A 52104-nucleotide genomic window follows, 5' to 3' on the forward strand; every position below is an offset into this window, starting at 1 on the left:
CCTTTGTCCCCTCATTCACTAAACCATACCGCTCTTTTACTTACACCCTGTAGTTCAGGTATAGATCAAATAAACAACACATGGAAACAACACATGCAACTGAATTAGACAAAAAAAACCCTGTATTTGCATGTATACATAAATAATGTATGGAAACATAGCAGATACAGATCAACAGAATTATACACACTATTTGACATCCAAACAACTATAAATCATTTTTATCACATTATTAAAATCCCAGAAATCAAAAAAGTTAAAAGGCCCAAATAAATTAAGATTAGACATAATGGAATCAAACATTTGCTACTGCAAAAAATTTTAGATGAAAAAGTCCAGTTTTATTCAGCGCAACAAAACAGTGATAGCATTATTCTTAACAATATTAATGCATTAATGCATCACAACCCTCTTAGCACTGCATCACCAAATGAACAAATGAACACCTCATTACAGATAACACAATGCATGCAGCTGCATATAACTAAGCTGAGTACCACTTGGTCTGTGAAGGCCTGTGAAACCAAAGGGGAATAGCGTCCTGTATAATGAAATCAAGAACTGAGTTTCACAAACTCTGAACCAACATCTACGTTTCCTTTTAATAATATATTCAGACTGAAATAAGAGTAAATAACACAAAACCTTTACTTTTCCTCTCACTGATTTCTAGGCCTAGAAAGTTTTGTCCTCTGAAGTGACCACAAAATCTGGATAAATACAAATTACAAAGTTCTATTTAACCCTCTACAGCAAGTAAAGTGCCAGGAAACAGATGACCAAACACATATCAGGACAGGCTCTGCCACACTGACTCCCAAACACATACACCAGGACAGGCTCTGCTGCCACATGGACCCCCACACCAGGATGGGATAACCTACTAATATTATTAAGTATATACTACTACTAGTATAAAAATGCTTTCCACATTGCTCTGTTTGTGTGTATTGCCCCTTGTGTATTTGTGCCCCCCCAGCCACCCTCCTTTGTGCATTTTTGCTATACACCCTTGTGTATTGATTTATTTGATGCCCCCAGCCAGCCCCCCTCCCTTGTGTATTGATTTATTTGATGCCCCCAGCCAGCCCCCCTCCCTTGTGTATTGATTTATTTGATGCCCCAAGCCTGCCCCCCTCCCTTGTGTATTGATGCACCAACCCCTTGTAATGGTTATTATAATGGCCCCCATACAAATGTGTATTAACCCCCCCTGATGTGTAATTATGTCCCCAGCCTGCCAGCCACCATCTTTATGTATTTTATTTTCCCAAGGCAGCCCCCCCCCTTGTTAATGTGCCACCTCCAGTGAGATCTGGTGTACTTGCTCTAGTGCACTGCTCCTTGCTCTTACTTAGAGCAAATAACACAAATATTAAATAATGGCATTTTTAACCCAAACATATTTAATGGGGGTTCTCCTTTTAATTTCAAATGACATTTGAAGACCCTCAACTATTTTTATAAAATGAAATAATTACTTTTTTGAAGTCTTCGTTTTTCCGCCTTAACACCGCTGCTCTTGCTCTCCTACCGCGTGCTCCCTGTCATAGAGCATCAGTTCCGAAAGTGCCCGCCCCCTTGTGCATCACGGTGCATCTTCAAATGGGCGGGACGAAGAGCCTCAGCGATTGGCAAGCCATTAAACGGCCGGCTGCTGACAGTTTCAAAGCGGTTTTAAAACCGAAGCGGTTTTAAAACCGCTTCGGTTTTAAAACCGCTTTGAAACTGTCAGCCGCATCGGCTGCAATTTCAGCTCAGACAGTTTCAAAGCGGCTGTAAAACCGCTTCGGTTTTACAACCGCTTTGAAACTGTCTGAGCTGAAATTGCAGCCGATGCGGCTGACAGTTTCAAAGCGGTTTTAAAACCGAAGCGGTTTTAAAACCGAAGCGGTTTTACAGCCGCTTTGAAACTGTCTGAGCTGAAATTGCAGCTGATGCGGCTGACAGTTTCAAAGCGGCTGTAAAACCGAAGCGGTTTTAAAACCGCTTCGGTTTTAAAACCGCTTTGAAACTGTCAGCCGCATGGGCTGCAATATCAGCTCAATCTGCCGGCACACCGGGAAATGTCCCGGTCTCCCGGCGGTGGGCCGGGTCAAAGCGGCATCGCATTTCAATTGGGGGGGCACACTGGGGGGCACAGCATAATGTAGGGGGGGCCATGGCCCCCTCTGGCCCCCCCCTGCCGACGCCACTGATGGTAAGGGCAGTTTCTCCCCCCTGGCTGCCTCTGTCTGCGGTGTGGCAACGCCTGCTACCTCCGCCGGAGTGGCCAGCTTACGCTAGGGCCTAGTGTCTGAGCTCTGGAAGTCTGCTGCCAAACGTCTAAGACTGACAGTGTTTGGGTGCTTTGCCCTGGGGTGAAACAGGTGAGTGGGTCGCCAATTGCCCACTCATTCGCCTTTCCCATTTTTCAATGCTGCTGCTGGTGGTGGTGGTGCCAGCATCTCTTCTCTGCCAGTTCGCTTCCTGGCTAGTGTCATGCCCAAAATGTCCCTAGTGGTAAGGGCAGTTTCTCCCCCCTGGCTGCCTCTGTCTGCGGTGTGGCAACGCCTGCTACCTCCGCCGGAGTGGCCAGCTTACGCTAGGGCCTAGTGTCTGAGCTCTGGAAGTCTGCTGCCAAACGTCTAAGACTGACAGTGTTTGGGTGCTTTGCCCTGGGGTGAAACAGGTGAGTGGGTCGCCAATTGCCCACTCATTCGCCTTTCCCATTTTTCAATGCTGCTGCTGGTGGTGGTGGTGCCAGCATCTCTTCTCTGCCAGTTCGCTTCCTGGCTAGAGTCATGCCCAAAATGTCCCTAGTGGTAAGGGCAGTTTCTCCCCTCTGGCTGCGTCTGTTTGCGGTGTGGCAACGCCTGCTACCTCCGCCGGAGTGGCCAGCTTACGCTAGGGCCTAGTGTCTGAGCTCTGGAAGTCTGCTGCCAAACGTCTAAGACTGACAGTGTTTGGGTGCTTTGCCCTGGGGTGAAACAGGTGAGTGGGTCGCCAATTGCCCACTCATTCGCCTTTCCCATTTTTCAATGCTGCTGCTGGTGGTGGTGGTGCCAGCATCTCTTCTCTGCCAGTTCGCTTCCTGGCTAGAGTCATGCCCAAAATGTCCCTAGTGGTAAGGGCAGTTTCTCCCCTCTGGCTGCGTCTGTTTGCGGTGTGGCAACGCCTGCTACCTCCGCCGGAGTGGCCAGCTTACGCTAGGGCCTAGTGTCTGAGCTCTGGAAGTCTGCTGCCAAACGTCTAAGACTGACAGTGTTTGGGTGCTTTGCCCTGGGGTGAAACAGGTGAGTGGGTCGCCAATTGCCCACTCATTCGCCTTTCCCATTTTTCAATGCTGCTGCTGGTGGTGGTGGTGCCAGCATCTCTTCTCTGCCAGTTCGCTTCCTGGCTAGAGTCATGCCCAAAATGTCCCTAGTGGTAAGGGCAGTTTCTCCCCTCTGGCTGCGTCTGTTTGCGGTGTGGCAACGCCTGCTACCTCCACCGGAGTGGCCAGCTTACGCTAGGGCCTTGTGTCTGAGCTCTGGAAGTCCGCTGCCAAACGTCTAGGACTGACAGTGTTTGGATGCTTTGCTCTGGGGTGAAACAGGTGAGTGGGTCGCCAATTGCCCACTCATTCGCCTTTTCCATTTCTTTTTCCATTTCCATTTCATTATTTTCCTTCTGATACACAACCAACCAACCAAACATAACACACACAACAACACAAATAACACAGTGACATAACACATAACACACATAACACATATAACACAGTGACAAGTGACAACACACATAACACACATAACACATACACGTACAATGCACAAATCACAAGGACCTTTCCTCTTGTTATTTGTCCTGGCCTTCATTTCTACACTCACTAGCATTAACGCTATAACTCACACTTCATACTATAACATTTTTCCATCCACATACCTGCCAACAGACCCAACTTTTTCAGGGACAGTCCTGCTTTTTTCCAGTCCTGTCCCATCTAATTTAGCTAAACTAGGTATGCAAATACACGTTGGTATTTATAGCTCGGTAGGTAGCACTAGTATAAACATTAAATAAATATAATAAAGTACTAAATAATAAATCTAACTTTAAAATACATTTAAATAAACCCCTAATTTTTTTTAAAAAAAACCATTAAAATTAAAATTAAATTATTATTTAGACATAATACATCTTTAACCAAAGCAGTGCACTGCTACTAATCTTAAACATAACCGTACATTAACCCTAAGCTATTTTTTAGTTCTTGTCCAACATTTTTCCATCCGCATACCTGCCAACACACCCAAGATTTTGGTGGACAGTCCTGCTTTTTTCCAGTCCTGTCCAGTAAAAGTTGGGTTGTTGCAAAGTATGCCATTGTAAATAGGTAGCAAATGTTAGGCATGTATTACAAGTGGTCCAAAATCAATTTAAAAATGTAAAATAATCCCTATTCTTTTATTAAACATCTATGGATGTGTGATTGTGTATGATAAACGGAGGCCAAGTTCCTTGGAGCATTTGTCTCTAGGTCATTTTGTGTACAGTACACCTCAGTACGTGTGTGCAACTCTATTGGTCGTTTCGGCAGGGGGCTGGCCTGCCATCAACAAATGAAGTGCGTTCTGCAATTCACTAGTTGATGCCAGACCAGCCCCCTGCCGAAACGACCAATAGAGTTGCACACACGTTCCTTCACGGCAGCTGCTGCTGCTCCGATGTGTTGTTAACCCCGTATTAACCCCTGCTAGGCAACCGGGAAGGAAGCGAAGATTAAACGAGCACGAAGAATGTCCGCGAATATTCGCCCGAAGAGAAGACAGGAACGGGCGAATATTCGCGGAATACGAAGGTTTTTTTCCCCCCGAAGACGAGCACGAAGACGAACACGAAGAGCCCCCTGGTGCCCAAGTCTAGTTATGACTATATGACTAAGATCCAGATCCCCCACAGCGCTGCAGGGGACCTGGATCTTCCACTCTGGCAACCTCTGCTGCTGCCGTCACTTCCGCTGAGGCATTTCTGGGGCAGAGTGGCATATAAGGGGTATAAGGCATATCAGGGAGGCAGAGTTGCATATAGGGGGTATAAGGCATATCTGGGGTGCAGAGTGGCATATCAGAAAGGTAGAGTGGTATATAGGGGTGTATAAGGGATTTGTGAGGCAGAGTGGCATACAAGGGGGTATAAGGCATATCTAGGGGCAGAGTGGCATATAGGGGGTATAAGGCATTTTTGGGGGCAGAGTGACATATAAGGGGGCATAGGCCATATCTCAAGGGCAGAATGGCAAGCCTGGGGGCAGATGTGCATACCTGGCAGGCAGGTTGGCAAATAAATGGAAATAAAAACAAAAATGCATTTATTCAATCATAGTTTTTAATAAACATAGAAAGATAGTTTACATGTGAATTATTATTTACTAGTAAAACTTGTTTCCTATAGGGTAGTCATATATTCAGGGTTTTCTGTTTTTTCCTAAATTAATATTCAAATTGTGGGGGGTTGTCTTATAATCGAGCAAATATGGTAATCTTTTATCATATAAATAAGTGTATAATGAATTTTGCTCATTTTAACCTCTGAAGGACAGAGCTGTTTTTTTTATTTTTATTCGTGACAATGTCTTAACATGTCCGAAGAGTTTGTGTTTAGCTGTAATTTTCTTCTCTCTCATTTAATATACATAAATTATATACCATTAATTTAATCATATCATCTGATACAGATCACTGGATATCTCACACCCTAACACATGATCATTATCATGAACACCATGAGCGAGCAGTATTGGGGGAAAGGCAGAACAGAAACATGTTTCATGAACATCCATGTCTGCACTGCTAATAACTATGTTTGAAACATGTGCTAACTATTTGTGGACTGCACAGCTGGTGTAAATAGGATAAAATACCAAAACTACTTCCATTAAGTTGCCCTGATTTAAAAACCAGCCTATATTTAGATATGCTTTTCATTTATTTTAAGTTTTCTACATTTTTAGGTTTTATTTTATATTTTTTGTTATTTATTTTGTGACCTTAAATCTAACCTTAACCCCATCTAATTCCCAATGAATATACACAACACTAACTACCCAATAGATAAGAATATATATAAATATTTAACATGCTAACATGTTTCCAAAATGCGGGTTATGAAAAGAGACAGGAGAGTCCATGAATCATCACAGGGTTAGCTGATCAAGGAATTAAGGAAAACTTTGTGTGACTTTCATACTACTTCTCCAACAGTTTAGAACGCTGCAGAACAACGTGTCAAGATGAGTCTTTCTCTCCCTGATTGATGGATCAGTTCAGAGGTGATTCATGGTTTCATAAAGGAAGCAATTACCGTATTTGCTCGATGATAAGAAAAGGTTTTTTTTCAGAGCAAATGCTCTTATAATCGGGGTCGTCTTGTAATCAGACCTCAAATCGAGGTCTGACTATGAGACTAAGATCCAGATCCCCCACAGCGCTGCAGGGGACCTGGATTCTCCTGTCTTATCCCCCCCCACCACTTAACACCCCCCCAAACTTACCGGTGCTCAGGGGAGGGCTGGCAGCCTAAGGCCTGGGGGGCAAGTCACGTGAAGTGGCTCCGCCCCCTCGCACTCACCTTTCACCCCTCACCTTTCAGACTGCTGGAAAACTTACCTAAATGGCCGCTGGGTGCTGATGCCACCAGCCGGAGCTACTTTAATCCTTTTTTTTATTTATTTAATATGCCGGATCGGCTTGCCATATTAAAAATAAATAAATAAAGTATTAAAGTAGCGCCGGCCGGCAGCATCAGCACCCAGCGGCCGTTTAGATTCGATTTCCAACAATCTGATGGCCGCATAGTGATGGGAGCAGCGTGAGGGATGAAAGGTGAGTGCGAGGGGGCGGAGCTTTCACCCCTCACGCTGCTCCCATCACTTGGCGGCCATCGCATATGGCCGCTGGGTGCTGATGCCGCCGGCCGGCGCTGCTTTAACACTATTTTTTTTTCATTTAATAGCTGATCCGGCTTGCCATATTAAATTTTAAAAAAAGTATTAAAGTAGCGCCGGCCGGCGGCATCAGCACCCAGCAGCCGTTTAGTTTAGATTCCGGTCGGCCTGGGGGGCAATTGCCCCCCTGCCCCCCGGGCCAGCCCGCCCCTGCCGGTGCTCTCTGACACTCGGGAAAGGTCTGCGCGATGGATGCAGTCAACCCCCGCTGCTAACCGCTGCAGCGGAAGTTGCCTACGCGAATCGCGTACATGCTTACCCGCTGCCGCAACTACACAGCAGGGAGTCGGAAGCACCGGTAAGTGTGTGTGGAGGGGAGTGTTAAATGGGGGGCATAAGGCATTTCTGGAGGCAGAGTGCTCTATGAAATGCCTTTTAACCTCCTTAATGCCACCCTGCCTCCAGAAATGCCTTTAACCCTCTATACGCCACTCTGCCTCCTGAAATACCTTATACCTCCCTATATTCCACTCTGCCTCATGGGGCAACAGTGCCATATAGGAGTGGCAAGCCTGGGGGCAGATGTGCATAACCGGGGGCAGGTTGGAAAATAAAAGGAAATAAAAACAAAAAATATATATTTTTCTCAATCATAGCTTTTATTAAAAAAATAGTTTACATGAATTAACATTTACTAGAAAAACTTTTTTCCTGTAGGGTCGTCTGACATTCAGGCTTTTTCATTTTTTCCTAAATTAATATTCAGATTTTGGGGGGTCGTCTTATAATCAGGGTCATCTTATAATCGAGCAAATACAGTAAAATATATACCGTATTGGCTCGGATATAGGCCGCACCCTAAAAGTTTGGTGCTTTTTTAAAGAAATTTTTTTTTTCTTTAAAAAAGCACCAAAAAACATGCTGCCACTCTGTCCTCTCCCCCCCCCGAGATATGCTGCCACTCTGTCCTCCCCCTCCGAGATATGCTGCCACTCTGTCCTCTCCCCCTCCCCGAGATATGCTGCCACTCTGTCCTCACCCCCCTCGAGATACGCTGCCACTCTGTCCTCCCCCCGCTCGAGATACGCTGCCACTCTGCCCCCCCCGAGATATGCTGCCACTCTGTCCTCACCCCCCTCGAGATACGCTGCCACTCTGTCCTCCCCCCCCTCGAGATACGCTGCCACTCTGTCCTCCCCCCCCTCGAGATACGCTGCCACTCTGTCCTCCCCCCCCCCCCCGAGATATGCTGCCACTCTGTCCTCCCCCCCCCCTACTTACCAGAGCAGACTCCCGGGTGTCTTACGGGGCCGGAGGGGGACATCTATGCACATCGTGTATACAACTCCCGGTGCCGGCACTCAGCGGAAGTGCCGGTACCGGAAGTTGTATACGCGTATTGCGTAGATGTCTTCCGCCGGCCCTGCAAGACCCGGGAGTCTGCCCTGGTAAGTCGGGGGGGTTAGAATGCATCGTGCGCACGTTCACCGGCAACGGCGCATCGCCGCTGCCGGTGAACGTCCGTGCGATGCGCTTAGACAACCTCCCGTGCCGGTACTCCCCCCCGTGGAAAGTGCCGGCAGGGGAGGCTGTCTGAGCGTATCAGACAGGAGGATGCAGGTCCCCTGCACCGCTGCGGGGGATCTGTATCCTAACCCCGCTGCCTGCCCGGCGCCCGGGACTGCATGTCCCGGGCGTCGGGCGCTAGACCCCGAATATAGGCCGCACCCCCACGTTAAAGACTTAAAGTGGGGGAAAAAAGTGCGGCCTATATTCGGGCCAATACGGTATATAAAACACAAAATATTTTGCAATCTTATAGTAAGTTTGTATATTTTGCAGGTACTTAGGTTCTATGAATGACATTGGGAAGTGGTTTACAGAAGTTAATGTTAGCAAGGTATTTTGGTTGTAGGGTTGGAGTTTTTTAGATTATTTTATGTATATGATATCAGTTGGAGCTGAAATAAACTTCCCTCTTGTTTTCTTACAATAAAAATCATGTTTTTGTTTTGAAAACATGATGAATGCTTTATACATGCATCTGTAATCTTGACTCAATCTGGAAAACAATTGGTTAATTGTGTTTTTATTCATTTAATTACTTTATCCTTATCATCTTTATTGTTCTTATGCCTGTTAATTAACAACTCTAACTTATATACTTATATAACGTATACAACTTGCAGTGCCGGTACTTCCGCCGTGGGAAGCGCCGGCACGGAAGATTGTTAAAGCGCATCGCGCAGACGTTCACCGGCGAGCGTGTCAGGGTCCACTTTTTCACTGCCTGAACCATGGCTTTCATACCTGTGGTATATAAATCTGCTACATTAGTGGCCACCCTCCGCCCTCTGGAGCACTCAGAACCCAATTACCAGGATCAGGTGTACCTTATTACCTGAGTTGAGCTCTAGTCAATACATCCAGCTGTGCCTTGTTTCTGGGATTGAATCCCGGCTACTTCATCCAGCTCTGCCCTTCAGTCAGGGCCTTTGCCCAAGACTGGATGGCCTGAAGGATAGACGGAGCCCTGGCCAAGTGTATCAAGATTGGTGGTTTCCAATTAACATCATAAAAGCAGAATAAATTTGAGAAACACCTACATTTTTTGTTATTGTTTCCTTCATGTTGTATAACTACAGGTACAATTGTTGACAGATCGCTCTACATGGCTATGGCCTCACAACAGAGCTTCTGCTTTTTAGACGTCATACACAGATTGCGTATTGTAATTTATGGAGACAAACCTGTGCTTCTGGCCACCACTTTTGCTGGAACTTCTATGACTGAGCACCAGAAGGTCATGTGACACCAGTGCTCGATCATAGAAGCCCCAGTCGAAGTGCCGGTAGTAACGGAGGATGTCTGCGTGCATCGCACAGACTTCTATGACTGAGCACCAGAAGGTCAAGTGATACCAGTGCTCGATTAGTTGTATCGATTTTATTGAATATAAGAGGGTTTTTTCAGAGCAAATGCTCCCTAAAATACCCCTCAAATAGAGGTTGGATAATAACACTAAGATCCAGACATCCTCCGCTACTGTCCTCAACTTCCGCCTGGGCTTCTATGATGGAGCACCAGCGTGACATAGAAGCCCCAGCGGAAGTACCAGCGGCAGAGGTTACCTGCGCACATTGTGCAACGTTCGCCGGATGCCAGAGAGGAGGATCCCTCGCAGTGCTGCGGGGGACCTGTATCCTCCTCTCCAGCAGCAGGTAGAGGTCTGTCCGATGCACGCAGACAACTTCCGCTACTGCTGCCACTTCCACTGGGGCTTCTATGATGGAGTGCTGGCGTTACACGACCTTCCTGTGCTCAGTCATAGAAGTTCCAGCGAAAGTGCCGTTCCGCAGCAGAGGTTTGTCTACGCGCATCGCGCAGATGATCAATGGCTGCCCCTCCTAGACACCAAGGAATCTGGAGAACAGGGGGGTAAGTCTGGGGGGCAGAGTGGCATATCAGGGGGTATAAGGCATATTTGGGGGCACAGTGGCATATAGGGGTATAAGGCATATCTGGGGGGCACAGTTGCATATCGGGGCAGAGTGGCACATAAGGCATTTTTGGGGAAGGCAGAGTGGTATATCTGGGGTATAAGGCATACCAGAGGGCCCTATGGCATATAGAGGGGTGTGAGGCATGTCTGGGGGCAGAGGGGCATATCTGGGAGATATAAGGCATACAGGGAGTATAAGGAATATCTGGGAGGCAGTGTGGCAAGCCTGGGCTTAAATGTGCATAACTGGGGAGGGGCAGGTTGGGAAATAAAAACAAGAAATTATTTTTTCTCAAAGTTTTCTTATTCAGCTGTTCGTTTTTAACATCCAGTTTTTTAATTAAATAATTTAAAACATTTACATTATTTTTATATCCGATTAATTGAAAAAATAATCGATTATGAAAATAATCAGTTGCAGCCCTAGTGCAGTCTTCCCCCCTTCTGACCCTAGTCCCTTTGTTCCTTGATTCACTAAGCCATACCTCTCTTTTACTTACTCCCTATAAGTAAACAAAAAAACAACACACGAAAGAACATAAAAACTCTGTATTTGCAGGTATACATAATGTATGGAAACATAGCATAGCAGGTATAGATCATCAGAACACACAAACACCAGCTTTGCAGGCATAGAACAATTGGAATATATTTGGTGTTATTGCTCTCACACTCTCTCATACTGGCCACTGGAATGTCAACATGGCACCTCATGGCAAAGAACTCTCTGAGGATCTGAAAAAAAAGAATTGTTGCTCTACATAAAGATGGCCCAGGCTATAAGAAGATTGCCAAGACCCTGAAACTGAGCTGCAGTACGGTGGGCAAGACCATACAGCGGTTTCACAGGACAGGTTCCACTCAGAACAGGCCTCACCATGGTCGACCGAAGAAGTTGAGAGCACGTGCTCAGCATCATATCCAGAGTTTGTCTTTGGGAAATAGACGTATGAGTTCTGCCAGCATTGCTGCAGAGGTTGGAGGGGTGGGGGATCAGCCTGTCAGTGCTCAGACGATACGCTGCACACTGCATCAAATTGGTCTGCATGGCTGCCATCCAAGAAGAAAGCCTCTTCTAAAGATGATGCACAAGAAAGCCTGCAAACAGTTTGCTGAAGACAAGCAGACTAAGGACATGGATTACTGGAACCATGTCCTGTGGTCCGACGAGACCAAGATAAACTTCAGATGGTGTCAAGCGTGTGTGGCAGCAACCAGGTGAGAACTACAAAGCCAAGTGTGTCTTGCCTACAGTCAAGCATGGTGGTGGGAGTGTCACAGTCTGGGCCTGCATGAGTGCTGCCGGCACCGGGGAGCAACAATTCATTGAGGGAACCATGAATGCCAACATGTACTGCGACATACTGAAGCAGAGCATGATCCCCTCTCTTCGGAGACTGGGCTGCAGGCCAGTATTCCAACATGATAACGACCCCAAACACACCTCCAAGACGACCACTGCCTTGCTAAAGAAGCTGAGGGTAAAGGTGATGGACTGGCCAAGCATGTTTTCAGACCTAAATCCTATTGAGCATCTGCGGGGCATCCTCAAACAGAAGGTGGGGTAGCACAAGGTCTCTTAACTTCCACCAGCTCCATGATGTTGTCATGGAGGAGTGGAAGAGGACTCCAGTCGCAGCTCTGATGAACTCCATGCCCAAGAGGGTTAAGGCAGTGCTGCAAAATAATGGTGGACACACAAAATATTGGCCCAGTTTGGACATTTCCACTTAGGGGTGTACTCTTGTTACCAAGGTTTAGACATTAATGGCTGTGTATTATTTTGAGGGGACATGAAATTTACACTGTTGTCACATGAAAAGATATTTACAAAAATGTGTATTCACTTTTGTGAGATACTGTAAATATTAATGGACACAAATCAGCTGCTCCTGTATTCACTTGGCATTAATACAATACTACAGGAAGAGCCCACCTTTTTTTGCATTTTTCTTGGCATTTAAATAACTTTAAACATTTAGTCACTTTATTTCTGGGTGTTTAGGATCTCAATAAGTGAATATAGTGTAAATCCCATTTGCCTTGTGGATATCCAGGTCTGTTTTCAAAAGGGAAGAAAACCTGTTGCGTTCTATACAAAAAGTATTGTTGCATATAGAAAAACTGTTTCACCTGTGGGCCTGGAGATCCAGACATTTTATTTTTCCCCAGAGGAAAGGATGGAGGCGTCAAACACTTTTTTCAGGCTCATCTCTTTCACAGCTGACTACAATTAAGCTAGAGTGTCTATTTTAACAGCTACTGTGGGCTAGCACGGGTTTTTTAGGATTACAGGTGCTCCCAAGTAGTTTGGGAGTGAACGCTATTTTATTGAGTGCAATCTGTTTCATAGTGGGTGAGATTTTCTGAAGAATCCTGGATGGATGGCGCTCCGTGTCTTCATAAACCGAATAAAAACTGTTCCTTTGCGACTCCACTAACCTCTAACCAATTAGATTCTGTTGTAATTCTGATGAACTTTCGCCAAAGCACGCCTTTTGTTGCGGAACTGCTGGTTTTCCCAGGGCCGTTTATGTGTTTTATTTGTGGAAGTAAATTACCTGATTCATATAGCCAATTTCAAGAGGTCAGGGTCCATGTTTATAAAGCATACCACATCTCACTGCAGAAGACAGCACTGGAGACCACTAATGTTCCAACTTAAATCTCAACTTTGATTTATTTACTGGATTACAGAGCAGTATTTCTGTGTACTATGGAATGTGCGGATCCTCTATGCAATTATATTGGGTTACAAAAACAAACAAAAAAAACCTGACCCCTTAATTCATACCCCTGCCCACAAATCTTCAGGTGTCCCCACATCTTTCCTTTCATGACACAATCCATCCCTATTCCCATCCAAACATTAAATGGGAAAATTTACTTTAACGATGACCAAAGCAGGACGATTAGATTAATCCAGAAATCTGTTAACATGACTTTGGATATATATATTATTCATATTTCCAATGAATGTATCTGACAATATTGAGATATAGGCTGGGGGGGCAAGAAAAAACCTCTACCTGGCCATAAACATATGTAAATCCACTGCCCCATTATCAAAAAAGGGGAACGATATATCGGAGCAAGACCGAAAACTGAATGTGGATTCCCCCTCAAGGGAAGAAAGGGACAAAATCTGTCAAAACAAATCTGTGTATATTTTTCTGTCTGCTGTAAGGATTAGAGCCTTCAGAGGTTTTATCCAAAATCTCAAAAAGAAAGGATAGTTTGCAATGGACTGACTCTGTAGACTTGTTACAGGATTTCATATTTGTCCACCACAAAAGAAGTCTCAGTGGAGAACCTCACAGGGCTGTTACCATCCACCTGGGCCACTTTGGTCACCTACGGAAATAAAATAGGAAGACAATAACAGCTGTAAAACACACATTAAAGTAGTATATGATCATAAACAGCAATCCTGCTGTGAGTCACCTACACAGCTTTTAGTACAATCAACTTTAGGGCTGCAACAGCTAATCGATAAAATCGATAATGAAATTAGTTGGCAACAATTTTCATTATCGATTAGTTGAATCGATTTTTATCGATTATAAAATTAGGGTTTTTTCAGAGCAAATGTGACTCACGTTTCAGTGTGACTCACAGCAGCAGTTCCTACTTAACAGTCCCTCCCTGCAATCACTGCCGGAGAAAGAAAGGGGCAGGGCCAAACGGCAGTGACCGGGAGGAAGAAAGGGATGGGGCAAAATGACTGGCTCCACCCATTTCCTGTAGCACCCACATGGCTGTGACATCTAACTGCAAGTATAAAATTTATATTTGGGCTTAAAGTTAGTGGAGGTGGGGGTTAATTTAGTGGTAGTTATAGTTGATGGGGTCTTCAGGGTTAATTTAAGGGCAGTTGTGGTTAATGGGGTCTTCTCGTCAGGATTAATTTAATGCTGAGTACTGAGGGTTAATTTAATTAATTTAATAAGGTTAACTTAAGCTGCAGTTAGAGGTAAAGGGGGCAAACTGGGCGGCAGTGTGGCATGTCTGGGCGGGCAGTGTGCCTCAAATGTGCATAACTGGGGCAGGTTGGGAAATAAAAAGAAATTCATTTTTATAAAAAGTTTTTTTTATTCTGCCGTTTTTAACATCCTACGTTACTTTATTAAATTATTTTAAATAAAATTAAAAATGTACATTTATCTGATTAATCGAAAAAAATAGATCGGCCAACTAATCGATTATGAAAATAATAGTTATTTGCAGCCCTAATCAACTTAATCAAAACTACTAGTCACTTTGCCTTTTCATAATCACAAATAGTGGAGCAAAATCAGAAAACCCAGTATTGGAATTAACACCAAGCACTGAATTATAATGGGTGTAAAGGGACCAATAGCGGATTGGTCCCTTTTACATTTTTGTTTGGTAGCACCCCCCATTTGCATTAGACTTTTTAGAAGGGATGCATTGGTTCTAAAAATAATTAAAAAAAAAACACACACAAAGCTCACCTGTAAACTACAGTAATTCTTCTTGGACACAAAGGACACATTTACAGGGAAGAAATCATTGGGGTGTCCAGCAATACTGAACTCAAGGCTTCCAGTCTTGTTTTTGGAGTCAATGACTGGCAGAGTCCATTCCAGTGTGTTCCTCCGGCTGTCATGGTGGTAATCTCCATCTATGTCCCCAATCACTGGAGACCCAACTCCTGGTCTGAAGCAAGAAAACGAACCAATATGAAACTGGGACACAAACATGCATACATGACAGGGGGAAACATATAGAGCATTGCCCACAGGACATGCATATTCTAATAAAGTAGCTCTATAAAAGAAGGCTGGGAAGAGACCAAACTTTAACCACATGGTAAAAGCGAGATAGTGGTATTAATTTTACGACATAGCCGATCGGGGAGGGGGATCTACAGGATGAGCAGACCAAGATATATAGGGAAATTTGCACTAAATGAAACAAGGTCTAAGAATATCATACCAAAAGCATTGTGACACTTATGGCTTTGGCTGCAGATAGCGTATAACACACTAGGTTGGACATACTTTAAAGATTACTTACGGTAAGGGGATAGTAATGACTACATCATTCAGCTCCAGCCTTTCCTCTTGTAACTCGTACTCTATGTTTACATCACAGCCGTTCCCACTTTCAGATGGCCAACAGTTAACTGATGTGAGGAGAGAGACAAATATACATTTACATCAAAGCCATAAATGGATTTTTTTTAAAATTTATAGATATAGGTTTTACATAGCTTGATAGGCAAAGACAAAACTAGAAATCTGCCAAAATGTGTAGCTGCAACATTACATGAGATAGTTATGTTATTATACCTATGGTATCAAAACAAAGACATAAGGGAATTGCCTATCTTTCTTGCCAGGCAGGTTCTATCCATTCCTGGCAGCAAGATAACCCTTCATAAACAAGTGGAATATAAACCACTTCCAACCACTGGCACTTATGGCTGTTCTGAAGGACAGATGATGCTCAGCCAGCTGCTTGGAAACTGTAACTTATAGCTATAGAGCCAACAAGGTGACCACTGCTACAGGACTGCCGGAACTTCAATCCCAATTCAGTCCCAGGGCAATTTCTCCATTTTCTGCTGTCGGTTTAGCAATCATCATCTTTTCCTGTGAATAGTGTACCCATGTAAACGATATATTGGGAGACATAGAGCTCTCTTTTGATACCATACTTAGATTAGCTGAAAATTTAGAATTAGAAAAAAAAAAAAAAAAAAGAAACCAAGCTATTTTTTTTTTTTTAATTTTCCATCTGAATCCTCACAAAATTAGGCTAAGTGATTGAAAATCCCCTCCAAGTTGATGAATTCTGGTGTACTGATTTCAGAAATACCTAATTTATATAGGATTTTCCATACTTTCCCAGCACTTATATGGAACATACTATACGCTGTACATTATTTGTAGAATTTTTATGCTTATGGCTTACTGGGTTTGGGGTGTGTGAACAGGGATGTTGAATAGATGTGTTAGGGCAATGGGATGTGTCACAATGACATCACTTAGCTCACAATTTTTTATTTTTTTTTATTGTATTTTTTTTTTTTAAATCACTAAGTTTTTTTTTTCTCCGTTTTGTTTTTCAGCATGGGAGGAGGGTGAGAAACATTGTTTCTCACTCTCCTCCCCGCCATCCCCCTGCACCGATCACACTGTGTCTGCGGGGGATATCCGATGACCTTCTGGGTGACGTCAGCAGCGACGCAACCTGGAAGGGAATACCAGATCGTGCGATCGGCATTAAAAAAAATGTAACAGTTTTCCGGCTTTCGATCGGGCAGCAGAAATCCGGCGATGCTGGCTTCTGCTGTCAGGGGGGAGTCCAGGCTGCAAGTAGAGCAGGACGTACCGGTACGTCCATAGGGGACTGGAGGGGTTAAACACCAGCTTGATGGGTAAACGTGCTCAAATGATCACTCCACCCATCATATTCACTTTAACGCATATGGTAGCTGTGTGGATCCCTTTTGCAAAAGCATGGGGGGATTCTGCGGAATTCCCCAAATACATTAGTCTCTTTCTACGCCATGTGCCACACCCTAGCTAAACACCTTGCAGGAGATAGGTCACATCACCCTGCATATGATATATACTGGATTTACATCCAGTCAGCCCCAACTTGGTAAATGTTGTGTTGAGGTGTATGTTCAGACACCAGTGTGTGTTGATTTTTAAGTTTCAATCAGCCCATTAGCTGCAAAAATAGTCAGGCCGTGGAGGAGAAGGGCTGCTGCAGGGCAGCCTCTTCTGTGTGAAGTAAGCGCCTAATTATTATTTTCAATTTTGAAGGAAAGCATATTAAGGTATTCAGAGTACTTTAATATGCATTCTTCTAATCATTTAAAATCATGAATCAAGGAGCACCAAAATTGACAAACCAGGACTTATCTAGTAAGTATTTTATAATCTATTTTACTTATTACCACAAAACCTTAGAATATTCTATATCGCACTCACTGGTGAGAGGAATGAAGGCCTCATCTGTCGTCTGAAGTCTCCATTTTAGCACTCCAACATCATTATTGAGGGGAAACGATTTTTCTGCATTTTTCAGTCCAATCACAGAATCGGTTGTGAACAGTTTTTTATCCACATTGGGATGAGTCTGCAGAGAGAAGGCATACAATGTGTTTAAATAAAAAAAAGATTGCCTCGATCTGCCTGGAAGAAACGTATTACCAAAAGCAAAAAACAGTTCTATTTTCTTCTGTCACAATACTCAAAAATAAAAAAAAAACAATCTGAAAAAATTCTCATGAGAAAACACTAATGAAAGCATCATCCTCCAACTCACCTGCAGTTGGACACCCTTCTTGTCTTCATTATCAATGTGAACACGAATCCGCCCAAACTTGTCATCTGTTACCCTGAGCATGATGAGTCCATGGACTTCCATATTCTGTAGTCCACCATCCCGACTGCATGTGAGGGAAATCTTTTCCTCGATCTTCAAATGGACGCTGTGAGTAGTTGGGTAAAGTTAAACAAGCAAAACATCTGTGACATTCTACTTCTCCGCTCGTGTATAACAAATAATGGAGAAAGCAGACATCTGAAAAGAACATTTACAGTCTTGGACCTCATATTTTGGTAAGCATTACTTCTGGTTGTTTGTATTTTACTGACCTCTCCATATTGACAGGAGGTGTAAGCACTTTGGCTACTTCTGACGGACGCTTGCCAGAAGAAGGAGTGACAATTGTTTCGCCTTCAGATTTGAGTTTGTCCACAAAGTTATCCACCTCTTTCCCCTTGGCCCCAAGCTTCAGGGCTTTGCTAGGACCAGATGACCTAAAAGTGAAAGCAGAAAAATTAATATACGCGTCTTCAGATGACCGCTTTACAAGTATCATAAGCAAATATAAATTTCTTCCTTCTTATACCTTGATGGAACAGGAACAGTTTTTGTCTTTTCTGGTTCCATAATGGTCTCTGTAATAAGAGCTGCTGCATTGCTGGAAACCGACGAACTGCCCGAGCTTCCAAACCCTCCAAATCCTGGAGCTTTTTTGCCATGACGCTCGGCATCCCTCCTAGCCTGCTGAAGCTCCTTTGCCTTGCGTCTCATTTCTGCCTTCGCTTCACGCTCCTGGGTCTGTTAGAAGTCACAATAGTCACACTGTATTACAGATCAGGACATCCTTATCTAGTTTAGATACAGCTGTCTGGATTTTTACTCTTTATTTAGTACCAATGCCTACCACAAAATATTTGAACAGCATCTTATGGCTGAACAACCAGTCTCACCTCTCTGACTGCTCTGAACACCTTCTCCTCATGAGAGTCCATCTCGGTGAATGTCCTGATCTGGGCCAAGTTCACATTCTCTCTGTATCCAAGCGCAACAATCTCATCAAATGCAAATATCAGATCAAAGCAATGGTCTGAGATTTCATTTTCCTCCAGAGCTCTGCAGTATTCAGGGATCTAAGGAAAAGTGTACTTTGGATTACTAAGCAATGGTTTATCAATATAATATATGTATATAACAAATTCCATTCCTGGAACAACAATTTTTTGACTTTTTGTGGAATACTTCCATGATGGAAGACACCTTGCAGATACAACGATACTTACCACGCGCGAGAAAAGCCGGAGTGTTTCCAAGTCCTCAAGGATGTTACTGTTTTTGGTGGTGATGAGGACCATGTAAAGTTTTTCCATGGGCTGGTAAACATAGCGCACACTGTCTGTTTCTACAAACGTGTGCTGCTTCCCTGTGTTCATCAGCTTAGGGAATGCAGCCAACAGACCTTCAATTCTTGTGCGGGTCATTTCCACAAACTGCCGTGAAACTATGGCCTTTCCAGCCTTCGTGCAGACTGCTGCGGCCAGCAGCACCTGAATTGGGATGCAAAGGTTACAAGGGTTAATTAAAAGTCTCTTGAACGTCTTGTAAATGCTTTTCTTATTTAAGTTTAAATTATGATATTTACATTAAGGCGGCAAACGTGATAACATCTTAAAGCAAGACCAAAGACAAAGTAGTTTAATATACAGCAGGCAAAGAACTGACAGAGAGATGAGTAGTTCTGATGCGTCAATGGATTCTGCAGGGTTTGTTTCTTACATAAAGGAGCTCAGATGTGAACAGAAAGCTTTAGATCTGATAGGTAAAATATGCTTGTGTCTTTATATATCCCCCCTGTCCATTCCCCATGACGGCCGTGCTTTAATTTGCAGACTAAAGCCAATTTAAGAAAAGCTAAGTGTCATTAAACATATCACTGCGCTGCAGAATAGAATATGATGGCACGATGTATCAAATAGATACTTATATATTTTTCCTTCTGTGTAATGACGCGCTACAGCAGGTACTGACTGATTTCGTGTAGCTAATCTCAAGTGCAGAGATCAAGGTCCAAATTTAAGGTCAAACAGATGGGCATCCAGTCCAACAGCATAGAGGAAGATAAAAACGAGGGTGAAACGTAAGGTATTAATATAAGCAGAGCAATAATTTAAATACCATGTTTAAAAAGAACACCCCACTGAGTTCTCATTTTAGGACAATAAGATTATATCCTTTTGGATTATTTTCTAGATACATTTTAAGTAACTGTGCGAGAGCTTCCATCTACAGGAACTCCTCCTCATGGGCAGAAACAAAGGAATCAAACTCTTACGAGTCAATGATCTAACCAGATGGACACACACAAGTGGTTAGCTAACCCTGTAGCGAGATTAGTCCATTATCCCAGCTTTTCCCATCAACAACATGCACTTCATCCCTGATTATTTCTTTTGTATTCCTTCTCCAATTGGGTGTTTGCACTGTCAGGTGACATGGAGCCTGTTCCGATTGGATCCCTCGTATCCTTGCTCCCATTGGGTTCCTGTATTACTAGGTGGCACAGGGAGCCCATTAAGTAGGCACTATGGTAGCTACCCAAGTAATGTGCCAGTCTTACTGTGATCTCAGCTGTTATTCCAGATTTGTTACCTTGGCTACCGTTTACAATTTAACTTCCTACTCTTCTTGAAGTTTGGTTATTGCTGTACCTGTTATGGCCTCAGCTTGGAAATGGACTGCAAGTCTTTCTGCTCTTTCTGCTATGCCTCATATTATACATTTGTATTATTTGAGCCTGAGACTAGCTTAGCGCACCGACAATTTTTCTTTTCCCTCTTTTGGCTATGCCACTACAGCCTTAACCCAGATGGCCTATGGACTATTCCCACATAGACAAAAGGATGTTCAAAAAGGATGTTCCAGGGCCAAGACTGAATAGTGTCTAGTAGGCAGTTACAACAGCAATCAAGGTACCTGGAGGGAAAACGCTTTATCGCAGGTGAAAACCCTACCAACGACTTTGAATGTCATTTTTCTAGTTAAGTTTCATTTTCTTGAACCGCATATTACTGACATAGCCGGCATTATGCAAATAAACCATAAAACGGCTGGTTTAGGTTCGTATAGAATACTTATAAACCTAGCTGCAGTCGGATGTATTATATGGGATTTTAGTCATCCAAGTTCCTCCTCTTTTCTGTTTTTGGCGCAAGCATATGATGATGGGAAATTATAATGGAAAATGTATTATTGCAAATATCCTTAAACAGCGAAGCTTTAAAAAAATGTTTAATGACTAAAGACTGCGTAAAAATAACATTAAAGTTTCACGTATTATACCATAATTTATTATTTTCTGTTTAAGATTTGTACATTTACTTTACATAACTTTTATAAAAGATGTGTGTGTATATATATAAATATATTTTTGATTTTATGAACATAACCAAGGTAAATTAACCGTTTAAAAGACTATTTTAAACCATAGCTCTTGTTTAAAATGAGATTACTTATTGTGAAAGCACACAGCAAGTCCCATCACAAAGAGGGACTGAATTAGGTCGGCCGACCTATAACCATCCAGGAATAGATACCTTGCAATGTTTCAGAGCCGTCAGATCCGCAGAAACCCACAAGTTGTTTACAACTAAAACTTCAGCGGTTTCATTTTAAGCAAACCATCTCCTTGTGAACGGTTAGGCCCAGGGCCCGGCGGAGAGCCCCGGATTACGCCCAGGGCCCGGCGGAGAGCCCCGGATTACGCCCAGGGCCCGGCGGAGAGCCCCGGATTACGCCCAGGGCCCGGCGGAGAGCCCCGGATTACGCCCAGGGCCCGGCGGAGAGCCCCGGATTACGCCCAGGGCCCGGCGGAGAGCCCCGGATTACGCCCAGGGCCCGGCGGAGAGCCCCGGATTACGCCCAGGGCCCGGCGGAGAGCCCCGGATTACGCCCAGGGCCCGGCGGAGAGCCCCGGATCTCCAACACAAAATCAGCACAGGTTAAATCATACAGCCCATGGGGCATTTGCTCAGTGTGACAATTGCCCAGGCCTGTGTAAATAGCAATTCTGTAGTAGAAAATTTAGCCCAGTGTTAATTGTACAGTTTACTCATGTTATTCTGTAAATACTCTTTATGACATCTATTACGTTAGCAAATGGTGTTTTATCTAACTACTATGGGTCTAAACTGAGCTCTTTTACAGGCAGTTGCCTGTCACAGTAAAGTCTGGCTTTTTGATGGAATCCCAAGCGCCACCTCGTCTAACACTATATAATTTGTGTACATTGAATTTAATAAATCCGGTCACAGCGCTGTGACATGTCCAACTTTTTGTTCCACATAAGTTGCAAGGTGGTGCTAATTTTACCCCCTCCATCAACGCACAAACGATTCAAAATTTACCATGGAGTCCTATTTCTTTAAAGGAATGGGTCTGAGTGGAAATAAATGCTGTTTGACTATTATCTGTTAAAAGGCTTACTATAATTACAAATATATACCATACACTCACAGTGGCCCTTGGAACCCCCTTTACTAAGTCAAGTTTACCTGTAGGAAGCAAAGTGATTCTGGATTCCTCCGTCACACAAGAAACCTGACATCCCTTCCTTTAGGTAGCTTGCAAAACTGGCTAAAAACGCACTTAACTGCCAAATTAACGATGCTGGAATTCCAGCAAACATGATGTGTTATTTCTTCCCTCCAAACATGAATATATTAATAATTCACAATTTTCTCTTCATACTGGAAATGATATGCATGTACAAAGCATTTCTACTACATATCATTGCACAACTTTCAGGTCCTGTGGAGCCATCACAACAGGGGACGGTGAATATGAAGAACACAATTAAAAGGGACAGTAAGATTTGCACATTAAGATGCGTCGGTACCGAAGGAGAAGAGCTCAAACGATTACCGGTAATAGACATCCGATCGACCTATAAATCAAACCGCGTATAGCGATGTATATTTAGTGACATGAGGCGCTTTGAAGCGCAGAATGCCACATAAAGCTGCTGCCGAGGTCCTGCTCCGACAACAGCCAAGTATCGGTCTTCATCAGCGAGGCATTTTTAGATGGATTAGACCATCACATTCAGCAACATTCAAAATGAATACAAAAACCTCCTAAAACACACACAGCGGTCGCTTGGTAAACTGGTCACAAGAGGGAACCGAGTACACGGAGTTTATATGCAACATACATGTGGTAAACATACCAGGAACACGGTGATTTGTTCCCGATGTGTGGCACGTTAGCATTTATTCAATAAAAGGAGAGTTGGCAGGAAAGCGGCAGTTTTAACTCTTAAATTGCAAAGGCTTGAGCCGGCCCTGTATAACGTATAATTCAATGTAAAGGGAGACTGTATAAATCTCACTAGTTAAAGTATATATCAGACAGGGCAGGCAAGCTCCTCTTGCAGCAGAAGCCCGTTGGGATAGAGGGATGTATAGCGAGGGCAAGGAGCTGAAACACAACTCTCCCTTCGGTGAATAAAGCATGCAGGTTGCCGTGTACGGACGTGTCACTTCCAGTGCCAGCTGGCTCCTTACCGCAGTTATACTCCTGGGGCCCGGCTGACATTCTCAGGGAGCCGTGTGTCAGTGAATCGTGTTCAGGGTTATCTAGCACCGAACTACACGGTGATCCAGCCCCACGATCAGTTCCTTGTTGTGACATAAGCTAGTTTCGCCATTGTCACTTCCTCGCGTGATTCTCATTGGGGTTACAAATACCGGCAGACTCCAGGTTAGGCGCCCTCCCTATACAGCGAGTCCAATCAGCCGGTGCCGTCAAGTCTCTGCCGCTGTGTTCAGACTCCCTCCCTGTCAGTGAGCCCACCGGTGCGTATCAGGCCTTACCGTACACAACCATGTAACAAAACTCACGGTTATCTTCAGTCTTCCACAACCCCCTCTATGCAAAGAGCCGAATACTCACCATGATTATAACTGTCGTGAAGCGGGCGACGGGCCTTCCTCGTAACTTGGATTGTGTCGGTTTTCCGCACAATATGGCCACTCCGGAGCCACGTCTCAACAGGAAACGACGCGAGATCCGGGGTTGGAGGGGCGGGCGTTCTGTCAGCGTTAGCGGCCAGAGACGCCATCTTTCTTTGTGCTAAATGCCCTTAGTTCGCCTATGAGCACAACTGGAGGTTACTGAGTCACGAGTTATGTTATTTTCATTAACACTTAATACTCTCCCCATAATTTAACAAAAGCAGGCCGACTAAATAATCCAGACCTCCAGCCGCGCATTACTATATTCCCTTCAACAGTTAACAATTCGAATGTGTAACCGAGAGCCTCGGAAAATGGATTTATTTGCACTTCAACAAATGCTGGATAATTGTTAGCAAGTAACCCATACACTGCTATACTTCTTTAAAACGCCGTAACACACGTCACACAACGCTTTTCTCTCCAGGTATACTGAACGGTAGTTGGCGCTAATAACGTAGGGAGTTGTCAGGAAGTAGTTCCCTGTCTTTTAATTAACTTTTCTCTCTATGGTTTTATGACTGGCGTGTCATACCGAGGGTCGTGTCAGTGAATATGTGCCTTGAGGCCGGATGTGACGTATTCTATGTCAACCTTCGAATCGGAAGTCTTCGTCGCTATGGCTTAGGCGGCGGAAGTGTGACCATGGTTACCATGGTAATGCCGCATTGGGTGTTTGGAAGACTAATCTAAGCTGGAATAGAGGTAACGGTAGTCGGTGTGTCTATTTTCGTCAGATAGGCGGGCAGGAGAATGATGGAGGAGTCAGAGGGGCTGAAGGTAACTGCATTGTTTTGCACCCGGGAATGTAACGCAGAATGGGAGAAATGGAAAGCCACGTAGTGAGAATTGTAGGTGGCATAGTATATTGGTTAGCGTCCTAGGAGGGCACCGCAGTTGAATGTTGCATAATATAGGGAAGACATATTTACTAATTCGGGTCCTTTGGAAGCAGGGTTGGGTTTATTGGAGGGCACTTTTAGAACATTTGCTCATTTGCAGGTGTAAGGAAAGATGAGTCTGTCACGAAGCAAAGTACAGTGCCATGGAGATGTTAAAAGCTCTGGTCATTCGTCACCCTCCCCCTCACGTGCGAAAAGCACTATGTAGCCCCCGCTCAGGCTCAAAGCAGCCTCTAAAGAGAAATCTATTGGGGGTTCATATGCGAGCTGTGAGTTCTGTGTCAGTGCGCACTCACACAATCGCAAATACCTGATGTTCCTTACTAACTTGCTTAGTGTGGAAACAGGCGATGTTCGTGGGCCGCTGAGAGGCCAGTAACCAAGCGGTGTTTTGCATTAGAATGTCTGGTTTTCACCGAGATCTTGACACGGTTTGCTTTTCACTGAAAGATTTGGCGTTATTGACCTTCCAGTGAAACCAATGTGTAGTTCTCTTTAGGAAATAGCATATTACTATTGTATGACTTGCCCCAGCAACAACCAGAGGCACATTTTTATTTTGGTGGGCAGAGGTTTAATAAGATTATGTAGGTAACTCCCTGCCCAAGTATTCTGAGCTATACCATGGTTAGAAAGATTGCATCATAAAACTGGCTATCATAAGACACTAGCGCGATATGTAATGTAATGCTGGCCAGCGTAGGGTTGACAAATTTACTGACACGATGTGCTTTGCAGACGCGGTTTGTTCAGAACCAGCCATACGACGAGAGCCTTGAGATCAACGATTCAGAAGAGGTTGCAAGTTTGTACTCTCCAACCCCCAGGAATTCAGGTAAAGATGGACACTGTATAGAAAGTTCAGCGACCTGGGGAATGAAGTATGCCACAATATACATTAATATGAATCATTTGATAGCAGGTCTTAACCATTCTGCAAATCTTGTGTGTCCTTTTTTTGCTCTGAGAAAAAAATAGTAGCATTATAGATAGGGTAGCCCATGCGTATTTGAATCACTTCTGCTGGAAGCTTGTTTCACTTATTTACCGCTCTTTCTGTGAATTAAACTTCTTTACATTGCATATAAGCCACTAACCCTCTAGTTTTAGGTTATGACCTCTTATGCTAAAATGTGTCCTCGTTATATATATATATATATTTATATATATATATATATATATATATATATATATATATATACACACACACGCACACTATCACTTCTGCATGAATGAGAGCAGGAGGATAACAATTTGCCTTATTCCACCACACTTGTTACTTTCAAGACTTTTTGTAATATCACTAATAAAAAATAACTTGTCCCGGTATGTATTACTGAGGCACCCCACTATTTACAAGACCTTTCTCTGAATACTCGCTATTAACTACAGCATTCTCTCCCCTGTCTCTAAGGTAATACCTTATCCACTGAACTGTTTTAATATCAAAACTCAAGTTCTGCAAAATCTTCTATAAAGCAGAGTGAAAATTCCATGTTGAAATCTTGAAATGCTATATGTACTGCCCCCCATTTTATTATTGTAATTTTTAAATGTGGTTTAGATAGAATATATAATATTCAATTGATTTTAACGTTATGGTAGATTATTATACATCAGCACTTTATCAATTAAAACATTATTTCCAATACAGGTATACTGTTTCCAAATTAGCCTACTCCACAGATACTATGGGACAATGACCCCATTGCTTTAATATTTACACTTGATATCCACGAAGCATCCTTGTACTTAAATTCGGTTTTGTATTTAACTCTACTGGAGAGATTGACTACTCTTCCCAAAAGTACAAAACATTTCTTTTGTGCTTTATTTTTATTAATATAAGCACAATTCTTAATATTTTGCTTCCTTTTCAGTTCCTTCTAAGCCCAGGACAGGCAGAAACAGAGAAATGCCCGACCCCAATGTAACTAGTGAAGAAGAAGATAGTACCATGGTAACTATTCATTGGCCTTTTTTTGAGACTTTGTAATATAGGCATCATGTAAATCCTGCTCTGTTTATGTCTCTCTATCTTTGAGTACAGATGTTGTCCTGTTTTCAGAAATGTTTAAATGGTCAAGTGCCACAAGCATGTCTGTGCATGCACACCACAGCCCATAACATCCTTGTGTATGATGTTACGCCAAGTATATGAATTGTACACATTTTTGTATGCTGCTATGTTTGTACTTATGCATGTGTTGCTGTGGGAATTGCTCTGCATTCCAAATGTATTGTGCCTGTGTACAAGTTATTGAGGACAGTTCCCCCTGTACCTGTGGTTTAATCCATAGCTGTGAAAGTGATTTTGTAGCTATCATCTTCCTGGTAGTAATTTGTAAAATGTTCATCCAGTTAAGAGATTAAAGAACCCTAAACCCTTTTAATAAAGAAATGTTTTTCAATTTAAATTTTGCCCTCTTAGATGCAGGTCATGACTAGTAGGTTGTGCAATAGCCTGTGGCATTTAATAGAGTAATTGTTAAACTAAATATTCTGTAGATGGTAAATAAATGTAAACTATTAAATTTTTACTCTATTTTTATTATGCCCAGGATGGGAAGAAGAAGAAAAAAGTGCAAGGAAACCTTGGTGACGGACGAATTGTCCCTGCACAAGGACTGACAGATGATGATGATGATAATGATGACTCTGAGGATTCAGATGATGATGATGATGATGATGAAGAGGATGATGAAGAAGAACATGAAACCTCCAATGCTGGGTGAGAGGATAAGCCCATGCTAAAATACAACTAGAAACACACACTAAATAAACTAAAATAAAGAATAAGGCTGTCCTTTAATCCCTTAGCAGCCATTGACATGCAAGGCACATCACATAAAAACAGGCAGTTAAGGACCATTGACGTGCCTGGCACGTCATGCGGTTGAAAGAGCTTCAGAAGTGTTCAATGATCGCTTCCTTCACTCAGCTGGTGTTGCTGAAGTGCCTTGGTATTGAGGCATCCAGTAACACACAAAAAAAACAGGGCGTTGTGTGATCGATTGTATTTCTTTTTTTTTGCATAATGAAATTGCTGCTGCGAACTTTGACAAAGGCTGGTGGTAGAATTAGTGAATGGAAAGTGTTAAAATACTACCATTTCAGTGTCTAGTTTAAATAAAATATATGGTTGGGGTAAATTAAATCAGCCAGTTTCAAATACACCCCAAATAGGGCATGGGAGCAAAATGTGCGTGTCTCAAATGTGGCCTTTTAGCCCCCAAACAACCTGAGAATATTAGAATCTATTTAGCAGGGTTTTCTATTAGATTTTTTTTCTGAGTGATGCACCCGATTCTTTGTTTTTTTGTACAGTTATGATCCAGCAGATTTTGAGCATCTCCCAGTAACATCAGAAATCAAGGAGTTGTTCCAATATATTACCAGGTGAGTGTGTCGGAAGGGATTGACACATGTAGACGCCATGCCTTGTTGCAGCTCCCGCATGCTCCCTTACAACACCAGTATTGAGAGGTGGGTGTTGGGGGCAAGGCGTGCTGTGGCCATAACCACTTATGGGATGGAATCCTCTCACCTCTGAGGCCAGCCCCACCCCTGGCACGATAATTCTAAGGAGTTGTGGCATTTTCTTTTTCATTTAAACATCTTGTTGACCTGTATGGGTGAATAGACCAATATATATTTTTAGAGGAACGTGTTGTGTTTATCTATAGGAATTTTGGGGTTTTTTATTAGCATTTTATTTGTGAAGTCGCATAATTTAATTAATTATTAATTTAATTTGCAGTGATGTTCATGGATTATTTTGTATTCCTCAGATATACTCCACAGACCATAGAACTGGACCACAGATTGAAGCCTTTCATCCCAGATTTTATTCCAGCTGTTGGGGACATTGATGCTTTTTTAAAGGTGCATCCATTACAAAACAGAATAAACCTGTTAAGGGTGTTTCTTTCCCTTTTCTGAAGATTATTATTACTTTGTTTAACATATCCATGAAATGCATGGTATGATAGCTTACACCATGAGTTCTTATAATCACAGGAAGAGCAGCCGTTTTGTGCAAAATGAAGGATGCACATTGAAGTATGTAGTTTGGTTTTTTTTTGCAGTGAGAATAGGGGATTCATCTATAATTTCTAAATGTACAATGCACAAATTATATATATATATATATATATATATATATAGCAAGGTTCTTATTATTTTGAATGTTCTAAAAGTCCATTTCACCATCTACAGGTGCCACGACCAGATGGGAAGCCAGATAATCTTGGCCTTTTGACGCTGGATGAACCTTCAACAAAGCAGTCCGATCCTACTGTCATGGCTCTTTGGTTGACAGAGAATTCCAAACAGCATGGTGTCACAGTAAGTGAAAAAGCACATGACATTATGGAAGTAGAGTGAGAATGTGTGTGTGAGAAAGTAGTGGTAGCTGGCTTATCTATATTTTGTGGAGCCTGGCTCATTGCTGCCTCTCCCACTGTCTCCATTTCATACAGCAGCAGATTAAAGTGAAAAGTCTGGAAAATGCAGAAAGGAACAGTAAAGCCATTGACACCTGGATAGAGAGTATCAGCGAACTTCATCGTTCCAAGCCTCCAGCTACTGTGCACTACACTCGGTGAGTGCTGGGTCATCAACACTTTTCAGAAATCATTGTTCTTTACTGAGTTACATTGAGGAAGAGCACAATTCATCCTTAAAAGGGCTGAGGTGGTCCTGGATAATGCATAGTTCAATCTGTGAGGTTATTTTCAACAATTTACACATATTTACCATGCATTTTACAGGGCAAGTCACACTTTTCTTGCAGAAGCAGCTCGCTTGGGTAGGCCTTTCACAGTGCATAGTACTACCATTGAGTTAAAATTGAGTTAAAATCTTGCAACTCCCACTTTATTCAATAAATTGTTGAATTTAATGCAACTTTCTTTAGATATACATGTGTGAGGTTGGTATTTACATGAACTAATGTTTCTTAAGTATTCAATTTAAGAAAGTGGGGAAAGTTCAGAGAAAGACAACCAACTATATAAAATGTAATTCTAGAAAAGCCCATCCACCCTGAATTGTAGTTGAAAGCCTCCTAATTCAGTGTACCATATTTTTATTGTCTTCAGCTGCTTAGACTTAACTACTATCTGCTAAACCAGGGGTAGGCAAACTTTGGCTTTCCTGATGTTGTGGACTACATCTCCCATAATGCTCTTACAGTCATAATGCTGGCAAAGCATCAAGGGAAATGTAGTCCACAACATCTGGAGAGCCGAAGTTTGCCTACCCCGGTGCTAAACTATTTTATCTAGACCTAATGTTTTATTGCAGTTTTCTTGCCAGAAATATTTTTCATCATTCCCGGTATTTAGTGCAATCCTTGTTTCTTCTTCTTCCCCAAACTATTTTATATGCCAGAATCTCATCGATGCATCAAAATAATCCTGTTACTTTAATTTAAATGTTAACATCCAAAATATTTTTTCATGGATTTATTATCTGGATGCACATTATCTTTAACACAGGCCAATGCCAGAGGTAGACACGCTAATGCAAGAATGGCCACCTGAGTTTGAAGAGCTGCTCGGGAAGGTATTTAAACCCCATTCTGCCACTATTTGAAACTACTGCAAGTGATTTCTTCAATTTTAGCATAAGTTTTTTTTTTTTTTTTTTCCTTTCAGGTTAGTCTTCCTACCGCTGATTTAGATTGTGATCTACCCACATACATTGACTTGATCTGTGGTATGTATTTTTCACCTTATTGCCCCTGATCAAAACAGCACATGACAATGTAAAAGAAGTGCATACACAGCAATGTTAAACCGTACTCTTACTTGTACCTAGAAGTCTTTTCATGAGCTTAGTTCAACATTGTCGATTAGTTTGTGAATTGGAATACCGTATTTCCTCGGACAAGACAAGGTTTTTTCTTAAAACAAAACAAAAAATCCGTCTTGTATTCGAGGTCGGACTATAAGACTAAAATCCTGATCCCCTGCAGCACTGAGAACTGAATCCTCCTCTCTGGCAGCTGATGGACGTTTGCACAGTGCCCGCGGACAACCTCCACTGCTCCCAGACACTACTGCCAGGGCTTCTATGACAGAGCACCGGCGTGACATGACCTTCTGGTGCTCCACCATAGAAGCCCCAGTGGGAGTACCGGCCAGCAGCGGAGGTTGTCTGCGGGCATAGTGCAGATGTTCACCGGTTGCCAGAGAGGAGGATCCCCCATGGCGCTGCAGGAGACCCGGATCCTCCTCTCTGGCAGCCGGTGAACATCTGTGCGATGCGTACAGACAGCCTCCGCTGGGCTTCTATGACGGAGCACCGGTGTGACAGGCAGCAGCAGAGGTTGTCTACAGGCATCGGGCAGACATTCACCGGCTGCCCCCACTGGACACCAGGGAGTCTGAAGCACGGGGGACAAGTCTTGGGATGGATTGGTATGTCTGGGGGGACAGAGTGGCATATAGGTGTATATCAGGGAGGCAAAGTGGCAAATAAGTGGTATAAGGCATATCTGGGAGGCAGATATGCATAACTGGGGGGGGGGCAGGTTGGCAAATAAAAGGAAATAAAAACAAATGCATTTTTCTCAATCAGTTTTTATTAAATATGAAAAAATAGTTTACATGTGAATTAATATTCACTATTAAATTTTTTTTCCTATAGGGTAGTCTTATATTCAGGCTTTTTCTCTAAATTTTCAAGTTTTTAATAAGACTAAGAAAAGAGAATAACTTATCTGTGCTTTTATGCAGGTATCCTGGATATCCCGGTTTACAAAAGTAGGATACAGTCTTTGCATGTGCTGTTCTCTCTCTATTCAGAGTTTAAGAATTCCCAGGTCAGTAAACAAATCTTGTGAAAATGGTTAGGTCATGGTTGCCTAGCAACCATATATAAAATCCTTCAATACTGAAAGAAATGTATTAATAATAATATTATATAGTCTGGAGATGCACCATGTGAGATGGGCCTGGCAGATACGTTTCAGTCATTTCCTTATAGCATAAACACAACAAACTCTATTAGATAGGGCATCAGATTATTCCACTAGACCCATCTTCTCCATGAAGCATTGTTCTGAAGAACTACGAAGCCTGGGGAACTCAGGCTTATCAAAATCTGTATTTTATTATGTCATTTCCTATTATTTCATTTTCATGTTCGCTGCCAATTTCATTGCACACCCAAGAAGTCAGAATTCAGATAAACCAATTAAAGTTTAAGCTCTTCTGTAATTTGACTGAAATGTACCGTGAGGTTTATTCTTAAAAAAATAAAAAAAAAAATAAAAAAATAAATGGAGTTGACATGAGAGGGTTCAGGGCCATCCCTGGCAGATCTCACACTGTTTTTGGTACAGAAGCACATGGAGGCCTTTATAGCATAAAGTGAAGTGGCTGAGAAAAATAACTTGAGTATTCACTAACATTTATGCTGCAAAGGTCGTCAGGGTCCCATCTTAGATCACTGTGCAGTGTGCTGACAGCGGCTTCCAGTTACTGAATTTCCTGTGCAGGAAATAGCGCTGAACATGGTAAAGTATCAATGTTGCGATGGTTTGACAAACATGGCTTTCAGTATGTTGACATAATACTTCACACACCGATGGGTATTTTTATTGAAATTGTTTTTATCTAACCTACCTTGGCTTTGTCTATTTTGGCTGTTGTCCAAATGCATGCCTTAAACTCAAATCAGACAGAAATTACACTGGAATCATCTGGTCTGGGCAGGAATTGGGGACACAGAAAATGTGATGTTTGTGTTACTTATACATTAGGTATAAGGTATATTAGGAAAAATGTATAGATACTGCCTAATATTGTTAACAATCCGAAGTATAGGCTTATATGTTTAACCTTGTGACTTGTTTTTGTAGCATTTCAAAGCCTTAGCAGAGGGGAAGAAGGAAAGGAGCTCTTCTGGAAACACAGTACCACACAGTGGAGACACGGAAGGCCTCCAATTCAGCTGAACGTGTCCTCGCCCTTCTCTATAGATCACCCATAATATGGCACTTTTGCAAGGAATCACTCAAACGCTGTGTTTTTTACTAGAAGAAGCTGAAACACAGCAGTGAATATAACAGTACAGGTTTTACTGTCACCTTTAAGGAAAGGGTTAAAGTTTTTTTCCTGCAGCCTATTGCATTTTTTTTACTATTATATTTGAGCATTATACCACTTTAATAAATCTCCATTTTGACAAATACTTTGGAAATGCTTGAGTTAGCGTTTCTCATACCATCATTCAAATGGTATCATTAAAGAGCAGATGGCTACAAAGACATGGTATGAAGAAGTTTCTCAGAAGGAATCTCGTTTTATGGTACAGAGTTGTAGTATTTCAGTATTAAAAAAAAATCATTATCCATAATGCTGCATACTAAAGTTAATTTGGTTGAGAGAAAAAAAAAAAAAGACAACAAAGTTCACCTATTCCTACATGTTTATTTGTTGAAATATAAATTCCTTTTATATGACCTCTTTTTAATTGCTCTAGTTGGTCATTTGTGTTTTTTTCCTTAATGCTTATTAATTGTTGGGGTACAGAATATATACATCTTAAGCTTTATTTTGCATTACCACTTTAAACCATGATTTAACTTCACTAGCAGTTGTAAAGTTGAAGTAATAAGATGTTTGGGAATTTTAGGATCAAGTGGACAGATCAGGTAATTCTTAAAAAAATTAACTGGCGATACATCAAGTTCCCTGCAACATGCAGATAGAATGTAATAACCGATACATGTAGCTCACGTTGCCATTGTATTCATAATGCTGTCAATGGCAACAAAGTCAGTCACTCATGCAGTGTAATGAAGCCCAATGCCCCGTTTCAAGGTGAAATCCAAAAAGAGCGGTTATTGCCGCAGGAATGGATGCCTCTGAACTCTTGTGAAGCCTTCAACATCTTTGTTATTGCATATTAGGAGTGGAATGACATCCTAATACATGCAGTGTCCCAAGAAATCATACAGAAGGGTTAGTTCCATCGGTATTGCTTATGGTTTTAATTCTGATCAAATGGAGGAGAAAAAATATGGGAGGAGAGATAAGTGTAAGGGAAAGGAAATCAGAGCCAGATTTCATCGCTGCTCACGCTGGGTGCTTTATAAATATAGCCCACTAGTGGAAAACGATCAAAGCCTAAAAAGAAGAGAGACGAGGAAGATAAGTGGGAAGCGGCCATAATTATTGACAACACATGGAAACAAGATGGATTAAGCGTAAAACATTAAGCGCTGCACACTGCTGAACAATAAAAAACATCACACGTCAAGCAACATAAAATTAAATATCTAAATATTCTGTATTTTAAGCAATGTGTCATTTGTAATAGCAGATGCTGTATTCCAACAAAAAAATAATTTGCATGTAAAAAACATTGCATAGGAGTAATTGCTGATATCTACATTGCTTACCGTTTCCAGACAAGATTCTACAATGCGCAGACACATCTTCCTGCGTTTCTCCTGCCGAAACATCCTGTCCTGTGGGAAGGATGATGGATTCATAACATGTCAAAAGAAAGGCATGGAACTGGGCAACCTGAATATCTCCATTAGTTTACGACAACAAATTGTGTTCAACTGATCTAAGGACATTTGTGATGCCATTTTTGTAGACTGACATCCATAGAGTAACCTGTCAGATAATATTTCAGACCTCAGAGAACCCTTCTTACATCTAGAGAAGGGACCTGTAGGGTCCAGAAAATATATGTGACTCTTGCTCTTTGACTATTGGTCCACTAGAAGGATTCATAAAACTATTTTCTTTGGGACCAACACAGCAATATCCATATTTGTGTCCACTTTAATGCACCGGTTTGTCTTATCAATTCTAGTTTTGACATATCCCTTGAACATATGTATTCTATGGAGTGCTGCGTAAGGGAGCTCGATTCCATTGTCGCCAAAACAGAACTGACGATAACGGTTGTGTGTCAACGCGCAGAATTGTTACAAGCTATCACTAGTACTGTGTGATAAAATGTCTTCTCCGCTAGCTATACACCCATAGAAACCAATGCTATTCTATACACTAAAGATAACACGGGATACATTGATACATTTCTGGCATTCAGAAAGCAAATCTACATACATGTAACATGACCAAAGACATTGCACTGGTATACGATTACATAAATAACACATGCATGCACTACAACAAGACAGAAATGCCAACACAGAATATGCGTGCCAATAAAAAAAAAAAAACAATAAAAAAAAACTGTGTGCATTTAGTGTGTACAATACGTGTAAAAGTTTGTGTTTGTCAAATGGAATTTAAATATAAATTAAACCTTTCTTAATAGTAAACCTCTCTTGCTCACCCTGTAATGTAACTTGATTAAAAATCATACCCTGGCAGGGCATACATGATTATAATTTAGATTTGCAACATTAATGTGCTTTTATTGGCTGCATTTATTCTGATTGATTTATTGCATAATCGTACAAGTTGTTTGTGTCTCATGAGTAAGACTTGACCACCAGATATTGTCATTATTGACTGAAGTGGGTAATGAGATGATTAAAATAGAATGGTCAGACTAAAATCGTTCATTTACTGAACAACGTGCTTAACATAAAGAAGAACATTTTCAGGCCAATAATAGAATAGAGCCCCCAGTCGCTTGGCCCCCAGTCGCCCAGTTTAACAAGATTTTCTTAAGCAGATCAAGAATACCCCATTAACACACATTTGCTTTACACACTGGTGTGCACAGCTTGGAAATCCACTTGTTAAATGGACCCATGACCCAAATATAAAGCTATAAGTGGTTAATATAGACACCAATAAAGGTTGTTGCAGGAAAAGAGACATTATGTTTTTGAAATAGGGGCAGATATACCTATATGTTGGGATCGAAGGTCATTTAGCTGGAGGTTGGATGGCAGAGACATGTGTTCTCGAGGAAGACAACTGTTGTTCAGCTTCATATTATTAGACGTGCTGTGGATAAAGAGAAAATACATGGAGAGCTCCATATACAATGTCTTGTCCAACCTCAACTCAGTAAAACTTAAAATCCTAAATATAAATTTGCATAAATGCTGATGTTTTACTAATCTAGAGTTTCAGTGCCCAGCAAGCTCCCATTTGCACAAATCTTTTAGATCAATATTATACAAATATACATATATTTCCATATATATACACACTGTATGTCTGTGTGTTGTGCCAATTTGATTAAAATTATTCCCCTAAATGTTTAAATGAAAGCCTAATATCAATAGTTAGCTAGGGAATTATACATAACTCCGTGACGTGGCATTTCCACACCTAATTAAGGGAAGTTGAGTAAGAATTCTCACCTGAGGGTCAGATGATTTCTCACACCATCTACAAAAAGGATGAAAATATTTATAATTTATCTAATTGACACTATCCTTTTTATGTTTCTCTTATCACTACTCTTCAATGTGGTTTATTTCACAATTTGCCAATCTTACAAATAAAGCCACTTATACACCCTGAGCAGCCCTTGTTTAGCGTTGTATCGGCCGCATGCTCTTTGCCGGGACCTCAGCTATACTTTCACTCACTTGTTTAGCCTCCTTACATATAAACACCCACAAAGCACACCTTTAACACCCGTCATGTTACATTTTACTCACATTCCTTCTTTTTCTTCCTTAGTAAGAAGCAGCAGATGAGGGAATTCACCAATATTATTCCAGCAATCACTCCAGCCGCGCCCACAACAAATGCCATGAGTGGTAGTTCAATTCGGGTGGCGAGGACACCTATCATGCCATATGTTAATGTTAAAGGTAATGAATACACAGGAGTGAATAAGGGAGTGGGTGAGACATAGAAGTGTTAGATGGAGGAATGTGGAGTTTGACAGCCACTCACCCATTGCTGTTACAGATGATCTGCCGACCTGATTGTCCTCCGTACTGACCTTGACCTTGAGGCTTCCATTACCTTCCATATTACGCGTGTCAAGCAGGAGCAGGCGAGTGGCGTTTAGAGTGAGTCTCCCATCCTGGTCTCTGAGAGTAAAGCTCGAGGGAGGCTGTGTTCGGATGACAAGGAGGAGGAGTAGAGAGTGTGCAGGGGCATGCCTAGTATTACCAGCGGTGTCCGCAGGGACTGTGGTGGAAACAATTAAAAGTTCATTATGGGAAGGAAATCACACTCCTTTCACAATGTCTTTGAACTACGGAAAAACATGCACACAAACAGCGTCCATCAATGCTGCAGCCCAATCAGTCACAGGATTGTAAAGTTCTATGAGGAATCAATCTTAGGCTGAGATGTGCTCTTTCCTGAAGCCCGTTAACAGATGCGTGCACCTTAATAGGTTTTCAGCGCTACTCAGTTCTTGTATTTCCCTCTCCTAGTAACTGTCCCTTCTAGTTTGGGTTACTCTTTGGACTAGTTCTGAATATATTTGACACCTCTCTCACTTTCCTTTAAGTCTTGCCCTGTCCAACACCTGATGTACCTATGCCAACTCCAAGTGGCCCCCATACAGAAGGTGTGTACTTTACCATTGCAATCACTGGGAAAGAGGATACTGGGGTGAAGACTTATCTCACATACTCCTGTATGTACCTACATCTCAGCACATAGGATTCCATTTACCCAGCTCGGTTAGATAATCCAGTATAGATTATTATGTTTTCTATTCACACGAGACAAGGTTCCTCTTAGCACCAAATGCCAGAGACTGCCTACAGAGTAATCTTAGTGGCATTTGTACACTCAATGAAGTCTTCTCAAAGTAGACAGCGCTATCTTTCCTACAAGGCACGACTGGTAGCTTCAGAGTGCTTACCCATTCAAAGGTGCCTGACTTAAGTTTTCATAGATGGCCCAGAAAGTAGGCTGACTCACTGGCTAATCAAATCTATCGATTTAGATAAAATCTCCATGAAATCCCTGTTCCTGACAACTTAGAGTTTGCCCTGGTTGAAAGTACAATTTTTAGGCTGAACATGGTCCTTCTCCAGCATTAGTTGGATGGATACTGTTACCCGGGCCTTTTTTATACAGCTTTGTGAAACCAAGGTTCAGTCTCTTAGTTGCCCCTGCAGGGCTATCCCGAGCACACTACACACCAAATAACATTTTCTTTACTCACAGTGCACACTCAGCAATTCTTCTCTTTGTGATGTATCATTGCAGTTATCACCTATACTTTCTGTAAGGGTGAGTATACTGGAACTGCCAGAAGAAACTGGTAACAGAAATGGGGGCTCTCTGCCTACATTTGCCCTTTGCTTCACCCCATTTAAGTACCATGTTAGAGAGGACCCTAGCCCCTCACAGGCCACTCCTTCAGTTTCATCATTTTGAAGGGGTTCTCCAACTCCTGGAACACACAGACAGCAGAATATATTTTAGCTGAGTTTGCCTGGGCACATAAAGCATTGTGTAGCGACTCCCCAAGTCATAGCCCAAAGGCCAGTCACTTACCTCTCTGCATCAGCTGATGAACAAGCAGCAAGGATACACGGAGCAGCATTCTGCCCGGGGCAATTAAATCAGTCAGAGACCATAGCTGGCAGTGCTGGCACAAAGGAAAGCAAAAGATACCAATCTGGCTTTAGCACAATAGTGAATACAACTGGTGAATAAGGTGAGCAGTGAAAATGGATTTTACTTTTACATCAACCAGCAGAATATAAATTAAAGGGGTTTATTCACCAAGAGGGCAGCTGTTTCACTTTCTTGACTTCACTATAGATTATGAAGGTCCATCCCCAGTGATCTTCTACAGTGATCTGATCCACGTAGACATTTCTCTATTCTCCTTACATTTTGTATAATTGTACCTTATACAGGACCAGTTCATGCCTTTTCCATGGAGAAAGGAAGCAGTGTTGGCCCTCCAAAATGAACTCTAATAACTCTCTCCCTTTGGTGAACAAACCTCAAACAATATTGAAAGAAATTTGACATGCTCCTTTTTTCTCCATTAAAGACAGAGCCCTTCCTACCTTGTATTCAGGATTTCACCCCTGCTGTACCCCCTCTCTGGAATTCCCTACCCATCAGACTTTCTCCCTCATACCCAAACTTCAAAAGCTCTCTAAAAACTCGCTTTTTTAAAGCATACAACCTTTCCTCCCTACGCTCAACCAGCATGTTAATCAAACCATCAGAACAATCAACGACCCCCAACAGTTTGTCCCCCATTCCCTCGACAACCCCCATTCAAATCGACGAGCCCCGACAGATCGTCCCCCATTCCATCGACGAGCCCCGACAGATCGTCCCCCATTCCATCGACGAGCCCCGACAGATCGTCCCCCATTCCATCGACGAGCCCCGGCAGATCATCCCCCATTCCATCGACGAGCCCCGGCAGATCGTCCCCCATTCCATCGACGAGCCCCGACAGATCGTTCCCCCATTCCATCGACGAGCCCCGACAGATCGTTCCCCCATTCCATCGACGACCCCCGACAGATCGTTCCCCTATTCCATCGACGAGCCCCGACAGATCGTTCCCCCATTCCATCGACGAGCCCCGACAGATCGTTCCCCCATTCCATCGACGAGCCCCGACAGATCGTCCCTGATTCAATCAACAAACACCTATACAAACAGTCCTACAGTTTCTCAAACAACCTCTAGATTGTAAGCTCACAAGAGCAGGGCACTCTTTTTCCTTTGTACTTGAACCTGCTTGTAGAAATCCTGAATCTTTGGACATGCCCATCAGACATGACATTAGGTCTCTATACATCAACAACCCATCAATCTTCATGGAAATTCACCACCCTTGTAATGGACACTTTTCCACTCCAATTCTAATCCTTCTTCTTATCACATGAGCAGTGCAATAAAATCGGCACTGGTTAACTATTGGTATATAGGGCTGCAACAACTAATCAATAATAATAGATAATGAAAATAGCTGCCAACGAATATAATAAAATTAGGTTTTTTTCAGAGCAAAAAAAATACCCCTAGTTTTATAATCCTACCTCAAATAGATGTCGCATTATAACACTAAGATCCAGATCCCCCGCCGCGCTGGGGAGTGTCTGTGTGATGCAGACAACCTCCGCTACTGTCCTCCACTTCCGACGTGATCTACCATAGAAGCCCCGGCGGAAGTATCGTCCAGCACAGCGGAGGTGGTCTGCGCGCATTGTGCAACGTTCGCCAGTTGCCAGAGAGGATGTGCGCAGACAACCTCCGCTACAACCGGCACTTCCACTGGGGCTTCTATTGGCATATCAGGGGGCAGAGTGGCTTATCTTGGGGGGGGTGAGTGGCATATCTGGGGGTATAAGGCAAAATTGGGGAGGACTGGGGGTATAAGGCATACTGAGGTATAAGTTATATCAGGGGGCACAGTGGCATTTTCAGGGGGTATAAGGCATATAGGGTATATAGGGCATATGTGGGGGGGCAGAGTGGCATATCTGGGGGTATGTGGCATATGTGGGGAGGGGCAGAGTGGCCTATCTGGGGGTATGTGGCATATGTGGGAGGGGCAGAGTCGCATATATGGGGGTATGTGGCATATGTGGGAGGGGCAGAGTGGCATATATGGGGGTATGTGGCATATCTGGGAGGCAATGTAACAAGCCTGGGCTCAAATGTGCATAACTGGGGGGGGCAGGTTGGGAAATAAAAACAAGAAAGGTATTTTTCTCAAAGTTTTTTATTCTGCTGTTTGTTTATTATTATAAATAAATGAAAAATGTACATTTATTTTTTATCCGATTTTATCGAAATAAATTATCTGCCAACTAATCGATTATGAAAATAATCGTTAGTTGCAGCCCTATTGGTATATTGATACAGCTCAATGATAAGATGTCACATTTTGCTTCCATCTCATCATTGAGCTGTATCAATATACCAATAGTTAACCAATGCCGATTTTATTGCGCTGCTTAGCATTGGGCTGCGTTCCAACAAAGCCTGGTGCCTTTCCGCTCCATACCATCTCTATCCACGGGATTTATTGTAAGAAAGGCTTCACAGGAGACCAGTGATAGAGCAGTTACATTATACGCTACCATACTCTCTTTATATTTACCGCCAATATGAACAAGCACACTGTAAGCTTTGAAAAGCAAGATACACAATAGATGTATCATACATGTTACCCTTAATGCTATATTCTCCCTAATTAATTGATTTAGCCATGGAATCTGCTGGTGCTCTATAAATAAAACATAATAATGATAATGCTTGCGGGTTCTTTTGCTGATACTGACAGTGTCGGTATATTTACTACACCGTCCCACCAGGAACATGTTGGACCCCATCTCATCTCCTACAGGTATGTAAACGTGGGGGAGGGGTAGTATTGGTCAGGGTGTCCCCTAGACCGTTATTCACCGCTCACTGGGAATATCAGGTTGCCCCATCAAGAAAGTTAGTTTAGTCTCCATCAGTATATCTATTATGTCAACACTACTGACTTTCAATGTGATGTCATATGGCATCAATCATCCTGGCAGTATCCATCTTACCAGCCTTTTCTCATAGAGAGGGACCATGCCCCTTTAAATTCTGTTCCATTATGTTTCAACCGGCTTGTCTATGTGTCGTGGAGAAGGGTGCGTAAAACAGCACTGTATAGCTATATTCCGCATTGCTCCCTGCATGTCTCTGTTTGGCTTACCTTAGGGGTTATACTGCAGGGGGTGGTTTTCTCCCTCCTGATTCCTAAGCAGGATGCATGAGAGTCCCGGCTGCATTACTTAAGCTGATGTTTGATGGTTTCGTCTGTCCCAGTGACCGATCCCATATAGGCTGCAGGAGGCTTGCATTCACCCCATAGCTGCACCTGCAGCGCCAGCAACTACTCAGGACTGATCAGCCTCTGCAGTAACATTGCAAGCGGCCAGCAGGCGTGGCTAATCGATTATCGGCGGTCTCATATACGTTGCGGGGAAATGCGGGAATTTACGGTCAAGTGCCCTGTTGTTAGCTCCGTGCACGCAGGCCCTGGAAAGCCCTCTGAGTGGGTCTTTTTACTAACTTTGCAATTTTTACTTCTAGCGACAGGGTGCAGAACTTGTGGTACTGCCAGGACAATAAAGGTTTATACATATTTTGTGAGGAAACTAAAACAGACTACGTTCTATTCCGGTGTATCTGCTACATTTAGTACATATCAGCATGTTATGTGTGGTAATTGCGCTACTTTTATCAGACAACTTTCACCATTTTGAGCTGAAAATGTGATTTGTCAGTAGAGCTGTGTAATGTATAAGTCATAGGGTGAAGAAACCTCACTGATTCAACTATACATTACCCATGGCCATCCAATCCCTTCCTGTAGCAGAAGGTCACTTTATAATATATAGCGAAGACAAGGAGCTGAAACACAACTCTCTGTTTAGTGAGTGCGTTAAAATACAAGTGGTGAATATATCTGTACAACCTATACCTACTGAATCCACGGTGACAATGGATGCGCACGCTTTTGTTTAATCCAGTCTCATGCCAAAAAAGATCCTACTAACAAAACATTAAAACATTACCGTTGGCGGGGAGAGGAACCTTATGATTTTTCGAGGTTAATGTTTCATCCTCGAGCTTCCTCGTGGACCTGTGAAAGTCGCAGGCAATGATCTCTGCTCTCCGTCAAAATGCAAACTGTATGCAGTGTATTACTGTTTTAATATGAACTAGTCTTATACTTTTATAACCCAAAACAATCATATCCGATGAAACTTGACTCAACTGATGAGATGGCTCATACTATAAAGATCAGGTAATAAATTCAGAATAAATGTAACAGTGGAATGGGGTACTTTTATTACCATAAAATAATGTCATTAGCGTACACAAGTACAAATTCACCATCATTTTGGTGCTGTATTGAGATATATTATTATTATTATTGCTATATAAACATTCATTATGTGACTATGTCAGTAGAAGGCAAGGGTTTCCTTTAGTGAGTTCTTTTAAGCACAGTATGTTGTTCCGTTACTACTTATTTCTAGAATCGTTTCATTACAGAAACTAACATTTCCCTATATTCAATAACAACAAGCCCCTAGTTGAGCTACAAAGACCAACTGTGCTTAGCCTCCGATCTAAACCCCTGCTTTTGTGATTACAACGTTTACAAAGTGATTTTTATCTCTTCACCAAAAATTGCCCCTTAGTCATGGCTGTCTTTAATATATGTGCTTCTGCCCAGTGCCCAAGCTAACCTTAGGGTCCACAACAGCTACCCCTTGGGCCCCCTTAACAACTGTGAGCTGCCAAAAGGAGGGCTATTTCACCACAGGTCATGGGCCGCTGGCTGCAGGTATAGTTGGACTGGGGCTATTAACGGTGTACCCTGCCCTCTGCGGCTAGTTTTGGCATCTCTGGCTGTTTGGTTCGCTCAGATTCTGTATCATATCCCTCAGCATTCTATTGCAGAGTGCAGCATATGGATTCAGCTGGACCAGCAGCCGTTTGGCAAATTCACTGCCCAACTCAGCTGCTCTTTGGAGATCTTTCCTTGATTCCTCTTCTTGACCTTGAAGGCGCAAAACAAGCCCCCTCTGAACTAGGGCCTGTTGTCCCACAAAGCCTTGACCCTCGCTCAGCTCCACAGCAATGTTTAGGTCCCGTAGTGCACCTTGAGTTTGGAAAAATGAAGATGTTACTAAATATTTTTTTTAATTTTCTTAAACATGGTGATACTAATTGTAAAAATCAGTAATTTAATTAAGAATTAAATAACAAGCAAGTCATGCAACACTTTGTTTTCTCTTCATTGCTCCTATGTAAAGGAAGAACAAGTAGTCTTTCAGTGGAAATGCTGCTCCGTTGCTATACCCATGCTGGACATTTAAGGTCTAGGTCTGACCTTTAGGTGTGATGTACTAAGGAATTCATGAGCTGGGTTATGGGGGAACAACGTGTGTGTGCAAGCTCTCAGAACTCACTAATTAATTCAACCTATTCCAGGCTGCTTTCTTAATTTTCCCGTGTATAGATGATTTGACATTAATTTAAAATGTGCTAACATTCTATGACCAGATAGAGGACATAATAGGTAAAGGAACAAAGGCATCTCTAAACAAACAACCCTTTTCCCATATGATAAATTGTTTAAGATACCAAATTTAAATGTTTACGATTTATGATATTATTCTGCACGGCATAAATTCTGCATACCTCTCAATTGAGCTGACTCAACAAACGACTTCACTGCCACGCTTTTGGGGGCAGTGGGGATCATGAGACATTTAGGGACATCAGAGGATCTCCCTTGACTGGCCCGCTGAGTTGTAAAAGCGACTGAGGTCTGTGCTCTTGAAGCAGATTTGCTATCAGAACTTCTTAGTCTAATCACCATGATGTCACATACCTCTGCCCACTTTATATGCATGATATGTGATGTTACAACTCATAATATGCCCTTACTAATTTTATTTGCTTGGTGAATTATATCATGCCATATTACCACATAAATGGTGTAGCATATACAGAACTTTCAGGAAACTGGTTGGGCGAGTACCTCTGTCACAACCATGAAAGCCAAATTAGTACCTTAAGCCATTATTCACCAAGAACCAGGACTCACCAATAATGTCCCCCTTTAGTCTCAGGGTCTGAGCTCTATTGTTGTAGGCAGATGCTCGTTCAGGGAGCAGTGAAATTGCTTCATTAAACCTCTGCAGTGCTGTCTCTGCATCCCCAGACTCTGCTGCCTCCACTCCTTGTTTCTCCAGAATTTGAACCTGCTCAAGAAGCTCAGGAGGAAACTTTCTATCTGTAAAATAACAGATGGACACCCACAAAAAAGAAATATAACTTATATATATATTTATATAACACCTGTAGCGCAAAGTAGAAACGTAGGGCACCAGAGAACATGATAGGGCCGGGATTTAGCAGCAGCTTTGGTGTTTTTCACTTATACATTGCTCATTTTGGTCGTTTTTCAATGTTTAAGCATGTCTCAGCCAAAGTGGTTTAGACTGCTCTACCTCTATCCGGTCCCATTCTCTCTGGCAGCTGCTCCTTCACAGGCACATAGTGGACAGAGACACAGTTTGCATGCTGCAGACACAAGAGTGATGGTATGTTAAGCATTATGGGAAAGTGAGTACTTAACAACTGGAGTGCCAAAGGGTAGCTGTTTTATCATTATGGATTGCTACTGTAGCTGATGTGGAATGCACCTCTCTTGATTCTCATCCATTTGGTTGGTTGGCTGAACATCATGGTAAATGTAATATAAGCACTTTGCATGCCAAATCTTACCCACAACTGCTGGAAAAGTACCAAGTGTCCTATTTTGTTTCCAAACCATCATGTTCCTTTTTTACTACTCCTCTTTTTTGTAATACCTCAGGATGTTTGCTGCACACAACAGAGCTCGCTACAGTACACAGCATTAACCCCTTAACGTCCATTGCCGGGTCAGGCACGTTACGCAAAACGGTCACTTAACGACCTATGACGTGCCTGACACGTCATGAGTCTTAAACAAGCTTAAACGGTGTTGCTGTAATGCCTTGATGTCGAGGCATTCAGCAACACCAAGATCGGCATCATGGGCCACGTCTGGCCCCTCCCGTGGGCGTCAACATCCGCCATACACTGTATCACTGCAGACGCCCGTTTTAAAAGTTTAGGAGGCGATCAACGATCACCTCCTAAACTTCAATGGTGTTGCTGAAATGCCTCGATTCAGGCATTCAGCGACACCACTTACCCTAGGACGCGCTGTGACTGCTCCGCAGAGCGGTCACAACCGCCACTGCGTGTGACTTCGCCAACCGCAAGATGGCGGCCACCCTGTAAAAAAAATAAAGTTGAAAAAGTTCGCTAGTTTGTCTCCAGACCCTCAAGAGAACTCTGGCTCCACTTGCAGGTTGAATACAGGTACTGCATTCAACCATACAAGTCAATGTCCAGCTTTGTAATCACTATGTGATTAGTAAAATATTAAAAAAAAAAAGCTTTAAAAAAAATGGTAGCATTTCAAAATCAGAGGAACCATCCAGTTCCACCAAAATGTAAAAAAGAAGTCCAAAAAGAATAAAATAAAAAAATAAAGATTATTATTATGAGCAAGTGCTAAAATTAGCGCTGTATTTTCCCAAAAATCCTGACATGGAAAAATTTAAATAAAAGCATTTCAAATACCCAAGGAGTGTCTAATTTAAAAAAATGAAGTGGCCGGACTCAAAGATAGGGCATAGTCACAGACTGACCAAAATGGGGGAAAAAAAGCGCACTTCCAAAATGTGGCATTTTAACCCAAACACCAGACAAACCCATGCATGTGGGGTATGACTGTACTCAGGAGATGTTGCTGACCACACATTGGGGTGTTGTTTGATAGTGACGTATACCTGGAGCTATAAATTTATACCCAAAGTACAATTTGTGTGAAAAAAATACCAAAAAAAATACTACCATGTGGCAAAGGCTGGTGGTAGAATCTCATGCATGGAAAGGGTTAAATACTACCAATTTAAATACCTTGGGGTGTCTAGTTTTCAAAAATATATGGTTTGATGGGGTAAATTGTAGTGGCGGGGGTTAAAGATAGGGCATAGGCACAGACTGACCAAATTAGGGGAAAAAAGCACAATTCCCAAATGTGGCCTTTTAACCCCAAACAGCAGCCAAACCCATGCATGGGTGGTATCACTGTACTCGTGAGATGTTGTTGAACACATATTGGGGTGTTGTTTTATAGTGACTTATACCTGGAGCTATAAATTTATACCCAAAGTACAATTTGTGTGAAAAAAATACCAAAAAAATACTACCACAAAGTGTGGCAAGGGCTGGTGGTAGAATCTCATGCATGGAAAGGGACCAGATGTAAAAAGGTTCCAAGTTAAAAAATGTGCACTTCCTAAATGTGGCGTTTTACCTCCCAAACAACCCAACAAACCCACGCATGGGGTTGCTGAACACATATTGGGGTGTTGTTTGATAGTGACGTATACCACGAGCTGTAAATCCATACCTGAAGCGCAATTTTAGTGATAAAAATAAATTACTACGACAAAGTTTGACAAAGACTGGTGGTAGAATTAGTGCATGGAAAGAGTTAAAATTCTAGCATTTGAAATACCCTGGGGTGTCTAGTTTTCAAAAATATATGATCTGATGGGGTAAATTGCGTTGGCCGGCTTCAAAGATACCTGAAATGGCACATGGGGGGAGGAATTACCAGATTGGGAAAAAATGGTTTTGAAATAGCAAAACGCTATTTGTACTTATTGCTCCATAACGTGCAGAAAAAAGCAAAAAAAAACATAAAAAACATTGGGTATTTCTAAACTCAGGACAAATAGTAGAATCTATTTAGTAAGTTTTTTCATTAGCTTTTTTGGATGAGTAAAAGATTCTTTGGGTAAAAGTTATAAAATGTGGGGTTTTTTTACATTTTTCACCATATTTTATTATTTTTTTATGGAAAATTAGATAATATGATCAAATCTGAAGAAAGTCCTTCTTGTCCTGAAAAAAACAATATATAATTTGTGTGGGTTCACTAAATGAGTGAGGAGAAAATTACATCTAAACACGAGTGCCGCAAAAGTGTTAAAACAGCCGCGGTCCCAATGGTACAAAAGGTAAAACACAGCCTGGTCCTTAAGGGGTTAACTTGTCTTGACTGCAACTCCATGATGTTGAGCAGCAACATTGCTGGTAGATTACTGTTGGAATAGTAGCCAGTAGATGTACATCTGGCTTTGTGTGGAGGCTAAACTAAGGCTGCGATACAAACACTAACTTCTGTTGACTGCATTTGCAATAAAATTCAGTCAGCCATATTGCTAGTGGGACTTCATGGGAGTTGTAATTATACTGTATTGGGGTTGTGGTGGCAGACAGACTACACAGTAGCTGTTTTGTTGTTGGCTACAACTGATAATCCCCATACTATTGATGATGTCTTTTTCTACTGTCTAGTCTCCACACTCCAACTGGTGGCATGGGGAGTCTGCTTAATAAAAATAAAAATAATCCCTGGGTCTCCTGGGATACACAATTCAGCACTTAAACCACAGCCTTCCAGCAAACATAACATTGGTTGTGGAAGACATACTTTGAGAGACAAGTGATCTGAGTATTAAAGTGCCATTAATAAATGTGTGTAAGTTTTTGCTGATATGCATTTGCCCTTGGCATAAGGGTATAATGGACCTTTATGCCTCTATTAGAGAAGGCTGTGTAGCAACACTAGCCAAGTGCCTCAATCAGATCTCAGTAAACTGGCCTAAAACACATCTGACAACACAATGAACGCTATCCAGTCCTGTAAAAACATACAATCACCAAAAAGGGCTTCTTAGAAACCAAGCACAAAAAACATAGAATGCTCCCAAAGAGATTATAAACCTAGTGTCCTTGTTATTCATGAAAATTGAGGGGTTTCATTATAATTGTAGTTAATCACTTTGTTGAATTATAATGGTGGTTAAGAACTACGTTCGGTGTAAAGAAGAACAACGAGTCGTGGAAGTGATGGTATTGCCTCACAGAGCCGTGATCTCAGCACCATCGCGTCTGTCTGGGATTACATGAAGAGAAGCAACTGACGCTGCCTAAAGTCAGATAATAACTGTGATTAGTTCTCCAGGATGTTTGGAATAACCAACCTGCTGAGTCGCTTAAACTGTGTGTAAGTGTACCTAGAGGAATTGATGCCACTTTGAAGGCAAAGGGGGGTCACACCAAATATTGATTTAATTTAGATTTTAATTTTGTTTGCTCACTTTGCATTTTTTTAAGTGATACAAGTAACCTATTAGCATGAAATATTTTTGAAAGCATTCATTTTTTCACACCTGCCTAAAACTTTTGCAAAGTACTGTATATATTATACATATATACACACTACCTTAAAAATTACTTGTTTTTGAAAGAAAAGCAAATTTTGTCCATTAAAATAATATGAAATGGATCTTTGTTGATTATGTCCTATCAACAACCACCACTCCTGTGTTCCAATGGTACATTGTGTTTGCTAATCATTAGAAAACCCTTTTCCAATTATGTTACAGCTAGAAGATTCATTGTTTTCCATGAACACAGCTAAGTGATTCCAACCTTGATGTCCTCTGATGACCTTCCGGGTGACGTCAGCAGTGAAGCGACCCGGAAAGGGAAGGCCCAATTGCGCAATTGTGCATTTCAGAATGCCCGATCGTGCCGGAAGCTGTAACATGACATCGGGCAGCAGAAAGCCAAAGATGCCGGCTTCTGCTGTCAGGGGGAAGTCCAGGCTGTCAAACGTCAACCTCATCTCCAGTGTAGCGGCAGGGATGTGTCCCTGCCGCTGCAAGAAGGGCAGGACGTACCTGGGATTCTTGGGATGTGTTTTTTGGACGTACCGGTACTTCCATAGGGGACAGAAGGGGTTAAGGAGAACCATCCATCGAGCTCATCACTCTAGGGAACCCCCTGTGACCGCTTGTTCCTGTCTCCTTGTGCTGGGTCAGTGCAGACAACAAGGGCCCTTTTCTAAACCATTTTGAACCGACATGGGGAACACAGTGGGGTCATTACATTACAAAGGAGGTACGGGCGGTAGGGGATATGTATGTTTGTATGTATGTGGGCATGGATATCTATGTATAAGTGTATGGGAGCATGGATGTCTATGTATAAGTATATGTGGTAATGGATGTCTATGTACAAGTATATGCAAGCGCAGATGTTTGTGTTTGTGTGTTAGTGAGTATGAGTAAGAGTGTGTGTTAGCATGTGTACACACATTTGTGTAGGTGTGTTTACATATGTGTGCCAGATTTATTGTTGGAGGGGGCACAGACAAGCTGTTTAGGGACAAAGATGACACACATATGCTGTTTGGAGGGTTAGGGTGGCACTGATAAGCTGCTTGAGGGCAAAGGTCGCCCATGTTACTTGCCTTTGGGGCCCAGGGCAATTTTTGCATCAGGTCCCTGTGGTTTCTAGTTACTCCCCTGACTGAAGTGTTCCTTTAAATGGAAGCCATTACCAATATAACATTTAGCATCATAAAGTTATTGAAACAAACTTGTTTTCCCGTCAGTTTATTTGTTTTGGACAATTTTAGTTTAAAATTAAGGGGTCATTTTACAGCACAGAAAATGAAATCTGTGGCAAAAGGTGACCGAACAATATGTCTTCATCCCCTTCCCTTCCACACAATTGGAACTGAATAACTGCACCAAAGTAATTTAACAAAAACAGAGAAATTGCTTAGTAGAAATAACTAATAGGAATACTGAGATCATGAATTTAAAACGTTTGCTCCCATAATCCTACAGCGTTTTAACAAATCTACTTTAAAAGTAAAATGATATAAAATATTTGTGCAAGACTCACCAGAATCCTCGTGCCCTTCTCTATTGTCTATGTTCTGCTCTTCTAAATCCCAAAACGGAGCATTGGGATTAAATATTGCATGCAGTACTGCTAGATCATTTGGTGTACCCATAATGGCAGTTACCAAACCGTGCAGAACCAGAATGTCCTAGATGTGATGAAATACATAGCCTGCGTGCAACCTTATCTAACATAACCTCTGGGAGGGACAGTGCCAACCAATTACAATGAGGGGTGGATGTGGCTTTTGACCAGATGCGCTCACATCTGTTCCATTAAACACAAACAGGAAAAGACGGTAACAGTACAGGAACATCAGTAAATTGAAGACACACTGTGTTTTCCATAAAATCTTGCTGCAAAAGCAAATTTCAGAGGCAAGAATTTCTGCATAAACTGCTGTATTAGAGTAGTTTATGTTATGCCTGTTATACAGAAGCTGGAATTCAAAAATGCATTACTGCTGTAATGGAATAATCGATAATAAAAGATAATCGATGGATTTATCTGTTTGCCTTTGGAAAGTTTGAATGTTCCATTCAGTGGACATATGCCTTTTTGGGTTTACTATATATAAAAATATCTAATTCTATAATTGGGTATTTCCTACGGCTATCAAAATGCTTATGCTGCAAAGAAATTTTTAAAAAATCTTATGGTAGAACTAACTTGGAAACAAATATATGGGTGTATTACAATATGCTTAGGACTAGATTTGTTTTTCTCGTTTTTATTATATGCTTGTTAAAGCATGATTCACACTTTCCATATTTGATGAATCTGCACAAATTATACACCATTTTGTTCAGGAGAAGTAGGGCCTTCTTTTAAAATGATACAAATACATAAAACATAGCAATCGACAGTGATAATAGATTTTAAAAACATATAGTAAAATAAAAATCTTTTTTTTGCCATTTTACTCAAGATTGCTTCTAAACTGCGGTTGCCACAGCTGAACAATGACTCAATTTATGTTCATTAACATCTCATGATTACAGTCACACCCACCTACATATTTTTTATGTTCAAGAGGCCCTCTTGAACATTTATGCTTTACATATTACCATATATAAGGTATTGGCATACCTGGAAACTCTCTGGAAATGGGGGTGTTTCCCTCGATGTCAGCAGGAACGCCCACTGACATAAGCAGGTACACCCACAACATAAGCCAGAACGCCTCCAAAGTCGGCGGGACCGCCCACTGATGTGGTCAGGACCGCCCACTGACATCAGCAGGACCGCACGCTGATTTCAGCAGGACCGTCAATGGGCGGTCGTGGCCGTGTTCTGCAAGGTAGCAATTTTTTTTTACAATTTTTATATATTTTATCATTTTCCCTTTTTGTTTTTGCACAGTGCTGTACGACTCACTTCGGGGACCTCTCATACATTTTTTATTTTTTGGATAATACTCTTGTCGCTCAGGGTCCTGATGTCAGATCGAGTCTTTTTTTTTTTTTTAACATAATATCCTGGAACCCTGAGCTCTCCATTGGTACCTCTGGATCACTCTAAATAGGACTCTTTGTCGGGTGGGCATTGCTGGCCATAGAATTGTAAGGAGGCGCCGGGATGTCTGGTAGTCGATAGGATTACACTCCTGATCCAATTATGTTGTGCGTAAAAATATCTGTGCTGTTCACAATAAAGTTAGTTCTTGTTATTGGGGTAAGTCTCGGTGCAGTCCTTGTCAGGACGATAAACCACTGTATTGCTATGCTAAGGTATACCACAGTGCCATCGAGATTCTTGAGAAACGGTGATCCTGCTGTCTTCGACGCACGTTCCACCTGCCGATTGAAGTCTTGTATTCCCGGTGGCTATGGGGAGAAGGAAGTAACGTGTGGATGGTGTAGCCAGTCGGGGTACAGGTCATTCCCGTCTGCAATATCGAGCATCTTTCTTATGAATGTTTTATTCCATAAGGCTCTATTTTGGTGGATTTGTGTATTTTAAATGTATGAAATATAGAATATAAAATATGTAGGGTAGCACACAATCACATGTTCACTTAGCCTATCTTAACAAGTTCCTTTTTTCAATTACTGAATGGTTGTCAGATAAGTGGAGCAGCAGAGGGGTTCAGGTCGGAAGGACCTTTTCTAAACAATTTTGAACCAGTACGAGGCAACAGGAACAGTTACACCACTGTGCTCATCGATTTGGGCACAGGGAAATACCACAAGGGACCACA

At 42.1% G+C, this 52104-nt stretch overlaps 4 protein-coding genes across 4 annotated transcripts; 1 reads left to right on the forward strand and 3 right to left on the reverse strand.

Annotated features, from left to right (window-relative positions):
• Positions 1-13063: 13063 nt before the first annotated feature.
• On the reverse strand, positions 13064-23760 carry ARCN1 (archain 1). Its single transcript, XM_053451934.1, has 10 exons — positions 23664-23760; positions 18998-19261; positions 18668-18847; positions 18304-18515; positions 18047-18211; positions 17715-17880; positions 17378-17525; positions 15450-15558; positions 14885-15089; positions 13064-13763 (listed from the first exon to the last, which is right to left on the reverse strand). Exons 1-10 carry the CDS (start codon positions 23664-23666, stop codon positions 13674-13676), a joined length of 1542 nt encoding a protein of 513 aa, XP_053307909.1. The 5' UTR covers positions 23667-23760; the 3' UTR covers positions 13064-13673.
• Positions 23761-24322: 562 nt separating this feature from the next.
• On the forward strand, positions 24323-33100 carry IFT46 (intraflagellar transport 46). The gene is made up of 12 exons (XM_053452487.1): positions 24323-24505; positions 25366-25462; positions 26508-26587; positions 27189-27358; positions 27955-28026; positions 28419-28512; positions 28846-28974; positions 29109-29230; positions 30129-30195; positions 30288-30348; positions 31371-31456; positions 32498-33100. Exons 1-12 carry the CDS (start codon positions 24479-24481, stop codon positions 32591-32593), a joined length of 1101 nt encoding a protein of 366 aa, XP_053308462.1. The 5' UTR covers positions 24323-24478; the 3' UTR covers positions 32594-33100.
• An 88-nt stretch (positions 33101-33188) lies between these two features.
• Positions 33189-41419, reverse strand: TMEM25 (transmembrane protein 25). The gene is made up of 9 exons (XM_053452484.1): positions 41230-41419; positions 38055-38139; positions 37720-37950; positions 36486-36725; positions 36245-36373; positions 35942-35969; positions 35479-35579; positions 34043-34111; positions 33189-33767 (listed from the first exon to the last, which is right to left on the reverse strand). The coding sequence occupies exons 2-9, from the start codon at positions 38101-38103 to the stop codon at positions 33694-33696; spliced, it is 921 nt and encodes a 306-aa protein (XP_053308459.1). The 5' UTR covers positions 38104-38139; positions 41230-41419; the 3' UTR covers positions 33189-33693.
• A 929-nt stretch (positions 41420-42348) lies between these two features.
• TTC36 (tetratricopeptide repeat domain 36) lies at positions 42349-50057 on the reverse strand. Its single transcript, XM_053452485.1, has 3 exons — positions 49905-50057; positions 44143-44331; positions 42349-43191 (listed from the first exon to the last, which is right to left on the reverse strand). The coding sequence occupies exons 1-3, from the start codon at positions 50014-50016 to the stop codon at positions 42920-42922; spliced, it is 573 nt and encodes a 190-aa protein (XP_053308460.1). The 5' UTR covers positions 50017-50057; the 3' UTR covers positions 42349-42919.
• Between the last annotated feature and the right edge of the window lie 2047 nt (positions 50058-52104).

Source organism: Spea bombifrons, chromosome 12 (genome assembly GCF_027358695.1).
Source record: "Spea bombifrons isolate aSpeBom1 chromosome 12, aSpeBom1.2.pri, whole genome shotgun sequence".
NCBI classification, from domain to species: domain Eukaryota; kingdom Metazoa; phylum Chordata; class Amphibia; order Anura; family Pelobatidae; genus Spea; species Spea bombifrons.

What these genes read in the sequence shown, in the direction of transcription:
- IFT46 (XM_053452487.1), top strand. Translation starts at nt 24,479, where the DNA reads ATGATGGAGGAGTCAGAGGGGCTGAAG. An exon ending in CCAAACAGCATGGTGTCACA is followed by an intron (nt 28,975 to 29,108) that starts GTAAGTGAAAAA and finishes CATTTCATACAG; the next exon opens with CAGCAGATTAAAGTGAAAAG. An exon ending in TTGAAGAGCTGCTCGGGAAG is followed by an intron (nt 30,196 to 30,287) that starts GTATTTAAACCC and finishes TTTTCCTTTCAG; the next exon opens with GTTAGTCTTCCTACCGCTGA.
- ARCN1 (XM_053451934.1), bottom strand. An exon ending in TGTTCAGAGCAGTCAGAGAG is followed by an intron (nt 18,516 to 18,667) that starts GTGAGACTGGTT and finishes GACTTCTAACAG; the next exon opens with ACCCAGGAGCGTGAAGCGAA. An exon ending in AGAAGGGTGTCCAACTGCAG is followed by an intron (nt 17,526 to 17,714) that starts GTGAGTTGGAGG and finishes TTCTCTCTGCAG; the next exon opens with ACTCATCCCAATGTGGATAA.
- TMEM25 (XM_053452484.1), bottom strand. Translation starts at nt 38,103, where the DNA reads ATGCTGCTCCGTGTATCCTTGCTGCTTGTTCATCAGCTGATGCAGAGA. An exon ending in ATCATCTGTAACAGCAATGG is followed by an intron (nt 36,374 to 36,485) that starts GTGAGTGGCTGT and finishes ATGGCATGATAG; the next exon opens with GTGTCCTCGCCACCCGAATT. An exon ending in CCTTCGATCCCAACATATAG is followed by an intron (nt 34,112 to 35,478) that starts GTATATCTGCCC and finishes TCCTTCCCACAG; the next exon opens with GACAGGATGTTTCGGCAGGA.
- TTC36 (XM_053452485.1), bottom strand. Translation starts at nt 50,016, where the DNA reads ATGGGTACACCAAATGATCTAGCAGTACTGCATGCAATATTTAATCCC. An exon ending in AGAAGGGCACGAGGATTCTG is followed by an intron (nt 44,332 to 49,904) that starts GTGAGTCTTGCA and finishes GTTATTTTACAG; the next exon opens with ATAGAAAGTTTCCTCCTGAG. An exon ending in ACTAAAGGGGGACATTATTG is followed by an intron (nt 43,192 to 44,142) that starts GTGAGTCCTGGT and finishes TCCAAACTCAAG; the next exon opens with GTGCACTACGGGACCTAAAC.